At 45.9% G+C, this 71,283-nt stretch overlaps 2 protein-coding genes across 2 annotated transcripts; one reads left to right on the top strand and one right to left on the bottom strand.

Annotated features, from left to right (window-relative positions):
* The first annotated feature begins 970 nt into the window (after positions 1-970).
* LOC112955346 (exocyst complex component 3-like protein) lies at positions 971-21,279 on the top strand. Its single transcript, XM_026048623.1, has 12 exons — positions 971-1,172; positions 2,807-3,401; positions 5,140-5,224; positions 8,364-8,438; positions 9,625-9,725; positions 10,779-10,868; positions 11,829-11,961; positions 12,751-12,861; positions 14,778-14,933; positions 17,895-18,016; positions 19,575-19,754; positions 21,255-21,279. The coding sequence occupies exons 1-11, from the start codon at positions 971-973 to the stop codon at positions 19,747-19,749; spliced, it is 1,845 nt and encodes a 614-aa protein (XP_025904408.1). The 3' UTR covers positions 19,750-19,754; positions 21,255-21,279.
* A 26,265-nt stretch (positions 21,280-47,544) lies between these two features.
* TNFAIP2 (TNF alpha induced protein 2) lies at positions 47,545-59,180 on the bottom strand. Its single transcript, XM_026048713.1, has 11 exons — positions 58,856-59,180; positions 56,005-56,632; positions 54,305-54,419; positions 52,556-52,678; positions 52,137-52,237; positions 51,878-51,976; positions 51,319-51,442; positions 51,086-51,208; positions 49,896-50,051; positions 48,630-48,751; positions 47,545-48,081 (listed from the first exon to the last, which is right to left on the bottom strand). Exons 1-11 carry the CDS (start codon positions 59,178-59,180, stop codon positions 47,940-47,942), a joined length of 2,058 nt encoding a protein of 685 aa, XP_025904498.1. The 3' UTR covers positions 47,545-47,939.
* Positions 59,181-71,283: the final 12,103 nt, after the last annotated feature.

The following is a 71,283-nucleotide window of genomic DNA, read 5'->3' as shown; positions in this document are numbered from 1 at the left end:
TTGTCTGARGATTATGGAGCAGAACCCTTAATAGCTCAGAACTCAGAAATATGAACTTTATACTGAGAAGGCATAAATCTCCTTTTTCTGCATGGTGGGGTTTGGCAGGTGAATATGTATATATACATAAGTGCATGCATAATCACACACACATATACATGTGTATGATGCATTGCTGTAATTTCATGATATTTACTTTCTATAGGCATTATAAATAATTATAATAATATATAAAACATCTGAAAAACAGTTCAATCCCAAAGCTTGAGGTAAGGAGCTCTTACCTCCTCTGAATGGTGCTGCTAGGACATGAACCATTTTACTTCCTRGTTGGCACTAGATCTTCTGAGAGGGAGAGGAAAGTTTGGCTCCAAAATGAGGAGCACTTTCCTCCCTGCAGAACTCAGGTGCAGTCAGGGCACGTGGCCTGTGGGGAAGTGTTTCATAGAAGCTGCTAATAATAAACTCTCTTATACTGATAGGATTCATACTGAAAGAATTGGCAGCACTTGAGGATGGGTTAGTCATTGAGAACATACTGAAAAATCCACTGGCTTTCCCCCAGCACCTTGTGATGAGATTGGTGGAGGTTTTTGACATTGTTTTCCTAAAAAAAAAAATAAATAAATGAAAGATTACGTAGCAGGATTGGCAGCCTATAAAAATTTCCTTCCTCTACATGGGCAGGAAAAAGGTTAGATTTCTTAGGAGTTTTCTTAGTAGGGAGTTTGTAGTAGCACAGAAACAAGATCTGGGCATAAATGACTACTCTGGGAAATAGCTGCTAAACTTGTACCTGAAGCATCACTTTGTGTAAAGGTGTTTCTAGCATTTCTTTTTTTTCTTAGTATTCCCAGACAGGCAGCAAACACGTGGATCTGCTTGGATGATGAGGAAGATGAGGCTTTCCCGTGGACTCCTCAGGGGAAGCAGCAGCAAGGGGGAGAAAGCAGCTGGGGAAAATGCAAGGATGCTTCCCAAGACCACTGGGGAAGAGAGAAGCAAGCACGAACCGAAGAAGAAAGGGAAACTGAAAAACATGGCAGGCAAATTGCTGAGGACTATAGCTGGGGGGAAAGAAGCAGCTGAAAAGATGCTTGAAAATGAGAATTTTRCAGGGAATTTGATTGAGATTGCAACATCCAAGAAGGAAGTAGAAAAGAGATCTGCAGGTAAATATACCATGGGAGGTGATATCTTTCTGCTACTCTCTGACCAGCCCTGGTCCTTCTCTGCCTCTTCCAGACCTGGAGATTCTTGTTTTCATATGCTTCTGCAATAGGTTTTTTAAGCTTTCCCCTTCACTGTCTTTCACTTACTTATATGTTCTTTCTGAACTGCACACTCATTTCCTGGAAACGTCTGAATTTTAGTTTCCCTTTGCCTCAGAAGAATTTCSCTGTGATGTTCCTATTTTTAGCGTTGCAAAGACTCCTGATACATCTTGTAAAAGAAAAAGAAAGGCTGCTGCATGTGCGACCTGCGCTGTGTAGGCTGCGACTGTGCCGCTTCTGTCAACGTGGAGGGGAGCTGGGGTGGGTGCAGGTTAACAGCAGCACCAGCTCCGGTGTGTGGTGTGCGTTGAGGGAGAGCACAGCCTGCTAGACCTGCCATTGACCTTGCCGTTGCTTTGCTCAACATGCCTGCCTCAGCCCCTCTCCTTTTTGTGTCACGTACCTCTCTCCTTGTCTTGTTCCATTTGACTCTAAATACATGGCTATTTGCACCCAGGAAAATTAGGATACACGTGATATTTATGAAAGATAATAAACATTCATTCTTGACTCTGCGTCACGACCCAAAGTTGTATTTTAAATTGATTCCAGAGTTTCATTTCTTATGTCCCAGCTTAATGTTCTCTGGGTTCTCATCCAGTTTCATTTCTCTTCTGGGCTCTGCTCCTGAGACTTTAGTGCAAATCATGTCCACCCTTTGTTACTCAGTTTCCTCATCTCTAAAACACAGGAAAAAAACCACAAAGCTTTGTACAGCTATTTTAAGAAAACACTTAACTCAGTGGTGTGCTGAGTGAGGCAGGTAAGAATCTTTGGAAGCAGCAGTAAAAATCTTCTCCTTCCAACCTGTCCACTTTGAGGATTTCGTACCGGTCTCTGCAGGGCGTGTGGTGACTGGGCCGGTGCCTCCGTCGGAAGCCACCCRCAGCTTCTTGCAGAAATGGGAAGCATTTTTAGTTCACACTGCTGACGTGGTGTGGATAACCCTGCTCCGGATGAAATGGCAGGCATGGGCAGCCCTCAGATAGGTGCGAGCTCCCTGCCAGGCCACACGCTCCCCAGCGGGAGGCAATGGGTCTGGCTGCAGGAGCATACAAGGGTGTTTGCAATGACTTTTTTTCCTATTTGTTTTTCTGTAGAAAAGATGGAGAATGGAGATGGAGTCAAACCTACCAGGCTTGACTTTCAGCTGTTTTCTCTTTCACAAAATATCCAATCTGATACTTTTTTTCTGGACAAATGGTACTTTTCTTGATGAAAGATAGTAATTAATAAACCTGTATTGCCCACCAGAGCAGGCCTACTGGGATGATCACAGAAAACTGCAGAAGTTTTGTCTTCAGGTTTAGTCTTGAGGAGAGCGGAAACAAACAGAAAGCAGAAATTATTTGACCTAGGGAAAGTGAGAGGTGACAGTGGTTTGCTTCAGTGAGTGAGGTGGTCTTGAAAAGAAGCTGGATTGGGCTTGGGGTTCAGGTAAACTACACCCATCACTATTCAGATATTAAAGTGATGGGCCCCGTGGGGGAGCAGACAAACATCAAGCTGTGTTGTTACTCTCTCTATTGCAGAGGAAACCATCCACGGATTCATTAACCAAGGGAAACCTTTTGAAGCTTGTAAACATATTTGTAACCTGGAGTGTTCTGGAAGTGATGGTGTGGAAAAGTGTGAAAAACTTTATGCCCTGCTGGCTGAAGAGATGTGGTCCATTGTGGAAAAAGCTTTCAGCGGATGTGACAGGATGTTCCTGGAGCCCTTGCAGTCAGTGAGCGAATTGCTGAGGTGGGAGAAGGAGAAGAAGAAGGAGTTGTTTGGTAGCGGCCAAGAGATGGAGCCTGTTTCCACCTGGAGTCCAGGATTCTGCAAGAAAGACTTGGAGGACAAGCTAATTCAGTACATGACAGCTCAGATTCCTCCCTTCAATTCCACTAATAACACAGAYGAAACTACATTAAAGCAGCATCTAAGAGAACTGGAAATGACTTTTCTGTCCAGCCTGGAGCACAAAAGTGGTTTCTTCAAGGAAGCAGGTCTGCTGCCCATCTACACCCACTGCTCTCACGCCTGCCTGTCTTCTCACCTGTCCACCCTCACTGACATGAACCATGCTAGCTTCAGCCAATGTCTTTTAGTTTATGAATGGTGCCTTAAAATGTACCAAAGGTATGTTCCAAGGGATCTTTCTGTCYACACTTACTATTGTCCCTTTTCCCTGGTTCTGAGCACAGTCTCTGTTTCCTGTTAATACAGCAGAGAGTAAAAGCAAACATTTGTCACTAGGTTTAGACTTGTCCATCGCCTATTTTATCCTCCAAAAGAACCTAGAGCTTTTTCTCTTTGTATTATTGCCTTTTCTAAATCCTTTTATGGAGCTAAGGAGCTTAAATGCAAGCTTAAATGCAGATGTTTCCCTACTGGTGTCCTGTTGGACATGCTTGGCACCTGCTTCCCTGAACAAGCTGGCAGGAGCTCACAAAGTTTAGCCTCTTTTTAGCAAGCATTTCAAAATAATTTTCACTTGCCTTTTCATGAGCTTTAAGCTATCTTGACCTCTCTTTTCTCCTGGACTTTCCTTCCATCTTATTTGACTTGTAGTTCCACYGAAAGTTTCCTGCATCAGTGTTCGGACCATAGGAAAAAGACACAGCTCTTCACTAAATTCCTACCTAAGTTCGAAAGAASAGATGGGTTTTAACCCATGTTCAGAAGAACAGTCATCTGGGACCTGTTGGCCCCATTTGAACTCAGGGTCTTTCACTGGGAATACCTGTAGCTGATGTTAAAGCTCGAACTTGCCTGGCTTTCTTGTGCTCTGTTTCCCGTATGGCAATATGAGCTGAGAGGTTTGATTCCCTATATCCATGGTTACTTTGCTACTTGACAGCTCTAATCCTTTTCTGTCCTAACAGCTATCATCAGTTTTGAGTTTTTTGATTGCTTCCACCCTTGCCTAGAGCTTCTCTTCCTTGGATTAATTGCACCCGTAAACGCTTGCTCAGCTCATAAACAGTTCATCAGAGAGACTCTTCCCTCAGCTCCATGAAGGCAGGATGATGAGTACCCTTTGGTGCGTGTTCTTTGCAGACATACAGAACAAATGTGGACAGTACTATTCTACCAGTATTTCTATAGGTTTAAAACAGCTTTGTTTTTATATATGAGTAATACGAGACACGATGAAATGTCAAAACTTACATGAAATTGGAGGTGAATAGGTGAATTGGATCTCTTAGTTTAAATATATAAAGGAAAGCACAAGGACAGGAAAAAATACAACTGTACAAATGTTATGTCAATGCTAAATTTATTCAAGAAAAAAAAAAGGACAGGAAAAAATACAACTGTACAAATGTTATGTCAATGCTAAATTTATTCAAGAAAAAAAAAAAGGAAAAAGAAAAGAGCAGACCAGTGATCGCGGTTAGATGGAAAAAAACATGAAGAAAGTGGATATGAGAAGAGAGAGGTCAAATTGACTTTATGAAAAAAAAAGTCTAATTATTTGGATTTTTCTCTCTGAATATAATTACACCTTTAGGAAAAGTTCACATATAGAAACAGTTTTCCCAGTACATAGGTGCTTTTTATTACAGTCCCCTCTCCCTACAGACATAATATCTGAGTAAAAATAAAGTATTTTAAAAGTGTGTGTGTAGGGAGGTGGGTTTGGAAAAGTGTACCCATGCTAAAGAAGGAATTTGGTGGCAGGAACGAGGGAAGGGGGTTTGGAAAGAAGAAGGTGTAACTGGGCAGCAAATACAGGAAGAAGGAAGAGAGAAACAGTAGAAAAGAGTAACTGGCAAGAGGACTGGATAAGGATCCTCAGTGTTTCCGGGGCTATTCCAGCACTGCCATGAACCACCTCTTGCCTGAGCTCTTTTTTTTATGTGTGTTTATGCAGTGGCAACTGCAGCCAGACCCTTCGTGCACAGCACCTCATGTGGATTATTTTCAAGACAGAGGAAAAGTTACTYGCAATCACCCAGGTGAGAACTCATGACTTTTACCTCAGTTTAYTACTCCAGCGAAGGGATGCTGGGACGTTTGCATGGTCTCTCTTCATCCTGTTTATGCATCTTCACAGAGATGAAATCTGCTCCGAAACGGAGTGTTTGCAGTAAAGGGAGGCTATAGGTGACATCCACTGCCTTAGGTGGGGCTCATTTCCAGATGCTGTTCATCATCTCTTGCCGTTAATGAACGTAAAGCGTGGACTAACTTTCTCAGCACCTTTGCATTAGGTATTTGCAGGGTATCTGCAGGGTATTTGGGCTGCTGGATTGCTTATCTGTGGACCTGCTCCCTGCTAATCAGACCCAGCTGAGGCTTTCACAAAGATTATTCCCAGAGGCCTTGACAAGCAAGCAATGCTTGTCAACAAGCTAATGCACCCCCAGCATAACTCTCCTGCAAGGCTGGAGCAGGGTGTCCTGCTTTGCAGTCCCACAGAGGACCTCAGCTCCCAGGCTGTGGGATCCCTTTCTTTCCCAGCCAGGCTCCTCCTTTGAAGGATGCTGCCGAGGTGCATGGAATACAAACGAAGCTGGGGAGATGCCTTGGAGCAACAGGGAGGGCCAAAGGAAACCACGCTGTTTGGAAAGCACAGCAGGGCCTCCTGGATTCAGCTACAGCCAAATATCAGCRGCAGAAATTGCTACATTCGCCTTCTCAGTTTCCATTTCTGCTGGCCCCTGGCAGCAGAGGAGGGGAAATTCCCTGACAAACTGCTGATTCACCCTGGGAGGGTGCTCCGCAGGCCCCGCTCCCTGCAGGAGAGCCCCTAGGTATCCACAAGCATGGGTGAACAGGCACCAGCTGCTGACAAGGTGCCTAAAATTTACTAATTTGTGTTCAAAATTGAGCATCTTTATGAGCTGTTTCAAATCAGTACCTTGAAGACCACGTGTTCATAAGGTCTGTTTTTTAGCACATATTTCAGCAGAGGAAATGACTATTGGGCTTTCCCTATGGGGCATCTTAGAAGTTATCTTAGAKCAGGCCACTGAGTCAGTGACAAACCCTCAAAGAGGCCAACTAATAATGAAAGAAAATTTAACTTTTTTTTTCCCCTCTGCAGTATCGACTAGAGGGAACTTTCCTTTGCTCAGGGACATGTAGTCTGGAGCGGGCTGGCCCGCGTCTCTCTGGGGTTACTAGCACTTGTGYAGCGTCCCAGCTTGGTTTGTGCCCGGTAGGACCGGCCCCAGGTTCAGTCTAGCAAGATTCAATGGACATGAGCATGGAAAAAATTATAAATGTGTCTTCACCCAGCGCATCGACTTAGCTTGTAAAACCTCCTTCATCCCTTTATTTCTTTTTCTCCAGCATACTCCAGCCCTTCATTATTCCATATAAATAGGGAGCTAGCATGTTTATTGAAGGGATATTCCGTGACTTCTGACTGATCACAGTGTATAATTGCGACTGCAAGTCATAAGGTGCTGGTTTTGCCACTCGGATGACTACATTTTTCTAATTGAAAGGAGACTGAACAGAGAATAGGCAATATTCTGTTTTGGCTATGAATACCTGGCTTTATCACAGGGAGTGCCAGCCAGCTTTCCATGCAAACTAAAAGCATTTGCCTGTGCTTTCAACAGTAGAGAGCACGGAGAGCTGTGAGCACATCAAAGGATGCTGAGAGCTCAAACACCATGTGGGGTTCAGTGTGAGCTCCYAGCCCTGCTGTGGGGAACGTGGCCAGCTCTGCAGTCAAACTGCTTTACCCCAGCTCTAAAATGACCAGGCAAAGGGGCTTTGTGCATTTTGAAGTCTGAGGAGTTGCAAAGCTGGTGAGGACGGTGCGGTTTGTTGAGCTGGTGATGAGTCACCTTGTCCTTGCAGTGGTGGGGAATTGATGATGAGACACGGCTGCAAGGCAAAACTTCAGAATGCTGCCAGGTCTTGGTGAGATGGGGAGGGACAAGGAGGGAGCTGAAGGTTACCTGTCTACTTATCTACTTGTCACGGCAGAAACCCTGGTCCTCTCCAGAGCAGAGCTCTGGAGCCCGATGCCCACACAAGGACACGGGCTCATGCTCATCATCTGACCAAAGCAACTAAGTACTCTGGCTCAACAAGTTATTGCCCGGCAGTTAGTGACTAAGCACAAGCTCTGTCCCATTGTGGAGCAGGGCCCTYGTGTTGATCTAAGCCCACGCATTTCACCTCGCAATGGGGGCAGGCTAAGAGTGTTTGTGCAGCCCAGCTCATATGGGCTAGCTCAGCACATCGTGTTAATACAACTGTGTAGTCAGGTGACAGCCCTCTGGGAGAAAAGATTTTTTTTCCCCCTGGATTGTTTACCCCTGCTGATTTGTGTCTGATTAACACTTTGCAGTGAGTATGGCAGAGGAGCCATTTTGAATATATTTTGGTGAAATTCTTGAGGGACAGCCTTAATTTTGCTAAGATAAAAATGGAAGATGTGACCTTACATACTCTCCATTTCTCAGTAGAAAGATGGAGAAATAAAAGAATAAATAACTAAGCCAGGTGCTTGAGTTCAAAGCCTCTATAAAGGTCAGATCRTGTTTTAAGCAACGAGCCCTTTGTCTGCGGTGTGAGTTCTGTTTTTACAGTATGATCAGAAAAACCCAAGCCAGCCCAATCTTGGGAAACTWCCCCATCGGGCAGCCTCCTGGGGCTTATCTCGTAGCTCTGAACACTAACCCGACTCCTGTTCGCTCTCATCAGCCCCCGGGTTGAGCTAGGGAGTACTTTTAATTAACACTGGCTGGTTTACGTGGGTGAAGGCTGGAGCGGGGARGAGTGGGCGATTTCAGCCCCGAGARCTGACTAGCGCATCGGGTCTAAGCGCCGTTTTGCTGTGTGGGCGCCTTCATCTGAGCTAAGCTAAGTCGGGAAGACTGCAGATAACCCGAGCTGGCACTGGGCTGAAAGCAAGCTCCAAATCTTTTAAACTCAAACAGGCCACGGAGAACAAAGCAGAGCAATGTCATTAGTTCAGCTGGAAAATAACCAGGCTTTGGGATAAACAAAACGGTCAAAAATTAGAGGTGGGAATTTGTCTGGTCCAGAAGCGAAGMGATGAAAGGCTAGCCCACTGCAAATGCCAGTGTATCTTAACTGTTCTTTTTCCTTATTTTTTTTTCCGCTATTTAGAAGGAGGTAGAGGCAGCCCTGAAAGCAGCCTTTGGCATGGAGGGATCCCCTGGTGCCAGCACTGCAGTCATTCAGGTAAATGGGTGAGGAACTGAGAAGCTCACATCCTTTGAGGGAGACAAGTTGCTACTCACTCCTGTGTGGGTATTGGCAGGACCCGGCTYGGTCTGTCCCGAGCTCAGCATGTCACAAGCTTGCAAGCTGACACCTGCCCCTGTGTGCCCTCAGACCTGTTCCTTTTCTCCTGTGCCTATGAAAGGAAAACTAAACTAACCCCAAAACACTGAGCTYGAGATTAGCTGATTCCAGCTGAAGTTGGGTTCACCCTTGGGATTTCAGGTGGCTCTTTGGGAAGTCTCAGCGTATTTTCAAGCAGCAAATGCAGCTGCGGTTGCCCTGCGCCTTGCAGGTGCCCTGCCTCCTGTGCAAGGATGTGCCTTCAGCATCAGAGAAGCAGCCGTTGCAGCACAGCTCAGACCTGGGCGACTGCTCCCTCCATTCACCCTGCTTGCAGCAACCCCCTGTATAATCAGACAGTCCTTAAAAATACTGCCGGCTCCTTTTTCTCAAGCCAACACCTAAAGATCAGTTGGAAAGCAAACCAGGCAACTGATCTGGAAACCCATCAGCTGGAATTTCCTGATCGCTTTGGGTGGGCAGTTTTCTCTTGTCCCTTTTGGTGAACTTTTTTATCTCTCCTGCATGCAGCAGGAAAAACCCATTCATGATGGGAGTCGCCCTGTGTGTCGCTGTGACTTCCTGGAGCGCTCAGGCCTGGAGTCCATCTGTCTCCCCTCAGCCATCTGGCTCCCTGCCCCTCACAAGCTTCCCTTTCTGCTGAGCAGCTAACGGCCGGCATGAGTGGCCACCTGCTCGGGCCTCTCCTATATGGGGTGGCTTTGTCTGATCCAGCCCACCTTCCACAGGCACCAAATGGGTCTGGGGTGAGACCATGGCACGGAAATGAGCAGCAAATCTCTGCGAGGCCTGGGCAGCCCTGCTGGATGTTGCTAGCAGGGAGCACTGCTAGGGAGGGCATTTTCCCTAATTTCTGCACCCTGGTCACTGCAATGGAAGCAGCAGCAGCACAGAGGTGTGGATGGGGCTCCCACCTCATACTTCATGTATGCAAGAAGTTTCAAACCCAAAATATTGCCTTAGAAGCGAGTGGGATTTGCAGCAGAGTGGGAGGTATTCCTGTTCACTGCAGGAAGAGAAAATGACTTCAGCCCGCTCTGCTCTTGCGTCTTGAAATGTGCAGGCGATAGCAGRGAAGACAGAGGCTGCCCAGCGCGTCGGCAGGAGCCTGCAGGAGCGCGTGGGAGCCGTGTGCCTGCAGGAGAGCCTGAGCTTCCTCCAGAGGTAGGAGAGACGCTGCCTCCCTGCCGGGCACGTTGGCARCGCTCGGAAATAGAAATCCCGGCGAGCGCTTGGGGGCTCTGCGCTCGCCTGGAGCTGCTGTTCCCCCTCTTGCGTGGCTGGTAATGCAGGGACAGCAGCATCTTCACGGCTCTTTAAGTTCTCAGCGTCTGCTGTCAGAGCAGAGTTGAGGGGACAAAGTTGGCCCAGGCCTGTCTGGAAGGTTAAACCTTGGGGGATGTTTATTCTGGAGCTGCTCAGACCTTAAAAGCAACACGTAAGCACTGCAGCCACATGGCAAATGCCAGGCCTGGCTSCTAGGATGTAGAAGAGCTTGGATCCCTCCTGAGTTCATCAGGGTTTGCATGAGGCCCTGAATAAGGACTACGGGAATGGGACTGTGCCCATAGTGGAAACACTGGCTTTTCCTACCCTCTGCGCACTTCCTGGGTGCAGTGGTTCTTCCAGGCTCCCCGAGAGGGCCAGGAGCCTGTTGTAMCTCTCTGATCTACTTTATATATACTCATAAATATATTTATATGTATAAACTTAATATATTAATTAATTATTTAATTATTTAATATAATTTTCAAATTCATTTTAATATCTGTTACCTCTCACATTATAAAGAGAAGGGAATCTCTATAAAACAGAATCGTCCAAGAGCCATCTGTGAGACTGAAKCAATCCATAGTCTTCATGGGCTGTTTACGTTCACTGAGGCTTTTAGTCTTCAGCAGCCTTATAGACAAAGCTCAGCTGCTTCCAGGAAAAAATACGTTCCTGCAGCAGCAGTGATTAAATGATTCTCCTGCTTCCTGATCCATGCACTGCAAAGGATGTCCCTATCCTGTGACTGAGCCGTCTTTGCTCTCCAGTGGGGCAGGACAGGGACTATCTTTGTCCTAGTCTAGAAATCCTCTCCTGGAGTGAAACTCTGCACAGTAAAAAAGCAAATTATCATGAGATATTTCTCCCATTTGCTGCCAGGCTGCTGCTGTCAGCTACATGACAAAGAGCACCAGCTTGGGAATATATCTCCCTGTTTTAATTTAGCTATGAAAATGAAGTAAGAAGATTTCTGCAGCCCAGTGACCRGCTGGTCAGCAACAGCCTACGAGTCCTTGAGAACTGCTGCATTCTCAGGTCAGCAAAGAGACCCTGGTGCCACGTGAAGTGAAATGGGTTTTCTGCTGTCTGGTCTTGCTCTCCCTCTCTCTGCCATGGGGTCAGCCTCACCTCCGTCTGGGTCTGATYGTGGGTCTCCTGGTCGCACTCAGCAAGCCCCTTCACAGCCACCACRTTCACCACGGTGCAGTGGGGACGCGTTCCTGATGTTGCCAACACCACCACATGCCGTGACAGGGCTTCCTTTCRTCCTCTGATTCCCCCGCACTGGGAAATCCTGATAAATGCAGCACTGAGGCTCATGCACTTGCATGCTTCAGTGCTTTGCTGCGCAAATCCCTACTGAACACGCCAAGCTTTCCGTGGGGCTGCTAGGGAGGCAGGAAGCAATCAAGCACGGAGCAGTAGGGGAGGCTGTTTGCACCCGCCAGGCAACCACAGTAGTGCTTGCAAGGGAGAAAACAAGGTTGCTTCTGTTTTTCCTGTGTGAGATTATATGGGGATGTCTGGAGGCAGCAAAATGCCCCAAGTCAAGCACAAACACGGTGCTTACTTGACACGGAAGCTCTGCTATTTTTTCTGTGGTGCGTGCATGCTGCTAATGCTGGACCTAGGATGGAGAATTTATGAGTCTCTTTTATGTAATTCTTTGTAATCATACTGGGAATGAAGTTGCACACTGAGCTTTTCTAGAGTTAAGTGTCTGCTTTCAGACTGAATGTGTTAGCTAGGATCTGCAGATTTGCAGACTGTTCTGCTGGAATACAACCCTTCCTCTTGTATTCATGGGGTGTCAAAGGCTCCAGACAGCCTCCATTTATCAGGAGACTGAGGCCCGGAGCTAGCCTTGCACCTGAGCATGCGTCCCTTCAAATAGCTAGGCAGTCACGTTGGCTGCAGTGGGGAATGTATTGATCTGAAAGCAYAGTTTGATTTGAACTGWTTTTTTTTTCTATTTCCTTTTCCATTTTTGTTCAGAGTTGTCTGGCATAAGATAATCTGCATCTGCAGTGTCAGCAGTGACCAGGATGTTAAGGTAAAAGGATTTCTAGAACATCTGGAACGCAAGATTGTAGACCAGCTTCTGCAGAAAATCACATCTGAAGTCAAGGTATGGGAGACCCTTGTTAACACTGATTATTTTTATACAGATGTCCACTTCATTCTCATGTCCTGATTTGGAAAGCATAAACTTCAAGCTTCAAGTTTTAACTTCAAGCTCTAAATTCCCTTTTACCTTGCCTGAAGCTGGATCTTGACAGCTTCATCTTTTCCAGTTTCTGTAATCCCAATTCCACTGTTTGCTATTATGCTAAAAGTGAGCAATCTGTGCTGCCCCTGGGGAACCAGACCCCAAYGACTGAACATTAGTGGTATCTGCTCCTGCCCAACGGCTGGGCATCTTCTCAGGGGTGGAGATAATTCACAGAGACCAAGGCTGTGGTAAGCAGTCCGGATTCAGAGAAGGTAGTTCAGGAATTGATCCTTCTCTTGGAAAAATKCCTTTCCCTTCACACTTTCTAATGTCACATATTTAGCCCAGATGCCTACCTTAATTTCCTGGCTTCCCTCTCTAGATAACAAAGAACTGAATATATCTAATAGTGTGCAATGTTKTATGTGCCCTTGGGGAGCTCCCCAGAGCATTCCCAGAGCATTGCCATTGCACAGTTTTGCTCAAACATGCTGAAGTCATTGGAGGAAAAATGAAGGAACACTGGTGATACTATTCTTTGAATAAAGGCACAAGATGCTGCAGCTTGTTCAAGACTATCTGAAAGCAAAAACAAACAAACAAATAAATAAATAAATAAAGAGCAAATGCACATTAATCCATGTCTGCAGCCTGTGGGAAATCTCCAGATATTCATCATTTGATTGTGTTTGTCTCTTTCTTCAGAGAGCACTGAAGGATTACTTCAAAAACTGTGACAGCGGTTTAGGTGACATCCTTGAACCATTAAAGAAAAACTTTTTGGCCTTTAAATGGAAAAATGCAGCCATATATGAGGTAAGAAATAAGTAAGAAGGTAAGAATCACAGAATCATTTAAAGGTTGAAGTTGGAAGGGAGCTCCAGAGACCACCTCATCCAACTCCTCTGCTCAAGCAGGTCCACCTAGAGGACATTGCACAGGGCCTTGTCTAGACACATTCTGAAAAACTGCAAGGAGGGAAACTCCACAAACCCTCTGAGCTCCCTGTCCCCAGATCATTCCCTGCTGAGCTACTTTCCAGCAGGGCACCTCCCAGCCTGTGCTGGGGCATGATGTTATCCTCTCTGGGGCATGATGTTATTCCTCTCTGTGTGCAGGACCCTGCACTTTATTGAATTTCATGTGGTTCCTCTCTGCCCATCTCTGCAGCCTCTGTCCAGGTCCCTCTGAACAGCTCTGTGGTGCTCCTAGCTTCATATCCACAGCAAATTTACTGAGGGTGTGCTCTGCTCCTCCATCCAGGTCACTGATGAATAAATTGAAGAGTACTGGCCCCAGTATTGACCCTTGGGGGACATGACCACCTACAGGCCTGCAACTAGACTTTTTGCCAGTGATCACTACCCTCTGAGCTCTGTCATTCAGCCACTTCACCTCCCTGCCCTCTCATCTAGCCTGCATTTCCTGAGCTTGCCTCAGGAATGAGGCAATCTGAGGATGTTATGGGAAGTAATGTTGAGAGCCTTACTGAAACAAGATATTATTCAGGAAATCACTAAAACAAGTCTTTGAATCTCTGGATTACACAGGATTTTAATATTAATCCAGATCAGCATTTTGTCTATCACTGAAATGGGTTTTACATATCTAATCATTGATGCCAAGTTCCACAGAGCTGAATATCTAACTCATTGGGATAGCTAGAACATTTGCTGTAATGTTAGCAGAGAAACCAAGAAATGAAGGGATAAGGAAACTGAATAGATCTCCCAAACACAGAGGGGGAACTTTGGGCTGTCTRTGATACTGCCCTGCCCCCAGTACAYTTATACTGGGAATTGTCTCTGCTTCTAATGTGCTTCAGTCTCATGTTGGACGTRTTGTTGTTACCTGTGCATGTCCTACTAAGTACTGGGTTCCTTTTCTCTTAGCCACACGGGTCTGCAAGGACATTGTCAGTACTGATTTTAATTAACATTTTATTGACACAAGAAAATCTGGAAAAAGTAGTAGAACAGAAAAAAATAGGAGCTATTCTGGTGCTATTGAGAGCCTGTCACTGTACATCATGTCACATTAGTGCTGGGGCAAGCAGAAACTCAGTGGCAGAGTGCTAGGCCAGAACTGTCTGTCTCGTGCTTTGTCTGTTTTGGACAGGGCTGGGGATTTCCTGTACCTTTGGACTGCAGCCTAAAACTGTTCTGATTTCAAATGCTAATGCAAGTGTGTTTTCTGTGCAATGTCCCATCTTCCCTCAGGGAGGCTTTTTCCCTCTCTCCCTCCCCATCAGGTACCGCATGGTCTCAGCACTGAGGTCCCTCAGTAGGTTGWGGAGTCTCAGAAATACCCAGGAGACTCACTCTGGGCCCAGTCACAACCCTGTGGCCAAGGGTAAAGCCCTGGGATGAGCTAGGKGACATGTCCCAGGTAGGCTGGATCTTGCTTTGTCTATAGTCCGAGCTGTCCTAAAGCTATGTGGTTGTTAGTTTGGGGCTAAGCCAAGTCTTACTTTGCTGTTCAGGAGGGTGTGACCTATGGCAAAGTTAACTGGTGCTATTGTTTTGTTGGATGTGTCCACTCTTGTCAATGTCCAAGTCATCCCCATACATCTTGGAGGTACTCCATGTGTTAGACAAGGCACAGAACAATGTTAGACATGTGTTAAAAGGACAGAAAAGGGGGGACCCTACCTGTGCTGGCCAGAGTCCTAGGTTAGGCCTAGGCCTTTTAGCGCGAAAAATAATCTAGGCTTCTTTTTTCTTCTGGAACAGGTCCTTGTCAAGAATGTCCATGACGTCATTATTAGAGAATATGCACAGGCTCTTCTGACCATTTCCAAGAAACCATTATGTGGGCAGAGGAGAAGAATTGTCAGCAGGATAGAAGAAGATCATAGGATGCTGCAAACCATCGTTACAGAGTGCTTAGTAAGTCTTTGATGTGGTTAATGCCTGTACTCTCCATTATTAAGAGCAGTACCAAAAGAGGAAAAGACTCTGAAAACAATAGACTAAAGAGGTCATACCACAGTGGTATCAGCTTCACAGAAATGAAAATCTGATGTGCTGGAAGACAGCCCTTCAAATTTGCAGAAACTGTTAATTTGTATTTTTGAAATGTGTGAATGGAGGAGGCAAGATTCACACTCCTGCCACTGAAATAAGAAGAGGCACGCTCTTCTAAGCTGGGAAGACAGCTTTAGAGCTGTCAGCTTCCTGAGAAGAGCCTTCTGTACCTTGGCATGACAATGAGGAAGAGGAAAGGCCGTCTCAGGCCTAGCGTTTTCCCTGGAATCTCTGTTGTACTCTTGGCTGTGTGATCCCTTCCAGGGCTATGAACTGAGTTGGCCCCTCCAGCTGGTCCCTGCTATCCCCACAGGCCTTTCCTAATCTACAAGCTGGTGGTGGCTGCCACCACCCCAGCCCCTTAGAGAGCTGGGCTGGGCTGTGTGAGTCAGAGCCATTTCCGTGCATTATAGTGGTTGCCATGAGGGTGGAAACACATTGATGCTGTTGTGGTTGTGGTCCTCCACTGGCGTGGAGGAGTGAGTCTTCRTGAGGAGGCAAACACCTCACATGGTTATGGGGTAGACTGAAAAGAGAGCCACACCACTGAAGAAAACCCGGGTAAAAATGCTAGACCTGATTTGCAGAAGCCATTTAGAAAAGCSTCTTTACTTAGTTCATAATCCCCATGTAACTGACAATTACACAAACGGTGCCTGCAGATGGCACTGCACTATTGCCTGGTTTCCTTGGTTATCCAAGGGCAAGGGCTGCCATGTGGACAGCCCATCCTGAGACTGCTCCAGCATGAGACTCATCCGCCACACAAGGGGCCCTCTCATGGCTGCTTTTGCAAATGTGGGCTGTGAGTGCCCCTAAGCAAGTTGTCTTGGGCACTGCAGTAGTGACTGAGAAGATTKTCTGGACGGTGAGACAGGATGCTCTCATATGACACAGCAGATAGGAACCCTACCTTTATGGGTTTWAATATTTTCACAGATATGAGTCATTCTCATGAATGTGCATCTTGTCCATTTAAGTGCTTGCTATTAGGAATCTATTTTCTCCCAAGAGATACCTCCTATAAGTTAGTTATCAGTAATTCTGACTGTCAAAAGAATAAAATGAGGTAAAAATAATCACTTGTAAACTCCTCCTAAAATCTCTTGTACCTCACAACTCACCCACGACTTTTATAGAGGAAAGATGGAAGTTCCCAGTGCTTTTAGGTAAAGGCTCACTTTTCCTAGGGTGATCAATCACAGACAACTTAATGCTTTGAGAAATCAAGCTGGAATAGCAGGAGGAGTCTCTAATTTTTAAACTTTAAGCTTACCAGTAATGCTGTGCTTAGCATTACCTTTGGATGAAAAGTACAAAGAAAGTCGAAATTTATAGTGTGATGAGATGTGGGAAATCTTATTAAACTCTACGTGATACTTTGGTGAAAAAGCCTGCATCTAATCAATCTRGTTTCCCTTGTGTGCCCACTCTGTTCTCATTCTTGATGTGTGAGCACTGGAAACCTTGAGGAGGGAATGCATAAGCAATTTTCAGGGGACAGCCTCAAGTGAGGTACATGGCTGCGCATGCAAAATATGTRCTCTGTTGTAGACTGAATTTATTGTGCAGTTGTTGCACAGGCTGCACCTGCTCCCTGCCCTGCTCTGTCCTCTGWCCAGCCTCTCTTCCTGTCACTCTGTTCTCAAAACGCACGTGGAAACACCCTGCTTCTCCCTTAAAAGCAGTAAAATGTCAAAGGCARCTAAGCACGTCTGACAAAACAACTCTTGTTTGTTCCTCCAGATTGCAGACCGTTTACCTTAGACCTTTCCTGACTACATAGCGCTTAACAAAATCTGGCACCTTCTAGTTAATTAACATTTACTTTGTGAGCTTGCCAAGTATGAAGTCTTACAGTATTAATGCGCTGGGAGCAGAATACAGCTTGCTCAGTGCGCAGAGTTAGACACRCTGAGTGCCTGCAGTGCGGAGGAAGAGAGGGAAGGCTGTCTTCAAGCATTACTATTATTTTTAATTTATGTTCTATGCGGCGATGAGCTGAAGCGAGAAGCCAGCCTGCTGTTTCCAACACCCTGTGGAGATCAGGGGAACCAGGGCTTCTCCCGACCTAGTTTGACAGCCTGTTCTCCAGGTTTGCTTTGTCACAGGATCTCTGTTGACGTGATGGCATCAATAATTCAGGCTAGCAATTTAACTGCATTACCACACCAGCAAAAATGTGAGCAAGATCTGAAGCTCTCTCCTGGCAGTGCATCCGCATTCTTCTTTCCCGAGCTTTTTTCAAAAAATCTGCATTATTTCTTACTAGCTTTGTGAAGCTTTACGCTGTGATGTGCTTTAGTTTAGAGTGAGCTGATCATACACAGCATCTACCAGCCATACTGATGTCCTCATRAGGTCCAGCCCCGCTGCTTCTTGTTATTCAGCTACAGGATATGTGTCCCTTCACCCCGTCCTGCAGGTCACTTGGCTGTCCYGGGGCTGCTCCACGGCTGCAGGAATGCTGCCAGCCAGCACCGCTTGGTTTCACAGAGGCACAGGGGCTGTTGCTTGTTCGGGAAGGGAAATCACTTCCTGAAGAGCTAAATGGATTTTTAGAGGAGGGATGYGTAGGGGAAGGCCCATTTCACTAAAGAAAACACAGGAAGGGATTCTGAAGTGTGGAGGGTAGTTGCTGAACTTCCCTGCAAGCAGGCTGGTTACACTCCAGTTTCTTTTCTCTTACCTTGCAGGGAAAACATGCTCCTATGCCTGCTCATACAGCGCTGCACAGCTACCACTATGCACAGTGAACACCCCATCTCTTAACATTACATTCTGCTTCCTTTACCCTGAATTCATCTTTTCTTCTGTCCCCAGGGTCCTAAAGCAGATTCCCTCAAGGATCTAATAAAAGCAGTCTTAGAGCTTATTCAAACTACTGATTCGGAGGCAATGAAAATAGCCCTAGTGCCCATTCTCAGAGATTTTCCTAATCTAAGGTAAGAAGTTTTGCTTGTTTGAATTATGCAGTTTGTTACACAATTATTTGCCATCAGAAGGCCCATAGCAATGTTAGTCCCATGATATTTTCTCTTTGCTCTGTGCTGGCCCAAGCTGGCCCAAGCACAGTGCTTATGATTCAATGTACTGAATGTAAATGTAGATTCCTTACATCTTTGCCAGTCAGTAATCAGTAAAGTTGGCATGTCTCATTCATAAAGGTAGAGCATGGAGGGAATCTCTCTCAAGAAAGTAGGGATGCTATGGAAAAATACTACCTGAATGGACAGTCTGTAGGCTGCATTAGTGCATTTTGCAGCACAGACACAAGTGGGCCACTCTAGGCCTTTCAAGAGCTTCCCTATTTTGAGCATTTCTTGCAAGCACTTGTCTCTTGGTTTTAATACTTGACTAATGCTTCAGTATAGCTCTCTCAGGTACAACTATTTGCCAATAATCCCAGGTGTGTTCAGGAAGACGTATACACTTCTATTTCTCACAGGAAGCTGATAAAATAAATGAAAGTCAACTTTAATTTAAGAAGATGATATTTTAGCTAGTTGCATTTGTTTCAGAACCTACTGTTTATTACTGCCTTCTTTTGCTCTGAAGCTTTTTGCTGGTGACTGTAGGTTATCAAGTTAATGCGATTGCACTGTAGGGCTCTCTGTCACAGGATGCTGTGACAGGCCAAAAAGTGTGAATAGCTTCAAATGGGGACCAGATAATTGGGGCAGATATTTGTCTTAGTGGCTATTCAACATGACAGTTCCAGCTAAAGAAGACACTAAACTGCAGACTGCCAGAAGCCAAAAATAAAAAAAAAAACAAGACAAAGAAAGATCATGTTGTGCTTGCCTTGGTTCCTATATGTTTTCCCTAAGCATTTTGTATTTTTGAAGACACAGCACTGAACTAAAAAGATGTTTATCTGGTACAGCATAGCAGGTCCTATGGTCTTTATATATGTATGCACATAGGAAATAATCAGGAAAATATTGTTTTGAAGTAGGAGGAGGTCCAAGGAGGTCATCCTGGTTTGAGYAGATGCATTGTTTTTGATTTCAATAGATTCCCAAATGCTTAAAGCTATGTTTGGCTTGGATACATTTGCTCTCTTTGTTAAACAGACTAATAAGCTGTGGTCCCACTCAGCAAAGCAATGCTATGTAGAGCARAAAGAGTATAACCTTCCAAATAATCAAGAAGTAACTCCGTCTGAGGATGGAAAAAATATCAAAAAAGCTTTTAAACAATTAAATCACCCCTAAATCACCCCCTCAAACAACATGACAGATGCCAGTCTTTTTCTAGAAAAGAAAGGTTTTGGTGGCTTTGCTGGGATGCTGCATGCAATGGGACCCTTTATCTTGATTATATCATACAYTGCCAACACAGCTCTTGGACACAGCCTCTTTGTTGTTAGGTGTCCAAAGCATGTTGAAAAGCAGTTTGACAGCTCCCAGACTTTGGTTTGGCCCAATCAAATCGTGTCCTAGAAAGCCAGCTTTTTCCCTTGACTTTTCTACTCATCTGCCATCTAATCCTTTTGGAAAGGAAAGAACATCTGAGTATCATTCTGTACCTCAAAGACTCGCTCAGCCGAGGAGACAGAACTGCTCTCTTGAAGACATTTAATGATAATTATGAGGCAACAAGAACAAACTCGCTTTTTGAAGATATAGAAGTTAAGCCTGGGAGATTTAAACTCTGTTGCTGCTTCTGTTGTTAGCAAAGGTAAGTATGTGAAAGCATGTGCCTGCATMTAACATGTGTGTGTGCCTAGGGTGACATCCCAGCAACACCCCCTGAATCCCTCATAGCAATACAGCCTGCACACTTCCAGATCATGAAGCACCTCGTTGCAGGCAGTGCAGACCTTGCATGATGAGATGTGCCAGGCARGGAACGCAGTGCAGAATGGATCAGGCTCATCCTCCCTGTCCTTGGCCCCTGTTTGGGGGTTGCTGCAGCAAGACCTCTCCATTCAGCCTTTCCTCCCTCTCTTGGGAGCAGCTGCAGCTGCAGGTGCAGGAAAAGGGTTAAGTCAGAAGGATGACCACCACACTGATGTCTTAAACTTCCYCAGCATTAATAGAGCACCTATAATTCTGTCCTTTCCGACATCCTTCATATTGTGACGCATTACAGCCCAGTTCACAGGTTCATGGGTCTCAAAATCACCTGGCACCTTTGTAGGTGGTTACATCTGTCCATTGATTTTCCCATGTGATTCGTTCACAGTCACAGTTTTGTTGTTTTGTTTGAGTTGCAACAGATCTTGAAACTAAGTAAGGCCTCATAGTTTAACTGGACTCCACTCTTGGTGGAGCAGGTATAGCTGTTTGCCTCACTTGAAATAATCTGCAACTTCTTTTTTTTTTTTTTTTTTCTAAATCTGAATTTCTCCAACTCCAGCTCATAGCCAGAAAATTTTGTTTTATCTATGCCAGGCCAAAGCCCTTTGCTATCAAAATATCTCTGTTAATGTTTAGAGGCTGGCAACGGTTAGCCCCTAACTTTTGTCCGCTAAGCTGATTAGACCCAGCATGTCAGGTTAAAAATCATAGTCCCTTTCCTCGTCCTCTGCTCTCCAGTGTCACCATTTATTTATAGTTCCCATGTTTGCATTTCAGGAACTTAGTCACTTAGCCTCCTCATTGATGAAATTCCCTGTGCAAAGAGACTCCCCAGTCCCACAGGTCCCAGTTGGGTCTCCACTGCACTGGGTCACCTCTGCAGCCCAGATCCGTAGTTTCAGCCAGGCTCTGTAGYAGCACCTGTGAAATCGGTGGTGGCACTTGCTCATGGGAAGCACCTCTTCCTCTGCCCTTCCCACCCCCTAAATTTYGTGTGATGCCTGCAGGGGTGACCTGCAGATACAGATATTCGTAGGGAATCCACTAATTTCTCCTGGTTGGGAATGCAGCTGTTATGCATATATGTCCATATGCAGAGACAGGAGATCTTTAAAGTGTTATCTAGGGTTGTTTTAAGTCAGGAGCTGACCCCTCAGCCGAGGAATGAGTGGTTTTGATGGGTGTGGGCATAGAGTAGCTAGATGCTGCAGGAGCTCAGGGGTGGCACAACCCAGAACAGTCATGGATGGGACATTTATAGCTGAGAAATGTGTTCAGGAGGCTGTGTGTAGGAAGGAGCTTTCTGCTATTTGACCCTCTCATGTGTGCTGATGAATACTATTTGCTTACACATATGTTTTTTCTTGGTTTTTCTCAGATCTGCTGTGAAAAACAAGAGATGTCTGCCCTGTGGCAGTCCCTGAAAGCCCAGCTCCTTGGGAGCCCCGGCCCAGTGCAGAGAGACTTGTTGTGTGTTTCCAAGAAAGCCACATGGCCCGAATCCTGATCTCCCATGCAGAGGCCAAGTGGATCGAAGYGTAGCCACCTTGCCATGGCATTCCTTAGGGACCGTCCTGGCTGGTCTGCCTGGGAAGCAGCAGTGATGGCCCCCATGCTGGTCTTGACCTTGGGCAAGGCCCCGCCAACTCTCACGTGCAAAGGGCTGGTTTGTCTGGGGAAGAACCAGCCTTTCTCCGGAGTCCTCGGGGCCTGCAGGCAGCCCCGAGCTGTGCTTGGTCCCAAGTTGGCTGTTTGCTCACAGGGACCATCACTGCTGGGCTCTCCGCTGGCCCTGTCAGCAGCAAAGAGCTGCTGCCTCCCAGCCCCGCTCTTCCCATGCGGCCCTTCCTGCTCCCACATGCTCTCTCCCCCTTCTCTCTTGGCCTCTGAAAAGCCCCCATCTTTCTCTTTTTCAGAGGTAGCCATGAAGTTTCATCCAACAGAGCTTCCATAGGAAATATATAAAACCTTCTCTGATGTTTTGGTCACAGTTGTTCTAAAGTTAACTCGTCGGCATTGACATGGCTCCTCCAAATGAGATTTTTTGGTTGCTCTCCTGCTGGACATCTGCATTCAGGGAAGGGTCTATGGCCTCAGGGATGGCTTATCTTTGCGTGGAGAGCCAGCTGGCTGATGCCTAATGCTCTGYGTGCTCCTGGTGGATGTGGCTGATTCTGAGCAGGGTTTCTGGAATGCAAATCTCTCTGTTCTGTGTGGAGCACCAAGCCGTGGAAAGGGTCAATGATGGCTTGTCTTTGGGGAGAAAACCTCGCAGTGGCAGCTTTGCCAATGGCCCTTAATGTGGAAGGATGCCAGGACATTAACTGGGTTGGGATGCACTTTGTCTGGGGCGGATCTCCGCATGCTTCCATGTACCATGGGCCTTAACCTTCCCAGTGTCCCAGAGGGATGCTGGTGGCTCTGGACCTGGAAGCCCCCAGCACACAGTCCCTTTCCCAGCCCTCTACGCCTGGTACCTCCGGGCCTGGTATCCCATTCCCTGGTTTCACCAGGATCCCTTGGCGTCTGGAAGCACCAGGAGCCAGTGACTGCAACACCCAGGAGGTGGGAAAATCCCAACAGCAAAGTAGACATATCTGTGGCCAAGCACTTTTCTCCAGCCCCTGTAATCCCTGACATGTATGGGAATGTCCTCATCAGCTCCAGCCCTGAGCCTTCCAGCTGGGACATGTGGCCTGGCTCTGCTGTGGGGCTGGGTGTGTGCTAAGGAGCAGCATCTCCTGGTGTGTCCTACTGCTCCCCGTGTGACCCACAACTCCCAGTGATAACCACAGCTCCCGGCACATCCCACTGCTCCCAGAGTGTCCCATAGCCCCTGATGCATCCTGCAGCTCCCAGGGCATTCCACAGCTCCCAGTGTATCCCATAGCCAGGCCAGGGGAGAAGCAGAGACCAGGAAGGATACACTACTGGTGCCATCTAGTGGAACTGGAACAGCTGGAAAGGGCCACGGCTCTTTCATATTTATTATTTGTAATTATTTGTTATTATTTGTTATTATTTGTTATTATTTGTTATTATTTTTATGTATATTTTTATTTGCCTTTTTTTGTATTATTATGGGATAGGGCAGGGATCTCTCTGCCTGCAGAGCCCTGTGTATCCTGCTGGGAGCACTTCCCACAGCCTGACACAGCAGCAAAGGATGGCAAGGGAAGTGCAGATGTGAGGCTGGCCTGAGCATCCCTGCAGCAGGGGAGCCCCTGTTCTGGTTCCAGCACGTGCCAGCTTTCGAGTGGCCACTGTATGTGGGGCAGTGCTCACCCTGGGGTGACCACTGTGCTGGACAGTGCTACCTGTCCCTGCTGCCCTTCTTCTGGTGCCTCGGCTTTCTGCAGTGCAGTTATCTGCCGCCGTTTGCTCTCCATGCCCAGCTCAGAGGATGCCGTTGGGCAGCACCTAATGTGCTTTTTGGATCCTCTTTTGGGCGCTTTGCACTGCACCAGGAGCAGCTGCAGGGATTGAGCCCYGGCGTTGCATGTGCCAGCCAGGCTCCTGCTCCGCATGCTCCCCATCCTGGGAGGCTGGTTTGAGGAAAAYGGAAAGATTTGTGAAGAACAAGTAGATATTTCTGCTAGAAAAATAATGGACAATTTTTGTGGGAAAATTGCAGAAGAGAATAAAGAGAAAATCTGCTAGGAGGTGGAGCCACTTCTGTGAGAGCAGGTTTAGTCAGCAGCAAGAATCATAGAATCCTTAAGGTTGGAAGGGACCTTTGGAGATCATCTAGTCCAACCCCCCTGCACGTGCAGGGTCACCTAGAGCACAGGGCTGCATCCAAGTGGGTTTTGCAGATCTCCGGAGAAGGAGGCTCCACAACCTCTCTGGGMAGCCTGTTCCAGGGCTCTGGATSTCCCTCACTGCCAAGAATTTTTTCCCTAAATTCTTGTGGAACTTTTGATGCTTCAGTTTRTAGCCRTTTCCTCTTATCCTATCACTGGCCACCACTGAATAAAAAGCTCTGTGTTGGTTGCCCCTTTCTCCCYGCTTCTGGGTCCATTTCCTCTCTTTGCCCCTCAGCTCCACACCTACCAGCTCCCCTTTTCTCTCCAGTGGTCTGACTACTGAAGATAAAGCAAATAAATGGAGAACAATTCCCCTCAAGTGTATTTAGCTTTCATTTTGTGGAAACCAAATCAGAGCCCGTGAGCAGAAGCTGTCTGTTTTCTGCAGCTGGCTGATATCCACCTCTGCCTGCCCCCATGGGACTGCCGTGCCGGCCCGAGTGGGAATCTCTGCACTGAGCTGTGCTGAGCAATACCCTATTCCCACCCAAAGGCTGGTCAGGGGTTGTGGTGTCCAGCCTGTTCCCAGCTGGTGTCCCCAGCAGGTTCCCCAGCTGCCTCCCTCGCTCCAGACAGAGCTTTTCTTCTCGCTGGGAGGTGGATTTGCTGCTGCCCGGGACATTATGGAGCACGTACAGCTGCCAACCCCCTGTGCACATCTGTCCTGCTCTACCTCAGTGCACACGCTCTGCACAGGGACCTCTGCTCCCTGCCCACAAGGGCTGCTGCAAAATGGATGACAGTTTGTAAGCAATTAAAACAACTTGGCTGGGCTTGTATCAGCTGTTGGGGAAAAACAAAACACATTTCGGGAATGCAGTGTTTTCAAGGAGCCAGAGCAGCAGGGGCCTAATGAAATGGTGTGCTATAGCATAGACTTTTTCAGGGTTTTGTAAAGATTTGAAAGCAAATCCTCTCCAAGTGATTGCCACTGACTTGTCTTCTGCACGCTGGTCGTCTTTGTTTCCAACAAAACAGGCTTGTGCTGTGCTGGAGGATTTGATTCCATTCCCCCAGGAAAGACTCAGCTCTCCATTTCCACATATACTGGCTGCATTCCTTACTTTGGGGGAAATAAGTGCTGGGCAGCAGGTGGAAGGTGAGGACGTCGCTGGGGGTTTCTCTGTGCTTCGTGCAGGTGACAAACGACAGCRTCACGGGGCTGCCGGGGCAGAGCATCGTGGCCAGGCCGAGGGGGGCTGYGTGATGGCAGCTGGACGTCACCCCTTCATCCCTTGCATGGCACGTGGCTAACGGCACCATGGGCAAGACGGGAGCGTGGCAGTCTAGGGACACCGCTGATGGAGACACTGCGCTCGAGGGGCTGCCCGCTGGCTTTCCTCAGCATGGGCTCTCCTAAGGGCTGGGTGCAGGCTTGGAGAGCACTGCGCAGGGCTGCGCTTTGCAAAGCTGCTCATACACCCGCCGTCTGGAGGGTCTCCCATGGCGGAGACCATAGCTGGCTTGGCGGCCAGCTATGAAGGCAAGTTCTGCTAGAGCAACCACTCACACCTCCTCGTGCTCACGTACTTGCCCTTATCAGGGTGACAGTCACATCAGGTGTTCTGGAGAGCAGGAGCCCAAAGCCCTGTAATTCCCTGTCTGCATTTCGTTCTCTCTGGCATTGCAACGCGGGCAACACAATAGCAAGGCTGAGCACGTGTGAGCGCCCATCTGTGCATGCAGCTCTGCACTGTGGCCACCCAGGACACCCCTATCTTGCACAGATGYCCCCCACCCCATGGCATCCACAGGGATGCACAGCCCTTTCCTTGGCAAATTCAGCCCTGTCCTTTCTTCCCTCACCCAAATGATACCCAGTGTGGTAGGACTTGGAGACCTTACTGCAATCCTGAACGTTTCATGTGAAGCTTTGGATTAATTGTTTTCCACAGCATGTCCAGACCCTTGGGAGGTGGCCCTGGGCAGCTCCTGGGACACATGGGTTATGGCCCCAAAGATCCTCCTTTTGAGCAGCAGCACACACAGAATTGCACAGAAAGAGACTTCTCACCTGCAGATAAGCAGGCAAAGGTGAGACTTTGCCTATCCTGGAAGGGTAGGACTCTGGACTGTGGGCACTGCACACTTCCTTGCACACAATTACGTCACATTTTCAACAGGCCGAGCTGTTTGTAAGACCTTGTTTTTCCACCAACCCCATAGCAGTGACTACCCCAGCAGAAGGTTCTCCCCCAAAGAGCAAGTCACTGGTTCGGCCTGGAAAGTGATGGAACATTTGCTTTTGATGTGAAATTGGAAACAGCCACTAGATGGGGATAAAAACTGGTAAAACATCTGGAGCTCTGCACAGCCAGGGCTCGGCAGAGCCTACTGAAGCCTCATCCTTTGCTGCTGAAGTGAAGGGAGAGAAAGATGACTTTAATTAACTTGTTTCTTGAAATAAAGTGACGTTCTTGGATTTTAAAAGCATTGCTTTCCATGTGAGGTGTTGGCCATCACCAAGTGTGATGTGGAAGAGCTCCAAAGTTCTCCTGGGCAATGTCATGCAGCCAGGCAACAGGTAGGATGCTGCAAGCTCYGGAAGGAGTTTGCTTGGTCTTGGCAAGCTGCCCGTGGGGCTCAGGATASGGATCAGGTACCCCCCACTGAGCCACCTGGTGCTAGAGCCCATGAGATCCCATCCTGATTGACAAGACCCACCGGGCAGCAGGACCCTGCCTGCAAAACTGCCCTTTCAAAGCCAGTAGCACTGGGGGTGCTTAGTGAAAGCCTTTCCCTGTCCTAAATAAGAGCAACTGCTGGGCTTCACCTGCCTTGTGTGCTGGACTTTCTGCACACCAAACTGTTGTGCTTCAATTTTTTTTTCTCTTGACCAGTAATAATGTGTGGTGAGAAAGCCCCACTTCCACAAAGGAGGATGCAAGCAGAGACTAAAACAGCATGGGTGGAAAAGCTCTTTGTTGGCCTGGGGCTGGGCCCCTGCTCGGTGCCCAGCTGCAGAAGGGCTGTGCCCTGCAAGGACAGGATTTCCACTGAGCCAGTGGTCCTCTCCAGGCCTTGGCAAGCTCCTGGCTCCTGTGGCACTGGGCTTGCTGCTGCAGCCCTGCGGTCCTGGGGCTGGAGGAGCACGAGGGGCCTTCCAAACACTGCTCCTCACTGCACAGAGAAAGGGGCCCTATCTGGCTGTCTACGTGCTCCCTGGTGTACCCCGGGTATTGACCTGCATGCGATGGATCTACGGCTTTCTGAACACATGGTCTGTGGTGGAAAAACATCAAGGGTGTCTCATGTCCCACTGTGTTGCTGCTAACCCCTCTCCCCTGCATGGGGAGCCTGTGCTTGGTGCCTCCTGCAGCCAGGGTGGCTGTGGGGTCCCAGGCCACGAGGGCTCCAGCATCGCCTGCTCACAGCAGGGTCCAGCATGGGGGCAGCTCCATGAGAAATGCGTAAGGTTTTAATGAAATGACCATCTGAGCCAGTGGGGATGTGGCACAGAGCCTTCTGCTCTGCTCTGTGACCAACTTGGTCTTTAATATCCAGCCCGGTTAGCAGCTCCCCATTTCAATTCTTTGTTTTGAAAAAAGGAAACCAAACCCGTCTAGGAGACTGAAATTAAAAATAGTCACCATTGAGATATTTTCTCCAAGATTGTATGATAATTGCTTGGGCCAGGCATATTTTGTGAGTGCAATGGAAAACACCTCTGTGTATCAGACGTCGTGGGAAGGCGGAAGAGTTTGGGAGACGGTGACTGCAAGAGTGAGGCGCCAAACTGCTGCTGCCCCTGCAGAGGCTCAAGGTGTGGGACTCTGGCAGCGCTTCCTCTTTCAGCTGCTCAAAAACAAGGTCCCTGGAGAAATGCTGCTAGTAAATCTTTTGCATTCATAGTACACAAGGAAGAAGCCATCTGCCAGCAGTTTCCGGAGGGTGTTGTTGGAAAACAGCCATCGTGCAACCAAGGGTTGGGATCAAAGCAAGGCCAGGGCTGAATTTATCAGAAAACACCTGCGCCGGTTGGAAGTTGGGCTCCACACTTCCCCCCCAGGGCAGGATGGACCCGGACCAAACGCCAGCAGAGTCATCTGACGCCAGGCCCAGGTCAGAGCAGTCACTGGTGACCACTGTTAGGTAGCAGCAACAACACTGCAGCTCTTGGCTCTAGGTCTGACATGCAGGGTCATGGAAATAGTCGTATGTGCTCGCATAGGTTGTTTTAGGAAGTGAAACAGGATTCTTGACCTTGAGGGTTAAAAATAAGTGTGATGTTAGCCCTAGCAGCCTGGTGTGAAGCATGTGCCTGGTGTGTTTCAACTACCTGCGGTGGATCCATAARAGATGCTCAGTGAGGAGATGTGGCCTGTGCGTGTCCACAGCGCTCTCTGCTCACCTTGCCTCCGGTGACAGCCCAATTCTGCGTGTCTCAGCTGCTGCCCTGAATCTCAGGGACYACAGGGCAACTCCTGAGGCAAACCACCCACCTTGCAAGAGCCAGGTTGTCTCAGTATGGAGCAGTGGAGCATGGCCTCACTCACAGGGAAGCATAAGCTGCAGGCTCCTGTGTGGGAACGGCATGGAGCTCCTGCAGGGAGGACTTGCCTCATGTCTTYGGGACAGCCTGTGGTCTTGTGAAGAAGCAGGGTCTTGTGACCTTGCTATGGGTCCCTCCCTGCTCAGGGTGTCCTTGCTCATCTGTGCTGCGCTGGGTTGATTTGAACTCTGAGCATGAGGTGAGCTGTTGCAAGGCAAGTGGATAACACCCATGTCAGTCACAAAAAGCAGACCTGGAAGGGACCTTCAGAAATGATGTTTTTACTTCTGCCAAGACAGGGTCAGTCTTAACTAAGGTCTTTTTGGCAAAATACTTGCCTAGTCTGTCCTYAAATATATCCAGAAATGGCATGCAGTGACATGCCATGCCACTCTACACCCTCTCTTTGCAGACTGCACCTCCATCTCAACACACTGCATTTAATTCCCTTCTCTTGAGAAGCACTCCTTGCCTGTTTGAGGGCCAGTATCTTGTCTCCCCAGTCTTTCCTAAGCTAAGCAATATTGGTTCTTTCAACACTTTCTCAGTTGTCATGTTTTCTGGAGTGCCAGTCATGCTTTCTGTTGTCTTTTCGACACTCTGGAGGTAGAGTGGCAAGTGTAGGCACCATGCAGTAGCCAAGCTTTGATGATGATAACTGGAGCAGGAAAGATACCTTTAATCTTTTGCAGGTGTCACTTGCTTTTCTGCAGGTCCCAGCAAGAGATTTCCTTTTTGTTTCCAAAAATGTGTTGACATAACCTGTTTGTGACCCTTCATTATCACAGTATTTGGATTTTTTGCAGAGCTGTTACTGAGCTGGTCATTTCCTCCCTGTGTTTTTGCAGTTGTTTATTCCTACATCATTGCAGTGTGTTGAACTAGTTCTGGCTGAATTGCATCCTGTTGATTTTTTTCCCCTAGATAATGGCAAGATCAAATCCCATTCCCTCTCAGGTCCCCAGCAGGCTTGAAGTCTCTGAAGCTCTTCTGACTGCCCTCTGCACTTGGTCATCCAAAGCAGGAATGGAAAAAGTGGATAACAACGGGCCCATGTCAGACTAATGTGGAGCCACGCTCAGTATCTCTGTGCAGTTTTGTTCTCTGCTTGTGAATTGAGTCAGGTTTGCAGCTCCCTCCCAAGGGCTTTCCAAGAGCTGAGGCAGTGGTCTGTGCACCATGAGGGACATGTGGAAGTTCCCAGGCTGGAGCCCGGCCCGCAGTGAAATCCATCCTCGCTGCTGCTGAGGTGCCTGCTGCCACGGTCAGGGACAGTGTTGGCAATAGCAGAGACATTCCCTAGATCACTTAGGAGAACGATATTTGAGACAGTGTTGTAAGCCTCGCTAAAGTCAAGACTCACAACATCTGCAGCTGTTCTGCTCGCGCTGAGGGGAAACTCCTGCCACGGAAGGAAAATAAATTGTTTTAACTGAATTTGTTCTAAGTAAATCTGTTTTGGTTTATTGCYTGTTATCTTTCTCATGTTTAAAATTGTTTATTTTAACCAATATTGTTCCAAGAAATAACTCCATGACTTTTTTCCTCCTTCTTCCTCTAAGATCAGTGTTGCTTGCCCTTTCCTAGGAGAAGCTCATGCCTCTCGAGCACATCAAYGGGTGGCTGCGAGATGGCTCCAAATGGTTCTCTAAATATACGATGCTGGGACAGGGCAGCCCATGAAACGCATCCCTGCAAACACCCATTTTACTCAGGCTGCCGTTTGAAATGCAGTTTGTTAGCCCTGTGCTATTTCACTTATTTTTTGGCAGTGTACTTGATGTGAGTGTCCTCGCTGCTTGTCCCCCCACCCAGTGCTAATGCAGCTGTTGGGCAGCTGCCTCRCAAGGCGTGTTGAGGGTCTGCTTGAAGATAGACCTGCTGGCAGCACAAATGTTTAATSTTTAATGCAGAAGGGTTCACTGTCAGGTTCACAGCACGGCATTGCTCAAGATGAGGAGCCCTGGGGAGGGGATACGAGCAGCAGTGCTGGGGAACGCTGGAGTTTGCTTAAACCAGCATTGCTCCTGAAACAAACATGCCTCCAACTGGGGCCTACAACCTTAGAGAGGTTTGTCCCGCTTCAGCCCTCTGCCAGAGGGGTTTTCCACCTATTTTGGAGCTCTAGTTCATCATACTCATGAGGACAGGAGTGAAAAGGGCAGCAGGTACCAGTCCCTGTTCTCAGCTGTCCATCCCATCACYTACCATGCACTCGCAGCCGTGCTCCTCTGCTGCTTTTCATCCCTTGCTTTGTGCTTGCAACCATCAGTGCTTTGCCTTTTCAGTTCTCGACAGATGTTTGTGATACAGTTTTATGTCAAACTATTGGAATTTCAACAACTATTGGTTTTCTCTGCAATTCCCCGTTACACTTCAGGGGATTAAGGAATTTATGATTCATCTGTTTTCCCATCATGCTCCCCATCCTCCTTCTGCTTTGGGATATTTCTTCATACCCTTGAGGAACTGCCAGCTCCTCAAAATTCCACTTTTCCCCTAGACTGACCTATCCTAGGGTCTCTGTTATCACATCTGAGTCTCTGGAATCTGCTTCCACTGAGTTCCTTTTCCCAGCTCCCCAGGATCACAGCCTCTCGTTTCACCATTCCTGTTGCCTAGTGCGCCTTTCTCCTCCTCACTTGTTATTCTGCTGCAGAGGTGGCTCCTGCAGTATCCATGCCCTGCCCCGGAGAGGCTCCCTGCCTCCTGCCCCATAGTCSATGCTCATGGGAAGACCTTCATTCCTGTAGCAGAGGCTGCACTGTCCRGCCCTCCAGGGTTAAGCTGTGTGTTTAGAGCTCTCTGTTCCCAGCCCAGCACAGTGCTGTGACTTGTATTTAAGGGCTGGCATGACTGGGAGGATACGGGAAAAGAAGCGATTCGAGGAAATCACATGGTCTCTCCAAGCATTTGGTAACAGCCGAAGCTGGCAGCTTTAATGGAAGCTCAGTTTTCTGCATGCTTTAGGGCCTGTGTCAAAATATAACTGTTGCTACAGCTAAATGCAGAGTGTAGGCTGAGTCATTTGGTAGGAAAACTGTACGTTTCCCAAAGGAGCATTTTTTTTGTCCGTGAAAAAATGGGAGAGAACCACCTTGAGGGGATGGCCCTCTGGTTTCCCCTGGATGCTGTCTGATTTTCATGTTCATAAATGTAAAGATGCTTATATTAGCCTCAAGTGTTTTGTACAATGCCAGACTCCCAAAGTTTCAGCACTGATGAATTTCCCTTTAGTCTCGGAAAGGATGGAGCCAGGGATCTCTCTTCTGTCCAGGGACAGCGACATGCTGCTCTGCTGGCTCATGTTGCTCATGGTCCCTGTGGTCCTGCAAGGCTCAACCAGCATAGTCAGGGCAGGGCAGCATCAACACCATTGAGGTGCTGGGCCATTGGGTGCTCTAAAGAGGAAATATCTCACCAGGGTAACCTTGAAATGCAATGCAGAGAGAAGGGACTTGCCCAGAGCTTTTTTATTCTCCACTTCATTTTGYCCGGCTCTTTGCATTGCAAAAAACACTTCATCATCTCAGGGGAACTGCCCCTGGTGATCTCCCTGCAGGCTCTTTAGCACCTTTTCCGTGGCAAAGGCAGCCTGGGTAGGCCCGGGGGTTGTGCCTAAGCTGCACAAGTGCCTTTGGTCACAAGYGGCCTGCCTCTAAGGTGGCTGTTGCCTGAAGAAGACAGGCTTGTCAAAGGACAGTGACTGCACGTGCCTCAGTGTGTCTCTTATTAAGCAAGACTGACTGATATTCAGTGCACTGCTTTGCTGTAGGAGAGGAATGGAGACACATGGATAGCCGAGCCTAACGCTGTCCTAATCTCCTGGCTGCTTGGGTTCAGCTCTGCGCCGATGCGAGTGTAATTCCACAGGCAAAGAGGGTTCCTACTCCTCATCTGCACATCCGGGTGCTAATGGAAAACGTGGAGCATTTCCAGCACAACTTGGGATTTGAGCAACACTGGGTTTGTTGGCAATAGAGGCCCCTTTCAAATGGGTGACTGCCTACAACTATCTGAAGATATATTTTTGCAAAAATTAATGTCCTAAGCAGCAACAACAGAGGTGAACTCAGCAGTGCCAGATGATAGACCAATAACCACAGGTTGTGATTTTGGTTGTTTAGGTTCAAAATTAGGGAAAAACATCTTCCCTAGGAGTCCAATACAACCCAGAGAGGTGGTTCTGTCTTTTGTTAGAGGTTTTCAAGATTTGCTAGACAAAGGCATGGGCTGACCTGACCCTATTTTRGGAATGGTCCTGTTTTGAATGGGAAACTGGATAAAAAAGAACMAGGTCCCCTTCCAGCAGCAGTGTAATCCTGTGAGCTGTGTGGCCAAGCCAAGCTCACTTACAGCTTGTCGTAGGGCATATATATAAGGGGTCATCACTTATCAYCCACTGTGTCTGGCCATCCCCCTTGAGCAGTCAGGACTGGGAAACAGAAGAAGAAATAGGAGGTGAAGGCTCTATGGATTTTGTGTGAAGGGTTGTTTATATAAATATGATGCAAGAGAGGCTAATGGAGTGGAGACGTGGGGTTACAAATGACMAATCTTTCTACATTTTTAAAATATTGACCTATTGCATTAAGAGGAAGGTCAAACAAAGAATTAGAAAACATAGTTAAGGTTACACTGGAGGATCTTTCAGTCTCTCAAAGTCTGAAGTCTATTTTCTTCACTACGCTCACTATGTCCGTGCAGGGATTGGACCAGACAGTGACAGTGCAGGCTGTACTATGGGAGGCCACCAGAGTAGAAGGACAGGACTTCTGTCATACCACTGGACAGTGCTATGGGTTGGGATAGCAACAAACCCAAATTTGTTGGCATCAAGGACCTACAATCTTGTAGCACTTCTTGAGAAGTGAGGCCTCCTGAGAGCTGTGGTGAGAGTGGAATTTCCAACAAACCCGTTTTTCCAAGGCATTGAACCAAGATGTTTGTTCTTTTTGATGCAACTGAAACATAAACACATGTTCCAGCTGTAAACAAGGATGTGATGAAGCCAATCTCCAGGCGTCCATGAAACCAGAAACTTCTTTGACCAGACTGAAAATCTCTGGGAGCTTTTGGAGAGAGAAAAATGTCTTGAATTTATAAATGTAGTTCATCTATGTAAGTGTGTTCTCTGTATTTAACGTAATACCAGTCATACTATTATTTCTTTTTCTAGGTGACAGCGAGATAAAGTATATAAGATGTTTTTTAGAGAGGACTATAAGGAGACTGATTTACCCATCTGATTTCCTAGGCTGCTTTAGATCTTGAATATGAGCATGACTGAGATTTGGCAGAGTCTGAGGGTGACCTTTCACAATGGCACTGACCATTCCTCTTGAGTTTCTGGGCACTATATCAAAACCATAGAAATATACAAAAATCTCCCAGATAGATAGTCAGGAGCCAAAAGACAAGGTCCCCATGTCTCAAACAGCTGGAATAGATCAGAAATGGATGAAGAACGAGTGGAATGGATCAAACCAAAGGAGATAGTTTTATCTTGGCGTCCTCTTCATGACAGTGGCCAGGATCAGATGCCAGGGAAAAGCAGAAAATACGGGAGAAGTGCGTAGTGATACATTCCCAAATGCTCTTCTAGATGACAGCAATTTGCAGCTCACAGATTTCCTGTACCAGAGTCATATATGTATTTAAGAGTCCTCAATGCTTCTTGTTTCTGGTGTTCCCACTCCATCCCTTTCTGGCTGCTTTTTACATCCATATTAACTTTTATCAGCCACAGTATCCTGTAGCAGGGAGCTGCTGCAGTTTAATTATACACTGTGTGATGTAACATTCCATTTTCCAGTTGCAGGTCTTGTGCCTACTCCCTTCCTCTTCCTCTTTTGTGTAGGAGGAGACAACTTTTTCTTTCACACTCTCCCCCATCCTCGGTGATTTAGCAGATCTCCCTTCTCAGTAGTTCCATTTTCAGTTTGGAGAGTCCTACCATGTATAGTCATTGCTCATCCAGAAGCTTTTCTATACTGCTGCTAATGTGGTAACTCTGCTCTGGACCTTCTGCAGTTCTGCTGCTGCCTCCTGGAGATTATCTTGGTCTGTTCATTTGTTCCTTTGTTAGAAATGCCTATAATTTAATTAAAGTTTTCTGATCGCTGCTATTTCCACACAGCCATATGCCCAGGATCTCATTTAGATTTGTCGTTTTGTATGTAAAACATCCCTTTACATATATCTCATAGGACTGTCACCTGCAGTTTGAACATCACCTTGCTTAGTCTCAGCTCACCTATAGTGCATCAGCAGTAGGCGCAGGGCTGCACGCCAAGGCAAGGGCACCGTGACAGAGTTCACAGTAAATGACGAACAAAACTCCAAAACGAACAAACTCCAAAGCTTCTGGGAGGATCTGTCCCTGTGTGTGTCCCCCTTTCAGAGGTCAGCTAATCTCCACCATTAGTTTTTGCAAGTGTGAATGGAATTTGTGGGGTGAGATATTTCTGGGCAGAAGTGTAGGGAGTGGATGCTGTCGCCCCTCAGGTCCCACATGCCGGACACTGCACTCTTTGTCCCACCAACCCACGTCTCGCAGCCAGGATACACAGGGCTTGTCCATTAGAAACACAGAGCAGTGAAGCCTGGAGCCGCTGGAGTGTTTTAGGAAGAAACAATCAGTCTGCTTGACTGCCATGCCAGAAGAACGGGGCTGGGACCCTCCTCGAGAGCCAGCTCATGTGGTTCAAGGGTCTGTCTGGCATAATTTCTGTTATGTTTCTGTTGCTTCCTTGGACATGATGGAGCCATACAGGGAGAGGCCAGGGAACAGGCTTACGGAGGAGCAGGGCTTGTCTAGAGTGGGACAACTCACACTTCTGCTCCCACCAGCACCTCGCAGTGCTGCTGCTGCCGCTTTCCCAAGGCGTTCACTTCCAAACCTGCTTTTGCTGGTTGGTCTGTGTCTGCTGGAGAGCAGACTTGTCCTGGAGAGCACTGCCTGTGGGCACTGGCCTCCATGGAGCCAGAATGCAGAGGGAGCATTCACCTGCTTTGTAATTCTGTGATAGTTTTGCATCAGGATCTGCTGAGCAGATGGGCACTTTCTTCAAATTTGGCTCTGTGGGAGTCTCTGCTGCAAGCAGAAACAGAGCTGCTAGTCTTGCCTAACCTTTCATGTGTGCATATCTGAGTGTGTCACCCATYACTCCTTCCCCCTCAATTACCCTTGGGCTTTGTGTCTGGAGGATCAAGGGGGGTTCTCCTTGTCATCCTGATGGTTCTGAATTTTGTTTTGTAAGAATCGCAGGGAGACACAGACACAGAAACAGACATGATGCTGTGACTGCTGCCTTACACTGGCAAAACCCAAACAGCAGGATCATGGGCAGCCCTTTGCAGGAGTTGCTGCCTCCACGATGTTGGCCTTCCTTCCTCTTTTCAACCATCCTGACTTCTGTCCACACTGCTTCAAGCAAACAGGTTATGAAGCAAAAGCTGGACACATACAGAGAGTGCTCAAACTTGTAGCCCTGTTGGGATTTTTTTTAATTTGAAAATTTGATATCCAAGAGCGACARGTTGTGGCAGCCAGGAATTGTGCCTGTGGAAGAGGAGATGATCATAAAGCAAGGGAAAATGCTTAAGAAAGCAAGAAAAGAGCCAAGTGATGTGTTGGAATGTAGACAGAATGAGAAACAGACAAGTCAGAAGAAAAGTATATGGGAGGATAGAAGGAGAAGGGAGGGAAGGAAGGGACATGAAATAAAAATAAAGAGGAGGGCTAAYGCTTCAAAAAAGCACAGAACTCATGACATAAATGCCAACTAAAGAAAAAAATTCAAATGCCTTTCCATTTTTCTTTTTTATTTATTTTAGGTAAACAGTGGTTCCTGTTACTATGGGGAAATGACCCAGCTGTGAGTGGGAGGGAGCGCACATGTTTGGGGACACTGTTCTTGTGACAGTCATCCTCTCCCGGAGTGCTCTGCACAGGGCTGATGTCTGAGCTCTGCTGGGTTCGGAGATGCAAAAGCTAAGCATTCAAGGGGGACCCCCAGAATAAGCTGCAGGAAACTTTGTATCTAGTAAAAGGATTTCAAATATCACTTTTCTAGTCTTAAATCAATAGATTTTCTCTAGGTGGGACCCCTGGGATTCAGTGATCCGGGTGAGTGTGGAGTTGGGCTGCCCATGAAGTTGGGGATGTGGTTCTGATTACTCTCTCCTGGTGTTACTCCATGCTTGCTCTGCTGAGGAGTTTTCCTTGACCAACAAGGGAGACTTTTCTCTGCCCCTTTTGTTCCATAAAGTTGTTAAAAATTTGCATGTTCCAGTCTGCAGAAGATAATTTACAGATGAACTAAAAATTTTAAGACTGTGATATCCGACCATCAGCCAAACTGATCTCTGCTAGAAGAACAGAGATGAGTGCTCCAGGAAGAAAACTAAGCCCCGAGGTAAATTAGCTAACTGCAGTTAACCTTATAAGACAGTTCTCCAAGAATTAATGGCCTTCTGCACCCTAGTCCTGTCCCAGGGCAGACAGCTGGAATGTGATTCCTGGGTGATTTGACCAATAAACCCCATTTTGACTCTTTTACAGGTTCAGTTTGTGATATTCAAAAGGACTCACTTGTCAGACATCGTCTCTGGGACTGTGCTGGATAAAAGCCCACAGGAATTGTACTGGGCTTCTTTCTCACTTCACTTGGTGAAGACTGCCTGAAGACAGGGCACATGGACACCTACCGTCCCCTTTTGTCCCCAGGACCTGTCCCTATCAGGTCCTTYCCACCTCTGGCAGGTTCCTGCAAGCCTTCAGTGCCTGCGGGAGCCAGAAGGGTCTGGACTCTGCTCATGTCTGGTTTGAAAGGCTAAGGGGGATGACAGGCTGCTGACCTCCCCAGGCTGAGCAGACCATGGGGTCGTCCTGGCTCAGCACCTCTGCACCTCACTAGCCAGGGAATGAGAACTTAAAAAATGTCACATCTTTCCCATCCTTAGTTTTTCAGTCTCAAAGGGACAAATTCCATTTGGTATCTGCTGGCACATGTGGGTGATGACAAATTTGCAGTTATGGCCTTCAGGAGCCTATATCTTTGAAAAAAAATGGTGAAACTGGGAGCTTCAGGCCCTTTGCTGCCAGGGAAATCAGCTGGGGTGTCTGGAAACGGGTGGGTATTGCAGACATCCTGGGTTGATATGAGGGCACTGATATGGTCAGAGAAAACTTGCTGTTGAATCTTGTGACATTAGTTTGCTAGTTTTGGTGAAGGTCAGAGGCCTTCAAACAAAGAAGTGGAAAAGTGAAACGAGCTAGGGGAACAAAYTGGAAAAATGCAGAGTCACCCATAGAGCAGTCAGTGACAAACAAGTGAAAGTTTTATAACATCTTTTTATTGTAAAGAGCCTATAACTATGACAACAACTTACTTCGTCTGTGCTTTCAACTGTCGCTGAATTTTGGAAGGATGTGGAAGGATCAGCCTCAGCCTAGGCCTGGCAAGAGCAGCCCAACCAGAGCAGACCAAAGAGCTGTCTAAGCTGGTCCCCTTGTCCAGAAGTGGCACGAGCCTGCATGGGGAATCTGTGGGCAGCAGCAACAGCACCCAGAGCAGCTGAGAGCACCCAGGGTTAAGGGGACTTGCCAATGTTCAAGGAATTCCTTTAGAGGAAGCTGTCCATGAGTTTAAATGACCCAGGTTTTAAGGCCACCAACTTGAAGGATAATGTAGAGGTTTAGCGCCGTAATGAATTTAGTTGTAGATGATGAAAGAGATGGTGCAGGAGGACTGGAGAAGAGCATAGAGATGGTGGTGATATACGATAACAGCATCCTTAGACAAAAGCCTTGGAAAGAGTGTGGTTCAGTAGCACTGAAACTGTGTAATGTGTGATTGAATGATTTTGCATGGGATGCCCATTSCTCGTGTGCACTTCTAGTTCTTTTAGATGTAACAGCTAAAAGACAACCACAATGAATAACAAAATATAGTTGCTTGCAGGTGTCCAGGGGAGAGGACACCTGCAAKGAGAGAGGAATGGGACACACACAGAGTCTTCTGCCACGCTTGGGCTCTACTGGTGTGCAATGCAGTGACTCCCTAAACCAGAAAGGATGCATTTCCATCTCAGCACCGCAGATTTTAGAAGGGAGGAATGGCAAAAGGCTGCTCACCATTGCCCTTCTTCCCTAGAGCACAGAGAGAATAAACATTCAGAACCGTGCTGAGACTCTGAGCATAGAGGGGGCATCTAAATAGGGGGTTGCTGCATGGGGGAACAAGGTCAGATACTTCCTTCCCCCAGTGAAACATCCTTGTGGCTTGCATCATTCTGAGCCTAACTTGGTTCATTCCAGGCTTTTTGCCAGGCATCTGGCCTGAAAAAAGTACAGTCTACTTCTTCAAGATATTTTCYTTGGCACAGCTGAATTATATTGTTTTTGTCATGAGACGAAAACATATTATAAAGGCTGCAGGCAAATGCTTTGAACTGGACACATAAAGCAGAAAGATGATATTAAAGATTTCCAAGCCCTGTCCAAGTTTATCTGTGTTCTTAAATCTATGCAGAAAAAAAGACTAAAAATCCAACTTGTCTGTTTAAAGTTAAGCATAATTGTAACAATAAGGACTGTACTATCTTAATTCAATTTATGGGGTTTTGGCTGAACTAGACATGCTATTTGCATTTAATTTCTCTTGAGAACCTTATGAGAATTGAGATTGCCAAAATTCTCTTGGTAATACTTTCCTGTAATGAGGAGAAATTAAAGCAAACAAACATAAAGCAAAGCAAACACGCTTTAACTATTTGGAGGACAGCCAATAAAAATAAAGCCTGGTGTCACAATTCTTCGCTCGACSTGTGACCTGGTAGAAAGACTCTGTGGCTGTGTCAGCTGAACTGTGGCATGGTGGAATCTGTGTGCCCTGCTCTTCAGCACCGCAGGAGACACTTGACATGTCCATTAATGTTTGAAAAGTGAGTTTTGCTAGACACCAAGCCAACCTAAGCATGATAGTCCCTTCCCCAAAGAGTTATAGGCTAAAAAGCATATTAGAGCACAGTAGTCCATTAGGAGAGAAGAGAGCAGAGGGCAGAGGGAGTTCAAGTGTCAGGGTTTATAGGGTGTATTTATATATGTGTATATATATATATACACACACACACACACACACACATATATATATATATATATATATATATATATATATATATATTCCTGGTCTGAAGAAATTGCCATCCATCTGGCTTCCGTGCACTTGCAATTTTCCTACAGCTGATGGCAAGGAGCCTTTAATCAGCGCTCAGGAACTGCAGAGAAAAGACTGTTTTCATTTATCAGCAAATTCCAGTCACTCCTTTGCGAACAATTGCGTAGTGTATGACAGCAGCGGGCTGAACCGTGTCGCTGGAGGTCAGGTCTCTGTGGGGCAACTACATGCGCACCAGCAGGGCAGAGATAATGCAGCACCTGGGACTTGAGCAGGCCTGAACCAGAGGCCTGAGGACGGGGCAGAATGGCCCAGCTGCAGGTTTCGTGGATGTTATGCCACCAAGGATTTCCTGCACACACATGGTCTTTGCATTGCCCATGATGAGCCTCTCAGGCTGGCTCAAGCCAAAGGTGTAGCTGCTGCSTGGAGCAGGTCAGCAGAGGTTTCTTCCCCTTCACAGGGGCCAGTTACCATCTCAGAAGTTCACATTGTGCTTCTGTCCTCAGCTGTGCTGCTGTTCAGCTAAACTTAAGCCTGGCAAACACGGCTGTAACTCTTCACACTTGAAAGCATTTTGGCCTCAGACTGGCTTCTGTGTGGAGTATAGCTGTGGCTGATAGCACCAAAAGCTTTGCAGATTGACAGAGAAAGCTGGCTGAAAAGGATGAAGGTTTTTGTCTGTGATTTCTGCCTCAGTTAATGGAAATATCAAAACAAACAAACAAACAAAAAAAACCCTTGGCATGTTTGTTATTTTATGGAGGAAGGGAAATGATCCATTCCAAGATTAATTATTTTCAAGCCAGAAGTGAAATTGCATTAAGAATTTTTCACCATGTAAAAGCCATTCAACCATCAGTTGATCTGAACCTAACAGTCTAGTGTTTATTGCTGACAGTGCGAATATAAACTTTGGCAGCTGCAGGCCTGCCTACAGATCAATAGAAAATGAATATTTGCTTCTAACTTCTGACGTCTCTGCCAAATATAGCACCAGACATACTAAACGGACCAAGGAGTGACCTTGAAGGCTGCATTTCCTCGGCTGCCAGTCTGTTAGAGACTCACCACCAGGCAGAACCACACCTGCAGAGCTCTGACCAAACACCAACTCTGCGATCCCTCTTCTTAGAGCTGGAAGCAGAGCACCCTCCGCTTTCATCGTGGAGTATCCTGCTCTTCAGGATGATCCTCTGCTGTCAAGTCTTCTCAGGATATCTGAGCAAGGATAGTTTTCCACCCTGAAGCTCTCTGTATTCCCTTCTTAGCCAGGAGACACGCYAGCCACTTGATTAAAATTAGCAGTTGTTTGCCTTCCTTAAACCTGTTAGCAAAGAGGCACCTCGTGCACTGACTGTCTGACTAAAGCTCWTTTCGTACAGGAGAGTAAAACTGTCTTCTGTCCCTTTGATGACTAAAGCTGTTTTGGGTGAAACACTTCTTTCACCAGATTTTCACAGGTTGCACTGTTAATATGTAGTACGAATACTTTAAAAAAAGCACTACTTGTGCCTTTTTAATGGCTCTTGAATTAGTTGTCTTTGCGAGGCTGATGTCCACCCTCGTCTTCTTGGGCATACCCTGAAGGTAGGACATAGCAACTATTCCTTACTCATGAAAAGTTTCAGAATTAACCAGAATTTATGAATCCCAAATGCTGGCAACAGAAATAAGATTGTTACCTTTATAACCTGATGGTGAAAAGATTGTAGAGTTTTCTGGTTATTAAATTATTTTGTTCATAAAGTGTGAATAGCATGACAAAATTGTTGAGGTTCTTTAAGGTTCTTTAACTTGAGAAGAAAGACAAATCCTTGGCATGCTATTTGTATTTTGGATCATTGTGAACTTGTGTGACTTGCAGTTCCTCATGTTTTCATTGAAGAAAAAGTTTGAAACTGCAGACTTTATTACAGCCACTTCTATCCTGAAAACACCTCTGTGAAAAAAATCCTGAATGTAGAGAGACTTAGATTGTAGAAAACTGCTGTGCTGATTCTCTTGATGATAATTTTCACATTAACAAGAAGCAATTTTCATATACTATTGAAAACAAAAAATGTTTTTTCAAGTCAAGCTATATTGGAATGTATGAAAATGGGCAATTAGTCCCATTTTAAATAACAAGCTGAAGTCTATGATGCTGAATAGTACTTTTTAGATGGTAGAAACTTGCACTGGAAAGGAGAAAGATTTCGCACAGCAGAAATGCTGTTTCCCTGCAGAAAATATTGTTTTCAGTTAGTCTGGGAGTTGTAAGGAAGTGAGCTCTTATAGGACTATCATATCTATCCATTTGTTCCTTCTTCCCTCAGTAACTTCTAAACCCATAAACCAATTTCAGCCAAATTTGAGATGTCTCCCCAGCTGTTAGAAATATTTTTCTGCAGACTTCATGAAAATGGAGAAAGATGCAAATTAATGCCTGAACTGGAGGAACAATTCAACAGCAGAGGTGGCAGAGGGTCCCTGGACATGGGCTGCACAGCTGGAGCACAGGCCATCCCCAGGGATAAGCTATGGCCCTCTGCAGTGGAGGACTGGGAGAGGAACTGGAAGGAAAGTGGAAACATTTCCTTTTTTTTTTTTTTTTTTTTTTTTTTTTTTTTTTTTTTTTTTTTTTTTNTTTTTTTTTTTTTTTTTTTTTTTTTTTTCCCCTTTAAATTGTACATTATTTCCAAGAAAAGTTGGCTTATGAAATTATTCTGGATGACAAATGAATCTGTTTTTTCTTTAAAAGCTGCCATCATTTTCATGCTGTATATGCTGATCTGGCAAAATTTTCCCCAAGTAAATGCAATCTGAGCTCTTTAAGAGAGTCTTCACAGAGAAATCAAATCAAACAAAACTGGGAACTTAGGCAGTTCATGCATTCCATAGTGCTACTTTAATCTCTATGGTATTTTTATGGATCGGAAGACAATCCTGAACAGGACAGCTAAACAAAGACCAACAAAAGACTTTTGAGCACAGCTAGTGATATGGCAGGTATTTGAAGGCTGCTCTACCATCATCTCATTTTCTACTTTGCTCTCTTGTTTCTTTAGGACACCTCCTAAATTTTTCTTGCTAATGTATTATCGAGGTTATCTGCATTACTGCTCTTGCCTCGTAGTGTTTTGCTAATTCCAGGCTTAATAGAGTTACCATTGAAGTCTTTGAAAGCGGCCAAGGCTCTTCCAAAAACGGATCTAGCCCAGCCTGAGTGTGCAAGAGTTGCCTTGGTTTACTCTTTGATTTGAGTAACTCCTCTGAACTTCTGCACTCAGAACCTCATCTCTRTTGTTGAAGTTGGTTGCTTCCTTAGGCTATTTCCATAGCCCACAGCTGGGCAAGGCCTAGATGTCATGTCATGAAGAAYGGACAGATTGGCTGTGACTCTCTTGCTGGGCTGGGGCTCAGATGCAAGAGCCAGAAGTAGCTTTGGGGTCATGCTAGACCTCTTTCCCATCTCTCCCAGTTTGACTTTATTAAGATCATTTCTCAGGGCACTGAGAATGCYACTATCACACCCAACAGAAAGAATGGGAAAGAATTAGCTAGCCTTTAGGGGTTGGCACAATCCACTGTGTATTATGAAAAGACTGTGTGGCAACATGTGCAGTTGGGCTTAGGACACTTGCCAAAAAAGTGTGAAAAAGACTAAGTGTAGAAAAGTGAAGATGATGGTCTCTGCCCCACTTCTTGTGGCCATGCTGTAGCGTAGACTGTAACAAAGCCAGACAAAGAGCAGAAATGATCCTCTCTAACTAGGTCATGTCACAGCTAACTTTACCTTATTGTTTTGTCTAATCCATGTGCTTGGTTTAGCTTTTAGACTCCACTACTCTTGCCAATGGGACTTAGGGGTTGGCTTCCAGCCTTTGGGAAAAAGCTTGCAAGACTCCAGGACAAATATTATTCTACCAGTCTCCTCCCTTTTAGAGTTAATCTCTTCCCATTCCAACATTAATGAGCACTTTTGAGAACTCAGCTTGTTTGCTTAAAAGWTGTTTTTCTCTTTCATTATCTCTTTTGGAGAGTTATTATAGTTCAAGTGGTCTGTCCTATTTGAATGAAAGGTACTTAGATAAATAGCAGTGGTCTCCTCCTCCATTGGCGTTTCTGATTTCTGTTATATGACAGTGTCTTGCTGAGTTCCTTGTTGATGAAGATGGAAAGGTTAGAAGGGCAGGATCCAAGGATGTTACTGGCTAAGGTTTGGAGAGGCTCAAGGGTGAACATTTGAGTTTCTTGGAAAGGTGAAAGAAGAATTTGTAAACTTCCAAGGGGACAGGACCGAGAGAACAGATGAAAGATGAGTTTGTAGAAGTTTCCAAGTTGATCAGTTTAAAAGGATATTTTTAACCTAATTTACAAGGAAGACTACTGGCAATAAGGGAAAATGGTATCTAGAAGGTTGCAAGATTCACTTTACAGTAGTACATTGCTTTAAAAAATGCAATCAGCCAGCCTGCAATGTGCATCTGACCAGCCTGATGTGTGCATCTGCTTTACTGCTTTTGCACTTGTTTTTCAAGTGACGCAGGAAGTGATACTCAGAGCTCTTCCCAGCCTTGTGAAGTTGCACCTTTGCTTAAGCAAAAGATCTTTGATTGCCACAGTGCCAAGCAGTTCATAAAATGCCCCAGTGTGGGTGGTGTGGCCACATCCTCTGTTAAGCCATGCAGGAAGAGAGCAATTACTCTGATGGGCTTTGATCTGGCTTGAGAAAGCCTTATGTGAGCAGGATTGTGAGAGCTGTCACACCCCAAATTTGGTGTGGAACAAAGTTACACTCCTGAAAGCCAGATTCAGGTGAACAAGAGACTGTCCAKGGAGAGATGTGGGCCATTTAAAGGACTCTGCACTGACCCTGTCTGACACTGACAGTGCTGACATTCATAAAGGCACCATTACCAAATTACCAAAGTATCAGGCACTTTGGTCTAGCGTGTCTCTCTCTAAACCAGCATGTCAGTAAATCTTTTGGCGTTTAGTTTCATACCATAAAGTCTCAGGGAATCTTGGGAAGAAGATCTGGCTTCAAGGTGGTGGAATTCCGGTGTTATGATTTCTTAACTCTTTATTTCTATGTCTGGGAACACTGAAGTGCTGCCTGCAAAATGGATGGCCRAAGGTCCCTGGGTGCCCCCATGGGGATCAGGAATTATCTTGTGGGTATTTGTTGCTGTGCCCTCATTGCAGCAATGATCAGTCTTTGGGTTAAGGAAGATTTGTCCCCTATATCAGATGGTTTGGAGCAATTTTGGTTGTCTTGGCTTCCCATGTGGCCGGGGAACAATTTCCTAAGCATCGTCTGGGGCTTCCCATCTATTGTCAAATGATGGGAAGTGTCTTGTGGGATGGATGAGCAATGAGTAAGGTGTGTGTGTGTGCGAGAGCTCTGTGGCAGGAGGGTGTTCTGCACGGTGCTGCTGCTAGTGGACGTGGGGAACTGGGAATGTGTGATGTGCCACCAGAGGGATGCCAGGATTCTTTGGCATTGCAGAATTAGTTGCACTGAATTTAAGAGAGGAACGTTTGTCMAATGTGAGAATTTATTAGAGATAAGAGATTCTAACAGAACTGACAGCATAGTAAGGCTAGAAATAGAACCAAAAAAATACATATTTTTTTTTATGACCATCCTTCAGTATATTTTTCCCCAGATTCTCAAACCAATGCGTGCAGGGTGCAGCAAATGCTTTTGCCCTGTATGGATCAACCCTCCAGTCTAACTTTCCCCAGCTTCTCCTCACCACGCTGTTGATATCAAAAGTATCCCTGCTGATGGGTGAGGTCCTCACATCCACAGGCCACCCGGGTCCAAGTCCGCACCGACCTATGTAACTTACTGCATTTTATACCCAGGAGAACAAAGCCCACACAGCTACAGGGAAGCTGTAGTCAACACCAGTGTGCACATGGGCAGGTGATCTTTTGCTCAGCCCACGACCTGCTCTGGGGTGACAATGGGCCCATTAACAGGTTGTTCTGGGGAGAATTCCAGTACTTGTGCTTATTGTTTGAGTCTGTGGTGTCACTCTCCYTTTGTGTGGTCTTATTAATCACAGGCTCTTTGGAGAGACCCCAGTGTGCTCCAGAGCRACACCATCCAGCATCGCATGCTTGTCTGTGCAACACGTGTCAGAATGAGACAGCAATCATGGCCACGAACCAACTTTCTCAGTTATTTTATAAGGGTAATACAATTTCATTCATCTTTGCTACCTCCTATGCCACTATGTAGGGGCAGAGATCAACCCTAGTAGCTGTGTGATGAAGAAAACCCAGACACGTTGATCAGAGAATATTTTATTTACTGAGCTTATAGGAGTGTAATTTATTAGTATTAGTTTAACATAAATATTGCAGACTATTTGTGCATCTTCCTGAAGGCTATGTGGAATATGCTACATATAAATAAATGCCATTGCAAACATTGAATCACACAGGAAGATAAATAAATTAGTTTCCTGGGCTCATTAAAGCTAAAAGCTAAAGTTTTTACAGCAAGATGAGAAGAATTCCTCAGCACAGTTATATTCGGCTTATGAAATGTGTATTCCCTCCTCCTCACGCTAATTATGACGAAATATAAACAGATTTACTACTTCTCTTCAAACGTAGTTTGAATCTTTTTTTTTTTAAGTCAGCTTAGTCACTTGTGTGATATAATTCTCTAACCTGTAACAGACCTCTAAATCAAAATGCATTAATTTATAGCAACAGTGTGACCTTTTACTAATTGGGAAGGAAAATGTTGCACAATAGGTGACAGTTCTCATGAGTGCTCAGTACTGCAAATTAAAATCATTTTGGCATTTGGCTTTGAGTTGTAGTTAAGTGTTTGAATTATAGGTATATGTATGCCTGGGTGAGAAAGTGATTTGGGCTCTCCATTACCAGGCAATAAACTGAGACCCAAGCACTGTTCCACACAACTTGTGATCATGTCCTCAAACCTCTTGCAAAGGACTTGGTTTCTCAGCCTGTGCCTCTGGACACTGCTAGAGAGGAGTCCTGACTGTCRGTACCTGTCAGCAAGTGCCTTACTAGGAACAGCAGCAAATTTCCTAAAACTTGTACCAACAGAAGCAGAAACCAGGGCTGGAACAAAGGGCAAGCCTGATCACCAAGGATGAGATGCATCTTAAATCTTTTTATTATTCAACATCTATTTTGTGGTAGCGCCTAGAGGCTTTTGGACTTCGGCCCTCATTGCACCAGACACCATAAGCACTTTGAATATGACAGTTGCTCTAAAGAGTGTGGAAAGCTGAGCTACGGGTCCTACATGCAGTACAAAGACAGTGTACCATTGCTTTATCAGCAATACTCTCTGCACCCTCGGATGCATGAGGTGACATTCACCAGGGTGACATAGAGCAGACAGGAGCTGTGGAAGAACTGGCTCTTTGCAGGGTTATACAGGATTGTGTGTAGTAATAAACAACAACCAGAGATGTAATAAATGACGTAAAACATTTCTAGCAATTTGAATACTGTTTAAATATAAACATTGCAAACGAAGATCTCTTACTGAGAGAAAATAAAATTGGATGCAAAAATACACCAACGATATATATCTATCTATGGATATACAGCCAAAGATTAGGAATAGAAATTCAAGAGTGGTATAAACAAGACACATGAAAAGTGGTATGGTTTGCCTATGCATGGTTTGCACAGTCATTATGCATCTTCCTTTTGGACTGACTTTCTACAAACTGATACAGAAGCTGAAATAAAGAAAAACAAAGAGAAAAGTCCTCAGCTAAACACAGTCTCCTTTTGGCAAGTAATTCCCTTCCTGTAAAAACAATATATAGTTTCAAAACAGACACCCATTCATGTTTTCACATCTAATCCACCTCACAGCAACAGGGGAAAGAGCAGCTGAGGTGATATGTACAGAGAGCTCAAAACATTTTAATGGAATTCAGTACTAGTTAACCCCCACGGAGGCCCCTGGCCAATGTCCCATGTGTGATGGCTGTAAAGCCAGGGCTGTGGCCCACCCCAGATCTTTGGAGCTGCTGGTGCCCAGCAGGACTACAGGAATCCAAGGCATTCTGAGCTACAGCTCCTCTCCAGTCCCTCAACTGGGGTTTCACCTGTATTTTGTCTTTGTTTTTTTTCCCCTCCCAGGAAAGGGCTCTTTCCTTAAGAGTGACCAAGCTATGCAGGAGGTGTCTCCTAGGTCTAGGATGACTGGGGAGCTGGCAAAACAGCCTTCGCAGCTCTCTGGTGAGGTAGTCAGATGGTAGGGTACCGAGCCAATCTCCGGATGGAGAAAGTGGCAGCATGTTCCCAAGACCTCAGAGGGAGTCTGTGGCCAGTGCAAAGAGCAATCCTTGGAAGTGAGGCACCAGGTTAGGTTCCCATGGCTGGATCTCACCTTCTCACAGGAGAATGACGCTTTCCRTAGAGATGCTGAGCACCAAGTTGGAACAAAATACTTTCCGTAGGAAAATACGGCAGTGAATGCTATGCATAGCATTGCTCCAAGGAACTGTCTCCATCCCTGCCCCAAGAGGCTTTCACTAGCCTGGCTGCTGTCCTGTACAGTAAGGAAGCCAAGGGCTGCCTTTGGTCTAGGACACATTTATATAAGAGAACAACGGGGCACTTGAAGGTGAGGATGCCGCACCATCTGCCAAGTAGCTCAGGATGCTTTTCAGTTCACCACGTGTCAAATTSGCCTTGATGTGCAGGAAAGCTTCAAGGTGCCTTTTGCTGTTGAAGACAGAGATATTGGGAGGTGTTAACTTCTGCAGATTTCTGCATCCAGCATAGTGGTCCTTACTGCCAGGCTGAGACCCGCCTGAGGGCCTGGGTGCTGATGCCAACTTCGCATCTGGTTAATTATTTATTGGAGGCCCCAAGCCTATCCTGGGAGTTCTGGGGGTAGGACAGGAAATCTCCAAGGCAAAAGAGTAAACCAGGCCCGAATGTRAAACATAGCCTTTTTTTCTTTTTTTTTTTTTTTKAAATAGGTATTACAGCGTGGCAGGCAGATCCCCATCCCCTCTGCACAGAGCAAGGTAAGGTCTTTATAAGCTTTGGGAAAGGAACATTTAGGGAAAATACTTTGGAAAGAGACAAACCCAACTAAAAGGGCATTGATTCCTTGATGGCTCTCTTGGCACTCTATCAGAGTGAGCACAACCCTACTACATCAGAACTTAGAGTATGTGAATCTCACTCGTTTCAATATTTAACTGTTACAAAGCTCAGACAAAATTCTATATTAGCATTTGCCAATCTGATCCAGCTTCTCTTACCGAATGTCTGGGTACACTGTGGCAAGTGTTGCAACTTCAATTTTAATAGCACCTGAATCTTGAAGTCGGATTATTTCAGCGAGTTTGGGGAGTACAGAATTCAACCATGAGGCTTGAGATCCCTGCCAGAGAAGAAAGAAGTCAGTGTGGCCTTGTGCGGGCCAGCGGAGGCCCAAGGCCTCCACACAGCCCTAGGACCTGTGTTTAACTGGGAGTATAACTGGAGAGGTTTCTGATGATGTGCCCTGGCGAGTGGAGAAGGATGCAAGAGAGATTTTAATAAGCCTTGTTGTTTTGAGTGGCAGTTCTAGCTACAGCTTCCCCCACCCAGCCTTGGATAAACTAGGTGAGCTGGTCTGTTATTTTTAATCCTTTCCTACAGTAGGTGAGGGATTCACTTCTAGCTTAAGGTTGTGACTTCCATATTCACCTGGACAGACCCTCTCTTCCCTTCCCTCACAAAACCTTTTCCCTCATGTTACTCTTCCCTTGGGTATCTGTACTGGCTGCAGCCCCAGGGGATGCAGGACATTGACAGACAAGATAATGCACCTAATAAGTGCCTACTTTCTCCCAGAGCTGGATACCACCCTGACTTTAGCTTTTAGGTACTGTGAAAAACCTTTTCCTGTCAACCTAGGTAAAAGCTCCGCTTGGGCCTGCTTCCTATCTGTTGGATATCCCTGTGAACTGGGGCCTTAATCTCCTGTCCACATTGACTCTTGCTTAGACTTGGCTGTGAAGTCTGTGAAATGTGTGTGTGGGGCGGGGAAAGAGGAGGCTTGGCTTAGATTTTTGTCAGGTAAAGTTAAGGACATGAAAGGAGGGAGATGATTTCAGAGGACACAGCAGGCTAAGCTGAAGGAAACCCTTGCATTTCCCATGTTCTCAAAACCTAAGAGCAGCAGAGTAAAGGACAATCAAGAGTGATGGGAAAGAGTCAAAAACCAGCCTCCACACAAGTTGAACTGAAACCAGAGAAGTTCAGCATTTGGCTAATCCCTGCCCCTCCTTTTATATAAATTTGTKAAAGGAAGCAAACTTTACAAGAGCAAGGAGGGTGAGATCAGTGCTCTATCRCTGGAGGAGAGTAGGCTGTTGGTGTGGGAACCTCCCTCCCTGCAGGCTTSGCACTGGGAAAGCTCTTTCTGCCTAGTGTTTTTCCAGCAAATTAAACAGCATTGGAAAGGTCAAGGAGAGACTGCAGAAAATCTCTTGCTCTGATTCTCTCTGTGCGCCAGCGCGGAGGCTGGGGCACTCACGTACATGGCTGATGCAGAAGGCTTCCAGGGCAGCAGCGTTCTTGGAGATGTTTTGTGCCAGGTTTTGCTGTTGCGCTGGGTTTTTCAGGCTGACCCTTCTCTTCAGCAGCCTCACAATGTATTCTTTGACCAAGTGGACRTGGATCTTTTCTACAATAGCCTGTCGGGAAGGAGACAGCAGTTAGTTTACTGCGGCCAGAAGGGTATGCCAGGATGCAGGATTATCAGCATCTACCTGGAAGATAGCCAAGGGATAAGGGTGCATGGAAGAAAGTGCTGCAGGGTGGTTTGGAGGAGAGTGGAGGAGTGGAGACCCCACTGAGGAAAGTTGAGAATGGAAAAGGAAAATATTCCTGAGCTTCTGGTGGGCAATAATCTAGTGGGTAATAAAGTGCAACATGWTCAGACACTGTTTTGATGGGTAATAAAGAAATAAGGCAGCATGGGCATTTGGGATAAGCATAAGGAGAGGGTGGGTTGTCCATCCAGCTTTTCTTGGGAACACAATAAATTGAGCGTGTAGATGTATCCTTGCTTGGATCCAGATCCTTGAATCTCAATCCTCGCTACTGACTATACTTAAGGAACTGGAAGGGCCAACTTCCCTACAGCTTGKTAAGGGACATCCTAGATACTGAGAATTTCTTTGTACTGCAAGTAATGAAGTGTGGGAATTTTCAAATGTTGTTTTCCTTCGGGAAAARTTTTAAACTGAGAGGTCTATGTGTTACAGAAGAAGCAATAGTACTCCAGAGAAAAAGGAATTCCCCCTACTCCTCCTTTTCTCTCTAATACACAAATTATCACAATTCTAATTCAATCTTAAAAAGACAAAGGCAGGAAAGCAAACATTTTTAATGTGGTGATATTTCACATATGTTCCAGCAGCACRTGACAAAAAAACGTATTTTGTCTGCTTTTTTTTCCTACAGAAAGGGGATTTTTCTCTGCCTTTACGCTGTAGTAGAATTACATGTCTGCCTTGGTTGGAAAAGACTAACATTCATATGGATAATCTGGGGAAGATGCATGTGAATTACATTTAAATTTTTAAAAAACTCTTGAGGAGACTATCTGACAGCATGAGGGCTTGACAGCTTAAACCAGGTCAAGGGATCTTGAGTTGCAGAGGATCAGAGTTGAAAAACCAGGGTTAGTTTCCTAAAACTGTTCCTGTATTTCTCTGTGCCTTACCTTGTAAAAGGGGTCATTTAGACTCTCAAAGTCTGAAATATATTTTCTAGTCGTTTTGATGATCGCATTCATAATTTCATCACTGGAATCCCACTTGTTTTCTGTAAATTTCTTATAAATTGGCTGAAAAAAGTGAAAATCTGATGAGTTTCCTCAAAGCAAGCTCTATGTCCACATGCATTTAGCATTCCTATATGTGCCATATATATCTATGCCCAATGCAGACACGGCACCTTCAGCTCTGCAAACAGTTGTTGGAGCAGGACATCGAAGCCGCTGTTTTCAATGTCACTGAGCGTGCTGAGAATACTGGCTTTGTTGTCATCCTTTTCAGCTATGCTTTTCTCTGTGTAGTTTCTGAAAGGAAATATCAACACGGTCAGAATAATTTKTTTCCAAATCTCAGGAAAAAAAAAAAAGAAAAAGAAAAAGGGAGAGAGAAAGAAAGAGAAATTCAGAGAAATTAATCTTCTCCTTTAACTTAAAATGTCATGACTTCTAAATTTGGCACAATCCTGGCCCTGGTGACCCCGAATGTCTCTGTGATACCTGCAAGTGCTATCACCCCACAAACGACCTGGGGACCTTGCAGCCTTGTTACTGAGCTGGTGGGGGAATCTCTTGTGCTGCAGACATGGGCAGCTGGCTCAGATGAGCCAGGATAAGGAGGGGCCCAACCTCAAGCCTTCCTCTGCCAGCAGAGTGACCCTCCTCTTCCTTCTCTGCAACATCTGCCTGTGATGCACTCCCCAGCACAGCAAGGAGCACTGAACTTTCCTTTAGGACTCTTACCTAAAATGTTGGCAGTTGTTAATATTTGCCATCAGGATAGKCTTGTAGAACTTCTGCTTCTTGCTCTTCTCTTTAAATTCCTCAAAAGCATCCTTGTAGCTGGAAGGGAAATTGGAAGAGGAGAGTGAGCAACTCATCACCAGCTCCCCCAGGATGCTTTCACAGAATCACACAATGTTGAGATTGGAAGGGACCTCTAGAGATCATCTATTCCAACTCTCCTGCTCCAGAAGGGTCACCTAGAGCAGCCTTACCATACCTTTTCAGAAAGGCAGCTAGCTCTCTCGACAGGCAAGACGCTAGCTCTTCACCCAATGCAGCACTGAGATCCTCAGCTCGCTTCTGGCCTCCATAGACATTCTAACAAGAAAAAAAAAAACAACTTCAAAAAAAAAAAAAAAAAAAAAAAAAAAAAAAGGCAGGTTTGGAGCTGCCACTCTTCTGTTTGTCTTTGCACCATGGATGGAGAGGATGGGTACCTTGGGCTGCACAGACAAGACCGTGAATCCACTGGCAATTACGAAGTATAACTACATCACAATGAGGGGATTATGTAAGATTTCCCAAGGTATTTCTTTGTCTACCCTTTAATGACAGAGCTAGGGTATCCTGAACTGACTAGTTCATCTATATACATATAGGATGCAATTCTTTATTCATAACAAAAATTCATGTTACCTGGATAGCAAGAATTGCTAATTCACTGTGAAAATGGCCGTCAAGTTTCTCAGGTTCTTGATCTCCTTTCCATCTTTGGATTTCCGTTTCTAAACATCTACCGAGACAATTTTTGACAGTAGCCTTTAGGGAAGAAAGAACAACAACATTTACCACAAATGGGATATAACAGTTCCTGCCTTCTGTTTGTGCAGACAGTTTTTCTCAGCCACCTATCATTTGTTTGGCTCAGGAGACTTTTGTTCTCTGTCCAAGCAGACTCTCTGTTAAGAGATGCTTTTGTCAGACTCAGAGATACTAAAGTTAAATAAACAAAACCAATTCTCCTTCAAATGTGTGAACTCTGCACTTCTGCCTGACAGCTTTCTTCCTGCGGGGATGGAGGAAGAGCTTTTCTTTGGTGTTGTGACACCTCCCAGTTTCACTTGTGTTTGTTGAGAACCAGATTTACTTTATTTGCATTTACTGGAATCTCCAGGTTGCTCCAGGCAGGGTCAGGAGGAGGTAGCTGTGTTTTGAGGCATCACTACACTTTAACATGGCTGTGAGAAGGGCATCTGTGGTGGCCTCCACCTCACCACTTCATAGCCCAGAAGAGCAGCAAGGACATAGGACATCGTGGCCCAGCTGACTGAATGGATTATTTCAAGGTAGGAGGTGGAGAAGAAATGAGGACCTACATCCCTACCTGTGGTAGGGATACGTGGTGATCTCCAATGCCAGGAGGAAGATAGCAGCTAATAGGAAGGTGACATGTGCCAGGGCCTGAATTCCCAGAATCTGGAATTATTTGTGTGTAAGGCTCTGTATTACCCACTGATTCAAGTTTGGTAATCTTTTTTCATGGCTAACATTTCTTMTGTTTAGGAGCTCTTGGAAAGGTATTCCAAAGGGTCTCACATATATAGATAGATAAATATAATATATGTGTATGCATATATTTTCTTTGCATGCACATTGTGCAGTAAGACTTTCAAAATGGTCTGTACAGTGTTCCTAATGCCTATGTCTCATTTGCTGTTTTTGTGCACGTTGCAGCTTTCACACCTATCTCTCCCATCTACAAGCTATATCAGACTAGATTTAAACTTGGAACTTCTAATTTTCCAGAATTTTAGCCTGAAGTTTTGAGGCATCTAAAATACTAAGCTTTGGGAATATTGTAAGGTCACTTCTTGTGTTCATTAAAAGAAGAGTCCAAAAATTACAGAAACTATTATTCCCTGCAAACAGGTAATTTTTCATCAATGTGATGGATTTTCAAGATGAGATCGTACACATTTGCACTCACCCAAGGCCTGGATATGATTTGTTTCTGGCATGGCTGCAAAGGCCAGGAGTAATACCGAATCCATCATGTGTAAGAATGACTTTTAGCTCTCTTTGGGGACATAACAGTCAGCTGGAAAGTTACCCATAAAGATTTGCAGTTTGATTTTATCCCCCCTTCCTAACATGGGGTTTACAAGAACAGAGTAATTATTTCGTGATGTCCCCAAGGACGTGAGGCTGCATTAGCCCAAAGGCAGCAGGGAGCTCGCTCTGCAAATCCAATCTAGCAGAAGGCTGCTTTGTCTTCCAAAAAAAACCAAAAGCATTCTTGCTTTTTGTTTTTTTTCTCTCCGGAAGGGCAAGGGGACTACATAGACAGCAGAGAATTGTGCATTCAGGACAAGTTTGAGCTGCTCTGCGGGTTGAGAGTCACGCAAGAGCAGGCAAGGGAGCAGAGGGGCCTGAACAKATTCTCACCTCTTCGCTGCCAAGGTATTTCTTTTCAAGCTCTTTGATCAGACTTGATGGCAAGAGGCTTCCAAGCTTAACTTTTCCCAGCTCCTCTGCTAAAACACGATCTTTTCTAATGTCACTGGAACGAAAAAGCCAAACGGTCACATTTTCCAAGGGCAATGCAATTCAAGACAGCTGTTGATGCAAATGAGCAATACTTTTAGAGGACCTGAGTGAAAACCAGATAGAAATGCACATTGTCCTTAGTCAAGACAGGACTTGCAAGAGAGGAAACCGTACCCGGGGTGAGGGTGGGAGCCTGAGCAAGCCCGAGAAGAGTCAGGCATTGTGCTTGAGCGGCTTTGAGTCCCTGAGCCTTTCCTTCCTTCTCACTTATTCTCTTTTTTATCCAAATCATTAAGAGAGGTGCTCGTTGAGCATACAGACAGACATCTGGGCACTGCTTCTAGGAACAGGCTGAGAAACAGCCACTGTCCTGGCAAATTCTGTCCCAAGGACAATACTGCAATCGCCGAATTAGGTTCCACTTCATGTAGCTGCTGTTTTCCAAACATGCTCTAGGTCAAATCTTTCCTTACCCCGGTGAGATAGGAGGAAACTCTATGATGTACGTAGCTATGTAACTGAGTAAGGGTTTTCCTCCTTTGAACTGCTGCCTTATGCGGCAAACTAAACAAGAACTAAAAGTTCTGTGCTGCTCCCGAAGAAAAGTCATCCTCCAACTTGTGCAAGAGGATCGTTTGGCCAGGAGATTGCTGGGCAAAGGGAGCTGCAGGTGTTGCCCTTTGCAGCGCATCATGATCCTCTCAGATAATTACATGAGTGCGTTAGGTTTTCCTTCCCTTTCCCTTTCCCTTTCCCTTTATTGCAGACATAAATCACTCAATTTTCTCAGAATGTCAAGACATGACTTCTAACCTCACCGAGTACAGAATAACGATTCTGCTACTAAAATATTGTCCAAATCTGCAATTAGCTCACTGACTTCCTCAACTAGAGTACAACATTAGCTCTGCAAACGGCTCTGAAAAAAATCCAAGTTTGATGCCCATTATCTACTGACAGTGGAACAAGATGAGAAGGAAGTGAAGGCAAAGGTTGAACAGCCTTAGAACAGTGTAATTTTCATCTCAGAAATGAGACACTCTAATTCTACATCCAGTATAATAAGCAACAACAAGGATATTTTCCATTTTTGCAACCTACAGTGGTTGTATGGCAGAACAGCAGTCCTTGTTTGGGGATGTCCTGTTACAGGGGTCCACCCTTTGGTCTTTTTATCCCACAGAAAGTACAGACTGTGAGTAATGCCTAAACAAACTCCTTTCTCCATGAGATAATTACATCTCACATTGTTATTTATTGGCTCCAACAGGCCAGAAACATGAAATTTCCAAGTTTTCTAAGAATGAGTTCAGGTCTGCAACTTGCTGGACCTGTCCAGCTCACCCCACAAGCGACGCTCTAACCATATGCATGTATGACTACTGCTCAGAAGCCTGCTTGATGTGGGGATAAAGAATACTTTAAAGAATATCAGTCTGAATAAAATGTCCTCCAACCACCCTGGCTAGCTACTGTAAAACTGCACAATATCTCACTGCGCTGAAGTGTAATTCATAAATCAAGAAAATGTGTAGGTTTTACAGCCAGTGAAGCTGTTGCTCACCAGAGATAAACACGAGTGTAAAAGTGTCACTTACTTTGGATAAATGTTGTGTACCCATGAGAGGAGAAGGTAAATATCCTTGTCTTCCAGCTGAGATTCAGCAGTTTTCTTCACCTGAGAAGCAAAATAATTGTGGTAGAGTTCTGCGTATGTGCCACATACGTTAAAGTCAGGAGGATAAAGCTGCTTAATGCGCTGCACCACTACTGTCAAGTCTTCTTTCAGTGTCCTCCCCATGTACAGGAGGTTTTGGCCAGCTGTAGAGAGGTTCTCAGTGGTCGGAGTACGATGTGTATCTTTCATTCGAGTCTCTACAGACTCCTTCACTGTAGCCATCCAAATCTCCTTCCATTTTCTAGGTCTAGATTGCCTGTTGTGGTCGAGTGGGTTCTCTGAGAAGTAATTCTGATCTTCTTTCTCCAGTTCCTTTAATGCATCTACTGCTTGCTGCAATAAATCTGGTTTTACTGCTGCTAGAAGTATAGAATCTTTCAAGATGTCAAAGACTTTGCTCTTCAGAATTTCGTAGACGGCYTCGATGTCCTGCTGTCTGGTTTTCAATTCCTCTTCACTTTTGATAGAAAGGCTCTTCTCCAGGACAATCAGGTGCTGAGAAGCATCCGAAAACTTATTCTCCTCAATGAGTTCCATGATTTGTTTTACTGAGGAAAAAAAGAACAACCTTTCTTTACCTAACAGTGGAGCTTTACATTTCTGTTTTACATAAAATGATGGCTCTGGATTACTCGTTTCTTTATGTTCATGTTTCTATAATGCTAATATATATAATTGTTCCTTGCAGCAGAGGAAATGGAGAGAAAAAGTCCCAAGGAAATGTCCCCAGGCACTACAGCTGTTGCCTGCATTGCCATCAAAGAAAAACTGCAAGGACAGCGTGTTTACTCTTTGCCTTCCCTGCTAGTAACCACARGAATTTTGTGCATGGACCAAGGAAAGTAGAGCAAAATAGCTAAAATAACTGGCATGTGGATCACTCATCTTGAAAGAAAAGTCCTCAAGGTTTGTTAACAGCAATTTTATCATGGAAGTGGCTTTTTGGGGTTTATGACTAAGAGAAATTGCTGGTTAGCACAGATAAACTCTGTGGTAATATGCTGCAGTTATGAATGCAGAGGAAATAAATACTTTAATCTTCTTTAGTTATAGTATTTTTATGATTAGGGTCAAAACARAATTATTCAGTATCCTTTTGAAGACAATAAGGTTGAAATAAAATCAGGATTATCCAAACCAACTTACATTAAAAATTGCCAAATATAATAAAGCAACAGCTAATATATAATTATTCCAAAATATTGAAAGAAATTGTACATTCAGTTCAGGTCCAGATYTATCACAGTGACAGAAGAACATTAACATGTACCAAATGTGATATCTAAACTTCAAGAYCTCAGCTAATAAGCAAGCTTAAAAAAAAAAAAGTATGTGGAAATAATAATATAACTACATAACAAGTTCTAGAGGAAATGCCACATGGGTTTTCCAGATGTGGGTTGATATGTCATAACCCGTGAAATTTTTGTATGACTCATTTAATGGGCAAGATAGATATAACTGAGTTATCCTATTGGACCTACAGCCTGTCAGTTCCTATGGTATAATCTTGGAAATTATTAGCTAACTGGAGAAATTATGGCCCCAAACCAGTTTTTGTTGGGTTTGTAAGAATGAGGGTTTCTATTAAAACTCGTAGGTGGAGAAGAGTTAGACTAATCATAGAACTAAGCTTACTTAATACTCACCTTTGTGACTACAAAACAAAAGCTAGGTGTGCCCTGTTGACAGGTACTGATTAAACAGAATTTAGAGATTTTATTGAAACTCAGGGCTTGTTGTGTTATACAGGTTATACAGCTGGATAACCTGATGAGTAAGTGGACTGAAATTTAATAGCACAAAGCACAATACGCAAATTTAATAGGATAAAAGTTACTCAGCAACAGATAAGATTTTATGCTGCCAGCGGGATATATGTACTATTTGGAAATTAAAGAGGAAGAAAGTGCCTCCACCACAGGTTGATTGTGAAATGATTCCAAGACATATCCACAGAGAGACAGCCAATAAAGACAGCAAAATGGAAACTTTGGTGCATCAGGCATTGGTGACATCCTACCTGAAATACTTCCTAAATTTGGGATGCCTCATTTTCAAAAAGAGACAGCAGAAATGGCACAATGTAGTGGTCAGAACAAAGGCAAAAAGAGGCTGCCTTGAGGAGGGTTTSTCATTTAGCTGACAAAAATAGAGGCTGAGGAGGATAAATACATCCTTTGGAATATATGCACAGAAAACCACCGGTTATGGATAGCAATTAGTACAAGTAGATGTAAATCGACGTAAGTCAGGAATAGGCTTGTCTAGAATGGAAATATTTTGTATCCCAGTAAAGGAGGTATGAACAATAAACTTTACTTTTGTATCCCAGTAAAGGAGGTATGAACAATAAACTGGACTTAGGATAAACTACGGCTTGATGTGTCTATGAACAGGCAATGTGGATCACCTGAGGGGGCAAATGAGGCTTGGGTGAGGCACAGAGTTCTACACAGTTCTTTGTCACCATGGGCAGATGTTTCTCTACCTCTCTACATCCCCTGGTAGAAGAGGAGCAAGTAAGGCTCATTCCGGAGAGAAGACATGTAAAGCTGCTGTTCTGTTGGGAAGGTGACAAAGAACAGCCTAGTGAGCAAGGATCTGAGGTCACCATCCCTGAGCCCATGTTTCCCTGGACTCCTTGAGGAAGTCACCCTAATCTGGTGATGTCTTTGTTTCTCATGGGGACAAATCGTCTCTACCTTCTGCAGCCATTCTGCAGGTAGCTACATCCTATGGGGTGTTCGAAAGGATGATCCAACACTTACTGTTGAGTGGCTTGGAGTCCTTCTTCTTCTTAAGAGCACTCTTAAGGATTCCCATTAGTCCTTTCTTCGCCTTTTCAGGACTCTCCCCAGAAGAGGCATAGCTCCCATTGCTTGTGATGGAAGATGTACGTGAGTGCCTGTAGGCTGCCTCTTGCTTTTCACTTGTTTTTACATAATTCTTGCACCAGTCGTCAGGGCAAACTGGAACTTGCCCAGCTATGGATGTTGAAGGGTTTCCAAGTTCGCTGTTTTCTTCAATGCAATCCTTCGAGTCTTTGCGGATTCCAATAGGACCACTTTGGAGAAAGGGTAGCATTTTCATCATTTTTTTTCTTTAATCCTGTAAATTTCAGAAAGAATTGGTGAGGTCATAATGGTTAACATAAGATCTACTACAGCACAATGTGTAAAGAAAAATTCCAATTTAGAAAAAGAAAAGTTTCTGTAATAGATTCTCAGTGCACAGGGAGCTCTCGAGCACAGATGGCACAAACTCTGTTCTGCAGGAGAGCTCCCAAGCAAAGTATCTTCCAATGATTGAGAGGATGGAGCAGTGCTGTCTAGGTTAATAAATGACGTAAAAGAACATCAATGTGAGATCTAAAGGGTGATTCAGAATTGCCTGGTTGAAGGGCAAGGAAGGCATAGGAAGTTCCATCTCCAGGTGAGGAGGAACTTCTTTCCTGTGAGGGTGACAGAGCCCTGGCACAGGATGCCCAGGGAGGTTGTGGAGTCTCCTTCTCTGGAGGTCTTCAAAACCSACCTGGATGCCGCCCTGTGCCACATGCTCTAGGTGTGCCTGCTGGAGCAGGAAGGTTGGACTAGATGATCTCTAGAGGTCCCTTCCAACCTTGAACATGCTGTGAACATTCTGTGAAAGCTATAGACTATCTGAATACAGGAGAGCAGAGATCTTCCAGAGACTGCTGTGGAAGTGTGGAAATGACCATAAGTCATAAGTGGGACAGTGCACACAAATAGGCAGCCTGTGTCTACTCAAAGCAAATCCATACTCATATATAGACTGAGGATCAATTCTAATCTTTCTCAGGGCCAYTTTTCCCTGATCTTTGCTCATCTGGCTGTAGGTTTGTTTGTGGAAGCTACCACATAGCTCCTCACACACTGAGTTTGCAAGCACATCGTGAAACGGAGACCAGCCTGCTAAGCCAAGTATGCCCCAGCCTTCCCCAAGGAATTAGTTCTGCTGAGCAAAGCCTTGCTGGTTTACCTCTGCACCCATTTAAAGCAGTAAGAAAATGTTCAGCCTAACTGCAGAAGCTCGAGGCAGCTGSGGGTTCAGTTCCCATGGCATAGCAGGAAGGGCAGGAGTGTCAGAGGCAGAGCCTCCCAAACCAGGCAACTTCACTGCGAGCAATCTTCTTGTCTGCTTCGTTGAAATGCCAGGYTTTGCTGCAAGCCTGGCCTGCACAGAAAGCAGATTCTTGTAAAACTGAGAGTGCCAGTGCAGGAGCTGGTGCATGTCCAGAGGTGAGTGGGAAACACAGATAGGGCAGCAGAACTGGGTTAGTTCAGCCCTGTTCAAGCAGAAACTATCCTGCCAGGGTTCTCTTTTGCCACCAAGCCTCCTGCATGCCCCAGCATGCTCCTGCACTACAAATAGCTAGCAAGAAATACATTTGTTATGACATTTACATTTAGGAATTATTTATATATTAATATTCCACATACAATATATTCTTGCAGCTTTGCATTTACATTATAGTTCAATTAAAACAGCAGTTATTATTCTTAGCATTTATTATAAGTAAACGAAGTGTATCACAGTTTACAATCTTTGTTCCAACAAGGCTTTTTTAAAGTGGMTTTCCGGGAAAATAATTCAGTATGAAGAACTCTCAAGTTTTGGCTTACTCATTGCACCAGAATAGAGGAATTAGTGTGTAATTAAAGGAAGAATTTGGTTTCAGTTATGAAGCCACAGTGTGGGAATCTTTAAATACTCTTCCATGCTGCTAATATGCATCATGTTGATATAAAGTGTGCTCATGTTGATATAAAGTGTGCTCCTTATACTTTATCTTATTATATCCTATCTTATATTTATCTTCCCAGCCTGCAATTCCTAATGCTATTCTGCATCTAGATTCATTCCTCCAAATTCCTGCCAGGAATCACTAGGTCAGCATTGATCATTGCCACAGCTGCTTTCTGCATGTCTACAGCTGCAGCTGGAATAAAACTCAGTGACCAGATTTTTCTTAAAAGGGAGCCACAATCAATTACAGCAAGGCGTATCAACTCTCTACACTCATTTTCTTTCTTTTGTCCCTCCCCAACTTTCTTGGTGCAAAAAAGGCCCAGCAAGGAGAAGGTGGCACCACTTACTGCAGGAGAGTCCTTCTGCACAGCCCTGTTCCTTGCTTTCCTCCCAGAGCATATGTTTCCCATCTCTGCAGTAGCTGAATGTACCCAGAGACCACATCTGGACCAGATTGCAAAAGGCTGCTCTTAAAGGTTTGAGTCCCACTCATGAGCAAAGGCTTGTTAAACTGTAGAGCTTCTTAATAATTTTAGCAGTTAATACTTTGAGAAATGCAGAACCATTTCCCAGAAACATAGCTCATTTTCTGCTCTCCGGTAGTTAAATTATTTGAGATCATGACTAGACAGATTCCAGCCATTCATCATCTTCACTAATATTATTTAATAATAATAAAAAGTCCTGCTATTCATAGCTTGTGGTAGGAGAGATCCAATTATTTTTGACACAGCACGTTCATCATAGGGGTTTTAATCAGATCAGCGTCAGAGCAGGTCTAGCATCCCCTGCTCTTCTACTCTGCATCCAAGACCCATCCAACAAGGACGACCTCAGTATTGAGACAGGAAGGGAACCTGTGGGTGCTCAGGTCACCTCACTCAACAGAGATGTCAAGGGGACATCTCTGAAACGGGGACATGACTTCACACATCTCCATGCTGGAGCTCTCCTAGGGTGGGCAGCAAAGGCAAGTGTGATGAGCAGGCATGAAGAGCATCAGAGGCGAGGATGGAAAGATAAAACCTCGGGCGATGAGCAGTGAAGCTTTCTCTTTTAATAATTTGCTATAAAGAAATCCTCACCTAGGTCACATACTTAGGAATGAGCTCATTCGTTAATGGTGGATCATGGTACGTCAGAAGAGTAYCCAAGGGAAGAAATTTAATAACCTTTGCTGGCCTTTTAGTTGGCCTTATTTTTTTCTTAAGCTGTTGCCAGTTTTATCAGAAATCTGTTTGGATTTTTATTCTTTTCCACCCACTGACATTCTAGATCACAAGGATTTGTGTTTCTGTTGTTTTAACAGAAATGCCTGTTCTCCCTCATTCTTTTATTTTAGCAATTTGCTCTTTGTGTTTCTATTAGCTTTTTCTTCCCCCTCTGATCCTGTGGAAGTGATGCAGCCCTTATCCACCTGAGAGGCCTGCACCAGCTCACACAACCTATTGAACCAATAAAGCGATGCATGCAGCTATGTGGATGCTCAGAGATTAGTTTAWCTTGGACTATGCAGTGGCAATCTCAATAACCTACTAATAAATCAAAAGAGAGAGTCTACTGAGATGCCAATTCCAGTCTGTCAAACTGCCCCAATCATTCCAAGTTGGAAGACCTGACAGAAGTGTTTTTTCCCTACTCATTTTTGTTAACTGGTTTGAGTGATGGACAGAGATTCCCATGAAGGTGGGAGCTCCCCCTTTGATTCTGGACAGAAAATCACATAGTCCATAGATCCATAGATCCATAGATCACATAGTCCATAGATCAGGTGGCATMTCAACATTTTGTGCACATTTTGGGCTCTTTGTGCACAGACTATTTTATGCCTGTAATTAAGCAAAGTCTGCTCCCTAAGAAAGTTTTCCATTTGAGTTTTGGGAAAGGTCATCAYGTGCTTCAAGGTGACCTTGTTGACTCTTGCTCCCGGCCCTGCCTACTTGCCCGTGACTGTCTGCAAGATGAGGTCCTGCATCAAAGYGATGCAACTGCCCCAAATGAGTGCTGAAACTCCCTGATTTCAGGGCAACCTGAACAACTGCAGCCCTCTGGTTTGTCTGTAGGTGAGACACAAGACGGTTGTGAGAGATTCAAAGAGACCTTATATCATCAGGAACAACGATACAGCCACACAGTCACCTAAATATTCACCTAAATATGTGCCTTTACTCCCTGAGTAAGCTGTGCACAGCTCAGTCTTGCTTCTTTGCTGCTATTACCTGCTTGGCAGATGTAGCCCTAAGGAGGGGGCACCAACCTATGGTGTGAGCCCACCTGCAGCTGGCAGCACATAAAATATTATTGGAAGGGCTGAGGATTCTCAGGTGCCTTAGTCACTTTAAAATGGGGGGTTGGTTTCCCTAAATTACTTGAGCAYCATTGAAAAGAGTCCTGTAAACTGGTGTTTCCTGTAAACAATGAGAATTTTTCAAGTCGCAAAAGAAAAAATTTGGTATGCATGTTATCTTTGCAAAAACATCATATCAATCATGAGGCAAAAATATAATATATATTACTCTAGCTTTGAAACTATGTGGTGCCTTTTCAAACAACCATCGTCACTGAAAGAAAAACAAGCTGTTGCTCTCCAGGGCTTGGTTTTAATGTTATTATTCCCAAAGCCACATCCTGCACTCAGGCTTTTGCGGGGTTTCAAAAGAAAAGGTCAATGATGCATTAGCAAACGCAAACCTAATTTTTCCAGAGAGTTATATTTTAGTCTGAAACTATATCTGAAGTGATGAACCTGAAAGTCCTGTGGCAGAGGARAGGCTGCTGAATACTTTGGAAAATGACTTCTCCATGCTTTCTGCTGAGATCCTGGGACTGATGGAGAGGGAACAGAGCTGGATCAGGCAGCAACTCCAACCACCGAAGGTCTATTCCTTACTTTGCAGCAGCCTCAAGAAGACCTGCATTAAACATGCYGAGGATGCAAACTCTGAGCTTGAAACTAGTCCTCACTGGATGCCCTGGGAAGGGATGCAGTGGATGAGGGGCAGCTGCCTAGGGGTGCACGGGAATCACAGAGGGGCTCTTGCATATTCTGGGAAGAGGTAGCTCCTAGAAGTGACTCCAAGCAGGACTTCCCTGTCTTTCCACCGTATCCACAAAACCCTGAGCGAAGCAGAGCAACAGCTCATCCCAGAAGTGTGTAAGAGGGTAGGACACAGGCAATGCCTGGGACATAGGTGCCAGGCTTTGAAAGGGTGCTTTGCAGTTGGGCCAAGTGTACCGTAAAGAAGTATATATCCCGTGATTTAGGAGAAAATCATTTCCTTATTGAGGGAATCCAATAGAGGAGGGGGACGGGAAGTGCTAAACTCAATCTAGATCTTGGTACCAGGATCTAGGGGATCTTTCRTGCCAGAGTCCCATGTCCAGATAGAGGAGAAAGGGGGAGAGCGAAACAGCAGACACTCCTTGCACTTTGTGTTCATGCCTTGAAATTTGGGGAACGAAGGACAGAAATTGGACACAGCTGTTGCAATGCAATTGCCAGACACACATTCTTGTGGTTCCCAACCCTAGGACATAGCTCGAGCTGCTGTCCTTCTCCTTATTACTGGGGCAGCAGTTTGATTTATTCTCTCTTTTCATCATCACAAGGTAGGACTAAAATCTGTCCCTTTGTAGGAAAATACGTCCCTTAGCACTTTCCACTTACTATTTCTCTGTGTCCTGTATAGAAAAGAGCTTTCACCCTCAGCTTTGAGACAAGTGAGACAGGAGGAAGAAGCAAAGACGGGCAGCAGGGTGGCGGAGGAGGGAAAGGCGCCTGTGCCACGGCACGGAGGGCAAAGCCTCGCAGCGCAGACGGGGGCACAAAGGACTTACTCYGTACGGCGGCTCCCGGATACGCTGCCAAGGCTGAGTCGGGCTGCGGTGCCGGCTGCGCTGCTGGCTGCTCTCTGCTGCTCCGGGGACCTCCGGCAGCCAGGATATTAGGGGAGGGAGTGGAGGCGGAGACGCCAGTTGGAAACTCCGCCTGTGCTTCCCACACCGAAAATAGGCTCGGGCCCAGGGGAGGTGAGAAATATCCTTGCATGTGGAAGGAGTTCCCCTGAGCAAGATGCTGGCAAGTCACGGTGCTGATGCCATGTGTCTCATGCACACCCCAGTGTTGGAGCTGAGCTGTGGAGTCGCTGCCCGAAGGACCGTCCGATGGGTATGGGGATGCCTGGCTCAGTCATTCCATGGATGGTGAGAGCCTGGGATGTCCAGCGCGGAGCTTGGATTGGCTGGGTGGCTTCTGAAGCACTGCAGTCACAGTGATGGCCAGGCAGGATTCTCTGAGGTCACCACAGTCCGTGTCCTCCTGCAGTCCTCAGTGTACGTGGATCGGGACCCTGTGGCTCTTACACATGATGTGTCCATCTCGCAGCTCAGGCTCYGAAACCCCGCATCAGGGATGGAGGAAGCAGGGGCGATGCAAGAGCGTTGCCCGTGGAGCAGAGCGTTGCCACAGGCTGGATGGATGAAGTGTGGGCCAGGGAGCACAGCGCCCAGTGCGGGGGCGCCTGGGCCAGGACCTCGCTGTGCTCGGGATCCTGCAGCGCTCCCGGGCAGAGCAGCAGTCCTGGAGCAGGGCTCGCTCGCCTGTGGACTCAGAGGGACAGCGGCAGCATCAGGCACCTTCAATGAGGTGGTTTGAGCACCTGTGTGGAGATACAGCTTCCTCTCTCCCTCCAAGAGCTTCTGAACCTGTCTCCTGCTTGAAGAAGAGAGATTTGTTTTCCCAAACTATCCTGTAATTTCCAAGGCAGCCCACTTCACTGGCCCTGGCATCGGGTCACTGYATTCAGGAACATTTCTGGTTTCTCTCTCACAGTTACATTTAATGTAAGATACCTAAACGGTGCAGAGACCTAACACTGAGTGTGCACCCAGTGCTGGCATGATGCTCGTCCTCAGCGCCGTGTGGAGGCCCAGCCTTCACAGAGGCCATGCAGGCCTAGCCAAGGGGCTCCTCCAGCGGGAGATGTGYTCTCTGCTGGAAAGAAGCACCTGAGTGAGCAGACAGGGAGATSTTTCCCACCTCAAAACAATTACTGAAACAGCAGGAAGTGCAAGCAGAGCTTTGACCAAGATGGAAACATACGTGAGATCCGGTCGCAGGAAAACACTGGTTCAGCTCAGAGCGGGCTGTGGGCCAAGCGCTGCAGAGGGTTCCCTCTGAGATCGCCGCGGGGTGGGTGCCAGCAGCAGGTGGCTGGGACCTGCCTTGGCCGTGCAGCAGAAGCGCTGGAAGCCGCAGGAAACACAAACGGGTGGTTTCCCCCGGGAGCCCCGGCCTGCAGGACGCTCGTGCAGTGAGTGCAGAGAGGCCCCAGTCTGCTGCTCCACTTGGGAATGAGCATCCTGCAGATCTGCAGATCTCGCCAGGATACATATCTGAACAGGGTGATTTAGGTGGGGTATGAAATACGTCCACCTGGTGGATCTGTTGCTGGGCCTCATCCTGGGGAACACAACTTCAGCGAGGTCAGGGCAGCCCTGCCAGCAGATGGGAGCAGGAAACCTCATCACCCACCACCTCCTTTCCTGGCTGCACGTGACGTCTCCTCAGCACACCTCAGCGCTTCCRCGTCACGGTTCAGGTGTCTCTGTTTACCAGAAACCAGCCTACGGCTGCAATGCTCCTGCTGATGCACAAGCCCAGGGTATGGCTAGCCTGGCTTCCAAGACAGCTATCATTTCTTACTTTCTTACCTGGTTTTACACAGTGACTAGATGATTTGAGCCAGACTGCACATGCTCTAGTACTGTATATGATTTTTTCTGTCTTCTATAACTGCTCAAAATAGATTATACAGGGCTACACTGATATTCTGTGTTTATTGTTTATCTATCTAATAAGTATGGGATTTTGAGAAATCCTATTTTTTAAACTTTTTTCCCATAACATAGAGGATATATTTCAGACACAGTTTTCACTTAGAAGTAAGACTTACGTCAGATAATTTTAGCTTACTCTTACAGCTCCTTCCTTAAAATCAGACAACAAACTCTAATTTATTAGCAGTGCTAATAACCAAATTGAATGGGCACGAGCCTACAAGTTGGGCATTTTTATACTAAAAACATCTTCTGAAACCTGTGCACTAGGGACTAAATGATTTAACATATCTGTAATAATGAAAACACATAAACCAGAGAGTTGATAAGCACATTATTTTGTAATGAGTTTTGAATGTCCTCTTTCAGCATGCTAGAGGATTATTGTCTTTCTAGGCTAACTACTGGTGTGTCAAAAAGCAGATGTCTATGGGAGCAAAGCCTTTCTTCCTGGAGTCTGTCCAGTCAACCTGCTCATTCACTGTGTTTACGATTTGTTGAAGCTTGTCTTAATTACCTTAATCACCACACAGGAGAAGTGCTACTTTACCTGTGGGGTTTCCCATGGGCTGAGCTGCTTCAAGCCCCACGCAAACCCAGCTGCACCAGCCTCACTAGCAGGGAGGTGATGTGCAYGTGTGCATCCCGCTGGATGTGGGGCACCACGTTCCGGGGGGAGCACACACCCCACGGCAGCCTCCGGTGGGATTTGGAGCCTGGCGCCAGGAGCTGGGAGGGGAGGCAARGGAACCCAGCCTGAAGCAGGGCTTGGGAGGGTTGGAAAATGCTTCCCAGTATGGGGCTAGGCTGGGAAAGGGGCTGGGGGGAGGCCCAGCTCTCCCCAAGGACTAGGCAGCAGGCTGTGGTGGGACGGGGTGGGTAGATGCCCATCTTGCTGTAGTATTTTGGTGGCTTCTCAGTCACGATGGAGGCAGCTATAAGTCTTTGTCCAGAAGTTTACAGAGTTTGGTGTCAGTGAAAAGCCTGAAAGTTTGAGTTCTGAAGACTGATTCAACTCTCAAGGCCGGAGCAATGGCCGAGCAATTAAGTTTTGCTTCTTCTCGTGGTTTCTTTGCATGTCAGTGAACTGAGAATTTACTACTCTGTAGCCAACCGGAATTCTAGCTGTCGGATGGTCCTGCTTCCATCCTGGTGAGTCCATCCTGGTGAAAGGAGTGCAAGAAACCTCTCAGGTTGGTGGGACTGTCATTTCTAGCCCCTGGGATATGTCCTAACCAGAGAACTGTAGGAAAGGAAGACTCGGAAAGYAAACACACTGTTTCCTATGTAAGCTCAGAGAGAGCTCAGAGAGTTTTTGGATTGGTTTGTATTTGAGAGAGCAGGAGATTGCTGAATGTCTTACACTCTATTTACACTATATGTATCTGCATTAAATTTTTTATTAGTAGACACATGTTAAGCTATATTGTTTTAAGTACAAGACSCCTTGTCTTTCAGAATGATCACAAAAATGCACCAAGGGTTAGACTTATGCTATCTTTGAATCCAACTCTTGGCATTCTTTAATAAAACCTCCTGTGTAGGTGTTTTTGCAGTAGATGAAGAGTACTGCACCTCTGCAGTAGTTCAGTCTGAGGTGAGAGGGATCATCAAGTTGGTAATCCCAGGCTATGTAACACCCTACTCATCAAAAGCAACACCTAAACTCAACACCTAGAGGTCAAACAATATGAAAAACAAATTAAACTCCTCCAGTATCAAAGGACTCACCCAAACTTGTGATCTCAGATTAAAAAAAAAAAAAAAATCCCTTGTTCCTGCCCCTCTCTGCAAAATCCTATGGCTTTTCCCATGTGATCTCTGTCCCCAAGAAAAAAGTCTCATCCTTGTGCTGAGCAGGTTAATGGGTTCAGGCTCTGTTGAATGTAGGTGTGAAAGTCAGTCAAGGTGGCCTTCACCAAGTATGTTTACCAGCACCAGCCACCATGGCAGTGTATCTTCATCCTTCTGGTGAATACTCAGTGTTTTTACCCATATCTGTTTGAGTGAGGTTGGTATTAGAGGTTTGACCTGACACAGAGTTGTGATTTGATGACTTCAAAAGTTTGAACATCTTTTGAGACCTTTGTTACTTGATGGCATAAACCTCACATGATCAAACATGGGGATAGTTCTGCCATCTCTAGCTCTGAGCTAAGCTTTCCATGCAGAACTTTTCTGATTCTGACCTCTACCAGTATCAAAACTCCTGCACGGCTATGTATTGAACCAGGAGTTCAAATCTGACAAGAACTTCCTAAATTTCTGTCAAAGGAGGGGCTTAAAGACAAGCATAGCCTTACATATTCACCCTGATATTTCATCTTGAGGAGTGGTCCATATCTGAGGCTGATGACGCTGTCCCCATGATATGCATGGCCAAGGAGGCTTTCATATCTGAGGCAGTTCTGGCACCCTAGCCAGTATCTATGAGGGAGGTGAGCATTTTTGAGGTTGCTGTAAGACCTTCCCTTGATACAGAGATTGGAGGAGAGGTCCATATTTGAGGTTTCCATCCAGGCTCAGCTGTCTCTGATGCTTTTACAGCGTGCAGGGGAGAGAGATCATTTGTTGGAAGGGGGGGTCCACATGCTGTGACAGCCCTGGCAACCGGACGTTCCTGATTTGCTATTCCTGGCACTTCTGTGGAAAGGCTTTAGCCCAGGACAGATCGCTCAGCCCTTCTGTGACCTCCTCTGCTTGTGTGTGAAAGGAGGGTAGTGATATTTTTCTTCCRTAACAACCTGTTTGCAGACTGGCATTGTTAAACTGCAGAGTCTGGTGACTCGGGGAGGGGTGATGAATGCTGAGGAAAGGGTGTAGCTTTCCTCTCTTCACCAGTGTGATCTGACCCAAGGAACTGGAAGTGGTTTTTATTATTTTTTCCCAGTCTGGAAGTGCAGTCATCTCAGCACAACTCACTCCAAAATAGAAGGGAGCTGGTGCTTCCTTCCTTCCAGCTCTCGTGGAGAAGGGCTTGCCTGATGGTTATATTGCTGGGAAGGCTCATGCAAACAAGATGCTTAGAGCAGCTCTGCAAGAGCACAGGGCTGTTACGGTCTGCAGAGCCACATCTGGTCATATCACAGACAGTTTGGCAAACAGCCCTGTTTTGGGGGAAGCCTCAGAGATCCTCTAACAGAAAAGCACCGTGGTTTTTACCAACCCATTTTTTGAAATATTCAAGCACTTTCTGTCTCGTTACTCTTCCTCCATTTTTTCCCCATCCTGCACTTGCTTCTTCATATATCACTGCTGCTCTTTTTGCACTGTCCCAAAGCCCATGCTGGGGAGGAGGAGCAGGCCCACACGTGGTGATCAGCGCTCTGTAAAGCTCGGGGAACACGTGTGCGTGTGCRTGCCTGTGTGCTCTCAAGCTCCATGGCTTTTGTCTTGTCCACCATGTCAGCGTGTAGCACTACTGCAATGCAGGGGTCCCTAAGAAGGAGTCTCTTCAACCTCAACCTCTCAGAGATCAGAGCATCCAGAGGCAGCAGCATGGGCAACAGGAACTGTGACATTAGTCAAGCTGCAAGAAAACCACACAAGAAGCCACTTCCTTAACTTCCCCGGACATCAGTGCTCTCCTCAGTGCAATTTGGAGCTCCCAAATGCCACTGAGCTGGTCGGGGCGCAGTCTGTCCCTCCTCCTTGCACTGCGCTGTGCCCGTCTCCAGGGCAGGGGCTCCGCAGTGCCAGACCTTGAAGAAAATCTGGGACAAGACTGACAGCTGCATTGGCTTCCCGTAAGTCAACTGATTTTCAGGAGCTGTCTCAAAGCAAGCCTCTGCAGCCTGCCCACACGCGGCTGGAGCCAGCCCAGCTGCCACATGAAGCCCGGCAGCTCCAAGGCTGCTCTGAGAGCAGCAGCCAGAGCCGGCTCAGCTGTGTCCGTGGAGCTGCTTCCATACCYGCTGCCCGCTGGTGCAGGGAAGAAACGTGTGCTTCCATTAAAAACAGCTCCTGAATATATCTGCCCTCCCCAGTGCTCAGTTTATTGGTCCTGCTTGCCGTGTCCACTCGGGGGTGTAGCTTGTGGACGGTCCTAATTTTAGATCGGACAGTGAAATGTCATTTCAAAAGGTCATTAGTCTGCACCAAACCCTGGCTAGTGTCTATGAGGGAGACAGTGTCATGTTTAGATTTGGCATGACAAGATCAGGATGTCCTTTCTTTGCTCCCAGGCAAAGCCACCCCCTCTGCCACATGTATGTGTTGTGCAGGGATGTCTGGTTTTAGGTAGAGGCAAAGACTGGTTACAACTCACCCCTCTGCAGGCCTCATTGCAGTGGCCACAGTTCTTGAAGTGGAAATTGTGGGGGAAAATACATGGGAAATATCAAAAGCAGTACTTCCTTTTGAGGTCCAAAAAGCAAGACACCAAGTAGTTCCTGAATTTCAAACTTTCTTTTGTTTCCTCAATATTTGCCCATTGCTGCTCCAGGCTCTCTCCTGCTGGGATTGTTTCATGTGTCCAAGCAAAATCATTGACTCAGCTTGGCTAGGATTACAGAGGGAAGTTTCCAGGGGAAATCCAAGTGGCTGTGAGGATTCAATAGCTTACATTTCAAACACTCTGAGTCAGGAA

The sequence above is a fragment of the Nothoprocta perdicaria genome, unplaced genomic scaffold, assembly GCF_003342845.1.
Source record: "Nothoprocta perdicaria isolate Ctin4 unplaced genomic scaffold, notPer1 scaffold_56, whole genome shotgun sequence".
In the NCBI taxonomy this organism is placed as follows: Eukaryota; Metazoa; Chordata; class Aves; order Tinamiformes; family Tinamidae; genus Nothoprocta; species Nothoprocta perdicaria.
Note: the sequence above shows the minus strand (reverse complement) of the source record. Positions and strands in the feature narration are given on the sequence as shown.